Below are 66200 nucleotides of genomic sequence, written 5' to 3' on the forward strand. Positions count from 1 at the left end.
GTGAGGGGATGGGGCTGTGAGGGACTCGGAGGGGACGGGGACATTCCGGGGACAGGGGCTGCGAGGGGCGTGAGGGGACAGCTGCCAGGCGGCAGCCAGGATGGCAGGGGCCACAGCTCCTGTGGGGAGGAGGCTGGAGAGGCCGGGAAGGCGAAGCGGGAAGCACAGACCCTGTCTGTTGGTGGCAGGGAAATGGGGTCCCCGCCTGGGTGGAGTTCCTTGGAGCGAGGTGCTTCCTCAGGGCCTTGGCCACAGCACTGGGTCCCCTGCACCCCTCAGAGCTCCTCGCCACACGCCCAGTGCCACCGCTGAGGAGTTAACCTCTGTCTTGTGTGTGGCTGCAAAGATCTGGAAGGGCTGGAATAGCCATCGTGTACATACAGACTTGGCAGGAGGCCGTGGCTGCTGCAGCTCAGCACCAAGACTGTCAGGTCCAGAAAGGAGACACGGTCAGAACAACCATCACTTTTGCTGCTAACGTCGGGCTGTGCAATGTCCTCGTGCTGCTCGTGCTTTGAAATGATGCCCTTCCCCTGCTAAGCTTTCACAGTGTTTGGAGAAGGAAGGCTCAACAGGATGAGCTGTGACCACACCAAACCACAGAATGGTGGGGGTTGGAAGGGACCTCTGAAGACCATCTAGTCCAACCCCTCTGCTAGGGCAGGAACACCTTCAGTGGGTCACACAGGTACAAGTCCAAGTGGGTTTGGAATGTCTGCAGAGAAGGAGACTCCACAGCCTCTCTGGGCAGCCTGTCCCAGGGCTCTGTCACCCTCACAGGAAAGAAGTTTTTCCTTATGTTTAGCTTGAACCTCCTGTGCTCCAGCTTGTGCCCATTGCCCCTTGTCCTGTCACTGGACACTGCAGAAAAGAGACTGGACCTACATTCCTGACACCACCTCCAGATATTTATAAAGCATCTATGAGATGCCCCCTCGGTCTCCTCTTCCCCAGGCTCAGCTCATCTGAGACTCCACCCATCTCCTCTCCAGCCCAAACACTGAGATGTTGTCCAGCCTTGCAGATCAGGAGGCTGTTAATTCTCTGCTGGCATTTCATGTGATTTCAACTGTTGGATGTACAAACGAGCCCCCTGCATTCAAAAGGAGTCGAGTTGCTATAGCAACTGTAACGATAAATCTACAAGCCCACTTAATCAAAACCTCCCCTCCTCATCACGACGTGGAGGCCCGTTATGAAGGGCATGTTCTGCTGCTTTCCCCCAGCCCTCAGGGGGCTTTTGAAACACTCCTGAATAACGTGGTGCTGCACCTACAAGCAGAGGAGGCTGCTGAGATAACACGCCAGGTCGTGACTTTGTGCCTGGCTAAAAGCAGCCCAAACCCAAGACTTTTTAGAACACCAGACTTGATACCCAAACACCATCAATCACTATTGCTGCAAACTCCTGTCAGCCCAGGCTGGCTGAGGATCTTGCCCAGTATATCTGACCTGCAGAAATAGGCTGCCTTGTGAAAGAAGGACTGTCTGGAGAGCTGTTGTAATTCAGCCCAGGAGAGAAGAACCTTCACCCCAGGGAATGGGATTTGCAGGGCTGCAGGGGCTGACACTCCCAGCAAACCATTTTTAACAGAAGAGCTTTCACTTCTAGACTCCATATCCAGGACATCTGCACCAGCTTTTCCTCCCAGCAGCTCTTTGGTGTCAGCTAAATCACTGACACCAGACTTTGGTTCCCTCTCAGCTCCAGACTCCAACCCACCGAAGCTTTTCCAAGCAGCGGGGTCATGGTGAAGAGGAGGTTCTTCATCTCCTGCTACTACCAGCCAAGGAGCAACTGATACATCTCTAACTACTTCATGCCCGTGCAGTAGAAGGAGAGAAGCAGCCGTTTCTTCCCCCTCCCGAAGACTTTTCTCACCATATTTGGTGCTCAACACAGAAGAGTTTCTTTTGGCGCACCCGGCGTTGTTGCTTTGCTGTTGCCAAGAGAACAACTGGGAGCCCTTGGCATTCCTCAGCTCCCCAGAGCCAGCTGCCAGGGCTCTGCTGTCTGGGCTGCACAGGAGCAGCCTCACAGGGCGTGAATCCCTTCAGGAATTTCACAGATGACAGGAAACCCTTGGATTCTCCCAGCGGGTTTCCCACGTTTTGCTGGGGTTCCCTTTTGGAGGAAGCCAGTGGGTTAATGCTGGAGCAAAACCCATCTCCCAAAATTCTGGAGGTGCACATCAAGGTGCTTAACATTCACTCTCCTAAATCCATGCTGTGCTTTCCATTCGAGTTTTCCTGGACTTTGGATCATCTGATGCTTGTTCTGCCTCGAGGCTCAGATACCTCCTGCTTCATTTTTCTCATGGCAACCAAGCCTCTCAGAAAACCTGAACAAGAAGACTTTTGTTCCCCATCCTTGAGATGATTTGCTCTCTCCTTTCTGTACCATTTCCAGCTTTTCAAAGATCCTATTTAAAGCAGCACCACCAGAGCTGGACCCGGGAGTTCTTGGGGTTTTTTATATCACTGATTCTTAACCCAAATTTAAAACAAACAAACAAAGATCACTTCTCTGTTCTACTCACCCACATCTCTTCTAACTATATGCTTAGACTAACCCTCCTGCAGAGAGACAACCTGATAACTTGTCTCATCTGCATCATGAGACCACAGCAGGAACAAGGCAGTGAAGATGATCCTTTACCTTGAGGCACAATTTGTGAAGAAAAAGTGTCTTTTATTAGACCAATTCCCCTCAAATGTATCACTTCTCTCCACAGACCTTGCCTCTTGCACAGCTCCAGAGCAACAACACTGCTGATTATTACCTTTTCACACTGGTTCCACTCTTTGGATTCTACTTCAGCTGGTTTTGCTCTATTTTTTGAAGTCCTTCTGCTTCCAGTTCCTCACAGAGCATTTCTGCAATCAAACGTGCCCAGAGTGTCCTCTGGCTCTGCCACCAGCTCACATGGGAACCACCTGCATCCCAACCCAACTTCCACATGCAGCCTGGGTTTTGGGAATGGTGTCTCCCATGCTAATTCCCACACTGTCCACAGCAATTGTTTGGGAAAAATCCTAGCTGGTCTGATCCAGCACTACACCTGGGATTGTGCTAATGATTTAGCAGAGTAGATGATAAAGCTCCAGCCCCTGGGGACATTTTGTGGCACTGTGAAATCTATCTTGATTGGGGTTGCTCCAACATGTGTCCCATACGTGTCTGAATGTTCCCATTTGGGGTGCATGGACACAGGTCCCTCCCCTCCCTACTTCTGTTGAATCCCTGTGTCAGTGATTCACATAACTCACTGTGCACGAACAGGCCTGGCATGTGCTGCTTTTAAAATTTGTTTTCCTCCCTCTGCTTTTGATGGGGAGGCTCTTTTCAGCTTGGTGACTACTTTGACCTCAGATCATCAGTTCCTTCTACCCTGCTGAGCTCCTGAACAACCAGGGACAGCGGTGACAAAACCTCAGATGGTCTCACCAGATGCTCTTTCTTTCATCTTCCTTTTCTGGCTCTTCTTCTGCTTCCTTCCATTTTTCTTTCCTTCAGTCCACTCTAAACACTGCCCCATGCCACTTGACTGATCCTGACCAACCACTGTCTCCTCCCTCCTCAGTTTTGCTCCACCAATCCAGCCAGACAGCAAGTAGAAGACCCAGTTGCAGCTTCTATTGGAGCTGATCTGGCCACCGTGGTGGGGCCAGAAGCAAATGCTCTGTCAAGGAAAGGCTGCCCAGCCCCTGCCCTACCTCTTGGAGCAGAGACCATGGAGAGTCCCTCTGCATGGGGAGGTCACAGCCTTTTTGGTGCCTTCATCCCTTAATAAATCTACTTTTCTGCTGCCAATCAGGGTAATCCCTCTACCCTTCTGGATCATCTTCCTTGACTTCACATTCATTTCTCCTTAACTTCCCTGATGGAAGGACACTGGGCCTGACCTGAGGCTGGCAATTTAGGCTCAGGAGAAGAAAACCCCATCTGTCTTCAATGTCAACTGCATTCATTTACCAACTAACCAATTCATTTCCCTCATCAGGCTGGAATGGTTTACCAGTCTATCTGCCCTCTGTGTGATTACCCAGGACCTCCCGTGGTGGAAAGAGTGAGGAAGGTGAAAGCGCAGCTTTGTCGAGGGAATCGGATGGATTCTGGCCCTACCCCAGCGGTGGCATTCGAGGGCTGCTCCTCTCCAGCCCGGACCAGTATAACCAGCCCAGCACCAGTTGGCGGCGTCACCTCGCGGCTTCGGAGCCCGTCACTTCAGGTCCAGCAGGGAAGGTCTGCCCTCCTCTGGTGGCTCAGGGTATACCAAGGAGGGGTGGTCCTGCCTCCGTTCGACCACAGCAGGTTATAAAAAGCACCAAAAAACGTTACACACGAAACTCACTGTGAGTTTGGAAGTCCCAAAGTCCCAGGGGCTGCTGTGGAACTGGACACGGGTGTTACTGGGACACCTCCAGGGAGAGCTGAACCCCACCAGTAAAGGTTTGGTGACATGACATCTGGGTTTAAGCTCCTGCCATCAGCACTTTCCTGCCTCTCTCTACCACAGTATGTGCTGCAGAATGAGGAAGGACCTCGAGAGGACCGACCAGAGCCAGTGGTGAGACCTGGAAGATAAAGGATGAGTCTCACCAACTTAGGAACACTCGATGACTCTTGCTGCTGTGGGACACCAGACTTGCAGCCTGGGCTCCTGGGCCATCACCCTAGTGCCTCAGACCTAAAGCTCTCCCTGATGAGAACCCTGGGTGGCAGGGCCAGCCAAAAAGAAAGCTGAGATCTGCCAAAAAATGACCACTGACCTTCACAGGTCTCAAAATTACTGGTTTGAGAGACCAAAGTGTGAATTTTCTGCATTCAATACCAGACCTGCCCACGCAGGGGGGTTGGATCTAGATGATCTTTAAGATCCTTTCCAACCCAAACCATTCCATGATCATCATCTCCACCCTGGCTTCTCTACAAGAAGGAGAGCATCCCAACCAGTGCAAATCACCTTCATTTCCTACAAAAGAAGCATGAAAAGAGGCTCTGAGCTGCTACCCAGAGCACCAGCTGGGCACTCAAGAGAAACAGCTGTTGCTTTTGGAGCTCCCATGTGCCTGCTGAAGGTTGCTGGAGGCAAAGCAACCCATGGCAGTGCTCCAAGCTGCTGTCCCAAGAGGTGACACCTATGTCCTGCTTGGACCTCTCTGTGTTTGAAGCCCATCCAACATGTCCCTGCTGGCCACCGCTGTTGAAAATGTGATTGAGGAGAAACAAGGCCACCAGGAGTTTTTCTATCTTAAACAACAAAAGCCATCAAACCTTTCCACTGGTTGTGCATCCTGTGGCTTGGATTTGGATTTGGGACAGTGTCAGGCTTCTTACTTAGGAGATATCCAGAGTTGGGACCCAGCCCCAAAACCTCTGCTATCAAGTGAGCTTTGGCCCTTGCTCAGCAGCTCTTCTGTAGATACAATGACAGAGAAGTCCAAGTCCATCAAGATGTCACCAGCAGTGCTGTGGGTGGAAGTGAACAGCTTCCACAAACAAGATGCTTCTCTTTTCTGAGAGCCAAGGAACTTGAGCCTCTTGAAAATTCAGACCTATTTAGCTAACAAGTTGGGTTTTTTTTCCCCACTTTAGATTTCTTTTCTTCAACCTGAGGATCAGGTGGGCTGAGGCTGAGTGAAGCCACTGCCAAAAGGCACTTGAGGATAAGAGATGGGATGACCCGAAGCTGCTGGAGCCATGGATCTTATATCTGCTCTGCCCTGAAGCCAGCATGCTGAGAGAAGAAAGCCACCAGGAAGCCATCCCAGGGAGCTGCTCAAACAACTTACCCTCCCTAAATCTATGCTGGTTGTTCCTCATCACCTTGATCCTCTTTAGGTGGAAATGGCTTTCAGGACCACCTAAATTAGCAGGAACACCTACCAGCTCTGTCCCACCTGGGAAGAGGTTCCTCCCTTCTGCCTGCTTTGTCAGAGGGTGTAGCTTCCAAGCTGGGGATGGACTCAGGTCAACACAAACAGCAACATTTCTGTTCTACTCTCTGAGACTTAAATACCAACCCAGGCTAACAAAGTGCCCCAGTGGCTGCTGAGCTGCTTGAGGATGATGTGCTTAAATAACTCCCTGGAGAACACCTACTAGATGTGATTCAGAAGAACAAAGCACCTCTAGGCTTCCTTCACAGGAGTGAGGAGCACTCACCACCCTGCAAGCCTGGACCTGCAGCTGCTCCAGGCTGCTCACACACATGTCACAGAGGTGGGATCCCATCATTTTTCCCTGCAGGGGGACAAACTCGATGGCAAATGTCCAGCTGCTGGGACACCCTCACCCTGCAGCTCTGCTGCACAGCCTGGGTACCAGAAATGGAATTCTGCTGGAGGATGAAAGGTCATGGCAGGGCTCTCAGCCTGGGTGGTGGCACCAGTTGGAACCCCCTGTGGGGCTGATTTGTAGGGTTTAATCCAGGTGGTGAACTCCCAAGGCCAGGAATCCCGTTTTTATCAGCTGCCCTGCAGAGGGCGGCCTGTCCTCGCCTAAGGCAGCTCCCAGCTCCAAGAGCTCCACACCTCACAAGCCAAACAAGACGACCTGAAGTGGCAGGTGAGAAGATGGAAGACCTTTGCATTTACTGGCAGCTGCTTTGTGGCCTTGAGGAGCAGCATTTAGAGCACCAGAGTCCCTGCTGCAGCAACGAACCCCCAGCCAGGGGACAGATGATGAACAGCTCTTGGCCATCTCTGGCTTTTACTGAACTAGCTCAGCTGGTGTGACATGTCAGGGGGTGTCTCTGGAGACAGAGAAGTCACAGCCCAAAGAACAAACCAAGGCCCCTGCTGTCCAGCCCCTCTGTGAGTGGCTCTGTGGTTAAATATTTCAGGTTGTTGCTCAGAAGTTCAAGGGGTTACATTTTTGCCACCTTTGCCTTCAGTTTCCCATTTGTTTTTTCATCACAGACTGAGGGAAGGAAAACCTGGAGGTGCCTCCAAAACGCTTTTTAACTGTTTCCAGGAGGGTTGCCTCTTGTTTCTAGACCTCCTTGGTCATTTTTTTATCTCCACCAGACAGAAACCAGGAGTCTGCATGTCCCTCTTGCCTTGCCTCACACCCAGCTGTGCCAAACAACTGACTCTTGAGCCTGAGGAGACGTTCAGCTGAGACCTTCTCAGTTGAAGGTCTCCTCCCCAGGAGTGACTGATGAGTTTTTCACAGTAGGATGTAAATGCTGCCCCATCCACAAACAGGGGGAGGCTCTTCAAGGTCCTAACAATATGGGCTACTCACTCAGGGATGGAATAACTCAAGAACCAACGACCTCCAACAAGCTGAAAAAGCTGTCCATTTACTTGTGGACAACTCAAATCCTCTCTGCATTTGCTTCGTGGTATCCCAGGCTCCTGGTGGTTTCACTCCTACAACAGGAATAAATAAGAGAGCCAAGCAGTTCTCACTATGGAGAAAGAATTCACATCTCTGTGATCCACTGATCTCCACTTCCCTTCTGAGGTGCCAGCAGGACTAAGAGAAGTGCCCCAGGATTTTGAAATCAAGATGAAGATGGTTGGTGTTGCACCGTTTCTTGAGTCAAAACCCAACCTGGTTTGGATTAGAAATGTTGAGCAGCTCCTTTTAAATGGTTTTAACAACTCCCCAGTGGTGCCTTGTTGGGTTTTGGTGACAGTTATGGAAGGAATCACCACAAGAGGCAGAGAGGGATGGAGAAGCACAGTGGGATGGGGCATTTTTGGTTTGGGATGGTGATTTTAAAGCCAGGCTGCTGCACTCTGGACTTGGCACTAGAACTTAGGCTGTTCAAACCAATTTTACCAAGTGTCCTTCTGGTGCAGAGCTGTATAAAAAGAAGATACCATGAGAAACTCCTGATTCTTCAGATAAAACCCACCCCAAATGAATCAAGAGGTTTCCCCTCTGCTATCCCTGATCACAGAACCAGTCCCACACCCTGGTTCTTCTCACCTGCTCCATTCTGCAGCCTGGACTATCCAAGTTTGGTTTCATCACTCCACATGCTGTCCTGGATCTTTATACCACCACCTGTATGCTGTAGGAATTCCCATGAGAATGAGGATGGAGCTGGCACCCCAAGCACGAACCCTTCAGTAGATGTGCCCTGAGGGCTTCTCACCCCCAGCCACCCAAGAGCAGAGGGTAAGCAGAGAGTTCAAATCTCACCTCCAAGCACCTTTACCCACACGTTTTGCCATTTTCTGGGAGGAAACTGCTTCAAGTTAAAACCATAGATACAACTTGTGCACACACAAACGCTTCAGGCAACAAGAGGGGACTTGTCAGAGGAATTAGTCCTACTTTTAGGTCCAGTCTGTCCTGTCAAAAGCTGCACTTGGGTAAATCCTCTCCAAAGCTTGTTCAAAATCGATACAGGCTTCCTAAAACACCTTCTTTTCACTGCCAAGCTGAATCAAAGCAAACCCTTTTGAGATCCTCCTGTTGCCATCTATTCTGCAGCAACCCAAGAGCTGGCAGAACCAAGCCCTGTGAGAAAGAGGTTTTTCCTTTTTAAGACAAAGTTCTTTTCATCTCTTGGGATGAATAAAATCCTGCTCTTTGAATTTTAGCAACGTGCTGGTTACAAACCAGCAGCCAGATGGCAGCTGATGGTGAGCATGGTCTGGGCAAGTGAAGATGCACTGGACTGCTTCAAAATCAAACTCTTGCCCTTTGAAAAACATCTCAAAGGCAACTCTTCACCAGCAAACACCACCTGGTCCATTTGTCCTCTTCAATCCCTCTCACGATCAGTAGGAATAACAGAACATTTCAGACCTGAAATGCCTGCAGGCCACACTAGAGGGTGTCCTCACTGCAAGCTTTCCAAGGGTTAGATGGTGGCATGAAATGGCTCAAAGAAGTGTTCCTTGGGTGAAAAGGGAGAGAAGTGACCATTATCAGCCCAGTCCTCAATAGCTCCACTTGCCATGACACCGTGTCATGGTTTTACTTGGGGATCCAGCTGTGATTTGCATGGGAAACACTTCCCAGGGTGGCCCTAAAAACTGTATTGAAGAGGGAGGTGGAATTTTTTGGGGCTCTGAAGCTCTGTGATGGTGGAAGAGCTGCTGAGTCTCAGCACCAGTGAAGGGAGTCACATATTTGTGACTGGGGAAGAACAATCATCAGGCCAGCCAATGAACCACTGGGAGAAAGCCTATTGCCACCTGAAGGTGTTTTTAAGAGCAGCTGCAGCCTTGTCTCCCTGACAGACTCCCAGTGCCCAGCTTGTGGCCAGTGGTTGGCTGGAGTGGAAGGACAGACCCTTGCATGGAGACCACCACAAGTTTCTCCCACAGGTTCAGGTTGTGGGGGGGGATGCTGCCCGCTCTGCTCTTCTTCAAATAACAGGAAGGAGTTTTGATAAGGGGTTGTAGGGAGAGGATGAGGGGGAATGGATCAAAACTGGAAGAGGGGGGATTGAGGTGAGACATGAGGAGGAAATTCTTGGCTGTGAGGGTGGTGAGACCCTGGCCCAGGTTGCCCAGAGAAGCTGTGGCTGCCCCATCCCTGGCAGTGTTGAAGGGCAGGTTGGATGGGGCTTGGAGCAACCTGGGCTGGTGGGAGGTGTCCCTGCCCATGCAGGGGGGTTGGAACCTGATGATCTTGAAGGTCCTTTCCAACCCAAACCATCCCATGAATCTCTGACAATAAGCAAACTACACGCTACCAAGCAAAGAAGGCTGAGGCCTTCACTTTTATTGTTGTAGATGAGAAATAAATCTGGCTTGTGATGGGCTGAGCACACTCAGGTAACAAATTAAAGCCACCCCTCTCCTTTCCCCCTTTCCCAGCACGTGACATTGATGTTTTGGAACAACATTAAATAACAGCTCAAGAACCAAGATGGAAAATCCGGAGCGGTGGCAACGAGCTCCCTTTGCTTCTTGTGAAGTTAATACTAGACACAAGCTCCCATGACTCCCTAGAAGACAATATTCAAAAGCAAAACTGTGACTTTCATGGCCAGAAATGAATAGTCCCATGGGCCTCTGGTGAAGATGTCCACGCTGAATGCAACGACCCACGGAAAATGGCTTCTGGTTTCAGAGGACGTGGCCTGATGTTGGCCGAGGAGAACACTGGCCTGGTTTGAGTGCTGCTGATTTCAGGTGACAGCTGGTCTCTGGGTTTCACCCAGCTCTCAGAAGAGAGTTTTAAAAGTCAGCTTTGGCCTCGCCCATCTGATCCTTCAGGTTTAAACTCCATCTGCTTGGAAACATCCCACCTTCAGTTGATGCTCTGGCCACGGCGTTCGTGCATCTCCCGTCCGAGGTCAGGTGTCACCTGCTCCTCCCAGGGTGGCACCAGAGAGTGACAGGGCACAGCTGTGGCTGCTGCCACCTCCTCCTCTCTGGGCACACACTCACTCTGGCACCAGCAATCCCATTCCCAGTCTTTGCTGGGCACACAGCAAAGCTGAGCAGGACCTCAGGTGGTGGGGCGTGGGCTCCCGGGGCCAGATCCGGAGCCACTCCGGAGCAGGAGCAGCTGCTTCTTCAGCATCTCAGTTTCTCCCCCCACGAGTAAAAGTGCTGAGCTTTAGTTGAGGTATATCAAGAATCTGCAACAATCTGGAAACCAAGCCTCTGTCTCTCCCTTGTTTCTCCATTCTAAACTGCTGGGGGGGGGGGCACCCAAACAATTGAAGCAAAGACCAGAACCCAATGGATTTGCCTCCCAGATGTCTTCTCCACTGGCTTTGCCTTCCAGATGCCTTTGCCTCCCAGATGCCTTCTCCCATGGCTTTGCCTCCCAGATGCCTTCTCCCATGGCTTTGCCTCCCAGATGCCTTCTCCACTCCTGCACCCAAGACACCCACCCCATCCCATCCATGCAGCCAGCAGCCTTCATATCTCTGCTGCTCATCAGCTGGAGTAACAGCATTTTCATCAGCCTAAGGAGAGACCTTCACACTAAGAACAAGTTTTTGGGCTTGTCAAGGCCTTGCACAAGCTCCCCTACAGCTAAACCTGGACCTGATCCCACCAAGAACAAAAACCAGGGTTAATACAGGAAATGCTGCTGTTAATTATCACCCGAGTCTCACGTGGGTTTCGGTCACACCTCAGAATATTGAGTAGATTGCTTGTTAAATCAGGAGAACTAATCCCTAGAGGAACAATAGTTAAATATGGACCTTGGAGTTACTAAGTACAGTAGTTTCTCTTTTACAACTCCAAGTAGTGCCACCATTCTGGAGACCATGGTGACACGATGGCAAGGAGAGCAGAGATTGGCTTTTCTGACACTATTTACAGGTCTTCCACTAAAAAAAAACCAAACAACCTGCCAAGTTTGATTAAATATAAGTCTAGAACATTTCTTCCAGATACAAACTCTTGTTAGCTGATTAATAATTATTAAGGTGCTCAGAAGTGTGGATGCAAACAGGAGTTACAGTAGATCAGTTGAGTTTGTGTCTATTTACAAACAGCATCTTCCAAAGGAGCTGGAAGTGACCAGTCAGGACTCTAATGCCACAGGAACAGTTGTTTTCTTCTCAACATCTTTGTCAGAAGGTAAAACAGTGAGATTTTCATTCCTTTTTTTAATTAGCAAAGGTGGGTGCCCTTGCTGAGTCTGTGGAGCTGGTGGTGCCAGGCAGTGTCACACCAGGAGACATCCTGTCCAGCCCTTGCCACCAAAATTTGCTAGGAAGCTGTCCAAGAGCAGGACTCACAGCACCAGGTTGTCACACTGACATGGGGCTTTGGAGAGCTCAGACCTGCCCCCTCACACCAGAGAGGAGAATTTACGTGTGAGAAACCAAGCCAAGGAGAATGAGCTCAGCCACAATTGGTGTCTTCCCATCAGAAACAACAACAAAAAAAAATCAAATGAAATCCCAAGAAGGTTAATTCCTTCCCCGTGCACCTTCTCAAAGAGTTCTTTTTCTGTCTGATGGTCAAGCTGTACCTCTAGTTCCATGCTCTGCTGGCTGAGGGTGCTGCCTGGCATGGTTCCTCTCCTGTACTCACACGGGTGCTTCAGAGGAGCTCAGAGTTGGACATTCTGGGAATCCATCCAACCAGGAGGGTTCTCTGACCCCAACGAAAATGCTGATTTTTGATTGATTTCTTTTTTAAATCCTCCTCATTTGAAGACACTCTAGAAAAAGAAAGGAAAAGAAGCTGCTTTGACTTCTGTTTGTAAACTTCTCTGTACTGTCACCTTTCCCTCCTATGCTGAAGTTTCAAACAGGTCCCAGAGATTTGCAAGGCAAGAGTGTTAAGGCAGTAGAAGAAACTCAGTATTTCATTCCCACCTCTTGATTCCTTTAAAAGGTATCTCTAAGGCATCAAAAGGGGCAGGTGGTCTGTGCTTGCCTTTCCAGAGAAAGGCAGTTTGGGACAGTGTCAAAACCAGATGCTCAAGGAAAGACTGAAGCCACTCAGCCCCAAGAAGCAGCCACACCACCAGAGAGGAGCAGGGAGACCCAGTGGGAGGTCTCCTGGGTGGGGATTCCTCACCACCTCTCTTTCTGGAAGACCTCTGTTTGTACAATCTCCCCGGGGTGCTCAGATATGCAGGCCCCGTTGATGTCATTGAGCTTGTTGTCTGGAAGATCCTCAGGTTTTGTGCAAAGTTTCAGTGCCCTGGAGATGAAGACATCCAAGTCAAACTCAGGGTCCGTGGCACTGTTCACCTCCGTGGGTTCTTGGTGGAGATGGTGAGGAGAAGGTGGCAGGTTCCGTTCCTGAATCTCTGGAAGAGGATTGGGACACTCCAGACCCACCTGAGTGCTCTTCACCCACTGAGCAATCTCCAGAAAGAGGTTGGATGGTTCTTCTTCCAGCGACAGCTCAGCTGGAGGTGCTATGTTTGCTCTTTTCCAGTGGGATAAATCCAAAATCAGCTTGGGCTCCGAGTAATGATGGGGCTTATTGTCCCTCCACAGCAATTTGTCCAAGTAGGAAGGTGACCCCACTTTGTAATCACATGATTTCCCACAATCAGCATCAAACACTCGGTCCATGGATGAGTGGGATAGCTCCAAAAACCTCTCTGAGCTGCTCTGGGAATATTTCCGGGGATCAACTTGTGCTTCTTCAGCGATGGATTCAGACCCTGCCCGGGGGTCCCGCTGAACCTCATCCATGTTGTGATATTTATCCTGTCTCCATTCCAAATCTGAGGAGAGGCTGACGTGGTACCTGCAAAAAGACACACTGCAGTTAGACAGAGAGCTGATGGCTTCAGCTTCCTTCTCCTGGCTAATTTACCCACAGATGGAGAAGTTCTCCTTCGTATTAAAGAGGTGGGGTTTGTGCGTTGAAGAAGGCAGAGGGGCTGAGTGAGTCGTGAGGAGCCTCAGGCTTGTCCAGGCTGTGTGGACAGGACCAGTAGTGGGAATAAATGCCCATCAGACAAACCAACTGGTCACCAAAACATGGAGTGGTTTGGGTCGGAAGGGATCTTCAAGATCATCCAGTTCCAACCCCCCTGCATGGGCAGGGACACCTCCCACCAGCCCAGGTTGCTCCAAGCCCCATCCAACCTGCCCTTCAACACTGCCAGGGATGGGGCAGCCACAGCTTCCCTGGGCAGCCTGGGCCAGGGTCTCACCACCCTCACAGCAAAGAATTTCCTCCTCATGTCTCACCTCAATCTCCCCTCTTCCAGTTTAAAACCATCACCCCTTGTCCTATCACTGCCATCTCTGGTGGTCATTTACCATTCTCTCCACTTGGGATTAAAACATGATTAAGGAGATTAACAAATTGTCCTCCAGCCCAGACACCACCTTGTTCTTTGTTGTAAAGTGAGGAAGCTGAGCTTAAATCCCCTCTCAGACTGGACATCACCAGTTTATTCTGATGTCATGGGCCAAAAGCTTCACCTCATTAAGTGGTAACTTCTCAAGTCAAACTCCCTTGATTGCAATTATCCAACAACACCCATTCTTGGACATGGTTTTCAAAGTGACATCTAATTTACTGGCTCCTAACAGAGCTGACTTTAAATCGTGTCATAGAATCTATGAATGGTTTGGGTTGGAAGGGACCTTCAAGATCATCCAGTCTCACCCCCCTGCATGGGCAGGGACACCTCCCACCAGCCCAGGTTGCTCCAAGCCCCATCCAACCTGCCCTTCAACACTGCCAGGGATGGGGCAGCCACAGCTTCTCTGGGCAACCTGGGTCAGGGTCTCACCATCCTCATGGGCAATAATTCCTTCCTAATGTCTCACCTAAATCTCTCCTCTTCCAGCTTAAAACCATTCCCCCTCATCCTATCACTAAACACCCTTATCCCAGGTTTTGGGGCTCTCTGTCCCAGCAGTGAAATGTTCTCCAGGTGTCCCACACCAGCAAAATCATTTCTAAAACCCTCCACTCCTGTTGCAACATTTACAACCCATGTCCCCAGATGCTTGACAGGACCAAGTAGGTCCCAGCTTCTTGTTTCACACCAAGAAAGCCAAGAGATAAAAGGGTCACAAAGTGACCTTCAACAGCTGATTTGCTTCTTTGGTGACCAGAACTGGCAGGAAGCCTGATGGGGTTACAGAGAAGATGGATATCCTGAGCAAAGCTTCCACCTTCCCTCTCTACCTAATTTCCCTGGTTTTTTTCCACCCAATCTCTATCCTTGAACTTCTTCCATCAGGCAAGGAGATGAACAGAAGTGAAGACCAGGGGTTTCTTTAGATATTTGTTCCAATGCTGGTGAAATATGGAGTGGATTAAGAAGGTGAGGAGATTAAATTGCTGTGCAGAGAGAAACCCTCAGCCAGCTCAGCTGGAAGAAGATTTATAGGAAAGTGATCCCAGTTCATCCTTAGCTCCTTAGTTTGTACTCCCTGCTTTGGTACTGGGACTGGCCTGGTAACTGGGATAATCATCTAGGAGCTCTGAGACCTCTGCTCAAGGCTTTGAGCTGCTCAGCTTCCTGTAGGACTTTCTGCAAACCATTTGGAAGTTAATTTAATTCAAGTTGTTGGTGGTTTTTTTTTTAAAGAGCCTGGATCTGTGAGCTCTGGGGTTTATGTGCCTTAAAAAATGATAAATAGAGAGCCCCAAATCAGCTCCAAAAGGTACAAGAATGACATTGTTTTATCACTGGTATGACAGGGACACAGGAGGGAGGAACCACAGTGGCATCTAACACCATGTAGCTCAAACGAAGACAATACAGGCTGTGAATAAACCAAGAGTGGAGAGATACTGCCTAACTGGAAGGTGGAGACTCAACATCTGCTCTCTGTGGACATCACTGGTGAACCTCTCCTCACCTCCAGCAAGGTGCCAGCTCGAGCTGGTGTTCCAATATGACACAAAGAAGGAAAAGCTGGTGTCCTTCCTGGAGCTGGAGTACCTGAGACTGAACCCAATGAAGAGCAGGTCCCAGACTCACCAGTCAAGCTCTGCCTGAAGCATTTCAGCCCCAGCCCTGGATACCATACCTGTCCCAGTTGGACATCTGGCTCTGGTTGGCTTCCATCAGTAAAATATCATCAATCTCATCCTCAATCCGGAAGGGATGCTGAGACACTGGCTCATCCTCAGGGCAGGAATAGGGACTCATGTAGGGATGTTGCAGACCCATCTCGGCCGTTAATCGATCCATGGGGTTAAATGTCAGGATCTTCTCCAGAAAATCAATAGCTGTGGAACAGAGAGAGACAAGCTCACTCATTCCTCAAAAGCAACACACCAGGTCCTGTCCAGGATGAGCCACCCAGCTCAAATCCCCTCCAAGGAAGGAAGGAATTAAAGGTCACATCCTACGTGCACCTAAAATGGGCACTTCTGCCCTTGCTGCATCCATCTGCTCCACCACAGGAGCTGCCTGGAGCAACCCTGCAGCCACAGGTGTCACCTCATCTGGCAAGGCAGGAGAAACGGTGGGGAGAGCAGCACATCTCCATGGGACAGCAGGTCCATGTCACACCCAGTGCTGCAATTCCCCCCAAAAAAGGCCTTTGGACAGTGTCAGGATTTGATCCCACCCCCTCAGATCCATGCAACGAGCACCTTGTCTTTTTGGACAACTGGTTTCACATCTTTACAAGCAACTGTAGCTGGATTAGACATAAAACCCCATTATTTTTTTTAAGTCTTCAATGTGACAAATGTTATGAAATCATTTTATCCATTATTTTAGGGTCCTCAAATTCAATTAGGAAGATGGTGGAGCACAAACCTTTGGTGATGAGGGAAGAAACCAGGTGCAATGAAAGTGATTAGAGACAGTTTGTTGTGATGTTTTGGGATGATCCTTTCCACTGAGGTTATGTGTAAAGGTCCAACTCTGCCATGAGAAATGGTGCTTATCCAGGGCATGGAAGACTCCCAGATATCCCCACTAAAGATGTAATTGTGGGAAGGGGACCAGTTCTTTAGGGGCAAAATCACTCAGCAGAAAGGAAGGGCCACACCTGCCTCAGTGCTTAAACATTAACCAATATCCAGTTGTCTCCCAGGGGATTACTTCATTGCTTGGATTAATTAAGAAGGAATCAATAGCTTCCTAAGGTCATAGGCTGTGGGTGGGAAGCTTGGTGGGACACCACGAGTCATATATTACAATATATTACAGGCCAGAAAGGCATGAAAACGTTGCTGAATTATGCAAGGGAGGCAGGTGACCTTTCTTCCCCTGGTAACAACAGGGAATAAATCCATTCCTGCTTGCTGGAGGCTGATGTAGTCCCTGGGTAACCCAGGCTGAGGGGTATCCATTGTCAAGCCCACGTAGTGGATGTCTTCTACTGAAGAGTTACACCAGCCAACATAATAGCAACCTGGTGGGAGGTGTCCCTGCCCATGCAGGGGGGTTGGAACTAGGTGGTCTTGAAGGTCCCTTCCAACCCAAAGTAGTCTGGGATTCTCTGATAAGCTGGGCTTGGTCTTGATGTCTTCCCAAAAGCAGGTGGCCAGGTCCACCAGCTGTAAGCCTTGGCAGGAAGAGGTGAGGTGGCCTGGTCCACACAGCTCAACTCTGTCTGCTGTCCTGAAACCTCTCAATGCCTATGAAGCTGCTCCAGGCAGAAGGTGAGGTTCAAGAGCTGGTAGTTTTACAGCCTCCTCACTACAGCACTTGGGACACATGCTTGGAGAACGTTTCTGCTTGTAGCAACCATTTCATGGAGGTCAAGAGATGCCTTTATTTTCTTGTACTGCACAGTTTGTGTTCATGCCACAAGATCAGCAAGAACAGGGTGTGAAAATATCCTTCTGGGCTGAACCCTCACAGCTCCAGAAGAGGAAGGGGAATGTGCTGGTTTGGTTCTACCACGGTTTGGGGAGCAGGGGAGGGACCCCAGGGGTGGCTCCTGTAAGAAGCTACTAAAAGCTCCCCCAGCTCAGGTGGCCAAGGGTCGTTAGGAAGACAACAGATGTGCCTCCAGGATTAGCATATGAGAGAAGTGGTGTAAGACCCGAGGAGAGAGCAAGCAGGGGAGAAGGAGCTGAGCTGGAGAGGCAGTGCAGATCCTGAAGCTGGTGAGGAAGAAGGGGAAGGAGGTGCCCGAGCAGAAGTTCCCCTGCAGCCCATGGAAGAAGGGAGGGCTGGGGTGAGGTATTTAAGCTCTGCTCTTTCCTTTTTGTTTTGTCCTGTGAGCATTTGATCAGGGATCAGTTAAACTGATTTATTTTCCCCAAACTGCATCTGTTTTGCCCATGACCATAACCAGTGGGTGAACCCTCCTTGTCCTTTGCCTTGACCCATGAGCTTCCAGGTGGCCTTTGTCCTCCCTGTCCCACAGTGTGTGTGTGGAGCTGAGTGAGCAACCACGGGGCTGGTTCTTTCTTGTCCTGTTGGGCCCAAACCACCACAGGGAAGGGAAGGAAGCAAGGTTGGGCACAAAGGAGATGCACCTTGGAAGCTCCTTGGAAGACTATTTCACCCTTTTTGTTTTCTCTATGAGCCACCTGTGACTCCATCACAGGTGCTCTCCTGCAGCCCACACCTTCCACAGAAGGACAGTGAGGAGGACCTGGAGGGCTGGTGGTGGGGACAGGTGAGCTACAGGTGGGAGCATGCTCATCAGACCCCTGGATATCCCACTCCCATCCACCAGCCTTCATGCACTTGGCCCTAGAGGATGATTCTGGGGATCCCCTGGGGAAATAGGTCCCTCAGGAGAAGGACACTGCTGAAGGCAGTGGGCACCATGGTACCTTCACTATCCACTTCAGGGAGCAGCTTGCGCAGTGGTTTCCTCACTTCCCAGGTGCTGTTGATGAAGGTGGGCATCACTTTGAGCAGCTCCTCCTTGTCTTCCTCATGGATCACGGGGATCGTCTCCAGAATAAGCTGCATCTGTTCCAGCTCGTGACCCCCTAAATGGGTAGAAAAATGGCAGTGAGAGGACATCCAGGAGTGACATCATGGAAGAGCTGGTATCGTTGGCCACCCTCCTGCACGGCCACGGAGGAGGAGCCATGTCACCACAATGTCACATCTCCTGCCAGCCACCCCATGCTGGGGCATCCCCACAGTAGCCACCACTCTTTGCTCCAAGAAAAATGTGGTGGGACTCCCAGCTGGGTCACCCCTTTCTCAGGGTCAAAGACAATTTGCCCACCTGGTGTAATCACCCTGGTGTAATCACCCTGAGCAGCTTTTCAGCCAGCCTGCTCATCTGGAGACATCTGGAGCAAAGGAGGCTGAGGGGAGACCTGCTGGCTCTGCAGCTGCCTGAGAGGAGGTTGGAGCCAGGGGGGTCGGGCTCTGCTCCCCAGGAACAAGGGATGGGACAAGAGGAGATGGGCTGCAGTGGTGCCAGGGGAGGCTGAGATGGGATCTTGGGCAGCATTTCTTGCTGGCAAGGGTTGTCAGGCCCTGGCCCAGGCTGCCCAGGGCAGGGCTGGAGTCCCCATCCCTGGAGGGGTTTCCAAGCCGTGTAGATGTGGTGCTGAGGGACATGGGGCAGGGGTGGCCTTGGCAGGGCTGGGGGAATGGTTGGACTGGATGATCTTAAAGGTCTTTTCCAACCAAAACAATTCTGTGATTCTCTGATCTATTCAAAACATCTTCAAAGCAGAAACTGAACCTAACTGAAACCATGGGGCACGGGAGCAATCATCCACCAGTGAGATCCATCCTGTGGATGGAAGGAAACAGATATTGGCTCTAATGGCTTCAAACCTGATGACCTTCTTCAATCAGTGCTACTTCTGGGCTTGTCCATAACCAAAACTGAAGCTGTGGCCAGGCTGGGCAGTGCCCAACACCAGCACCACGTGTCCCTGCCATGCACTGGGCTACACCAAGAAGCAAAGCCCCTCTGTGCGGCGGTGACCAAAACTGCTGCCACAATCCCACCACCAACAAGACCACCATGAAGCCAGTTCCAGGCATCCCAAAACTTCATCCCTCAAGGAATGCAAGGGCCCGACCTCTGTGCTCTGCCAACGGGAAAGGGCTTTTCCAACCAGGTCCCACCTGGCTGCTGGACACCAAGTCAAGGCTCTGATGGTGACAGTCCCCACCACTGCAAGTGATTAATCCTAGACTTTTTCATCCCTTATTGGTTTCATTTCAGGACATATTTATCCCTGCATCCCAAAGCTCAGGCCTGAGCTTTGAGAGAAGCGCCGGCGGAGCGGAGCCAACCACCTCGTTAATGAACGTTAATCCCATTCTTCAGCACATTGTTGGATGTGAGCAAGAGCTCCATGGCTGATCTCCAGCTTCCTACGTGCACAGAGAAGCAGCCTGGCAGGAATCCTGAGTCACACTATTGATTTGCTGTCTGCCAGAAACAGCAGTGATAAAGATTCTGTCCTTCGAGGCAGGACTATCAACTCAAACAACAAGACAACCCCTTAGAGGACCATGGCACCTCACAGGGGCTTCTCTCCCCAGCCCAGAGCTCCCTATGGGTCTCCAGGAGGTTTCCAGGCTCCAATCCTGACACTAAACACACTCCCTTCCTGGGCAAGGGTAGGTCCAAACATCAAGGTTGGGAAAGGGTCTCCATCCATCATCACCCCAACAAAGTTTGGTTCAATGCAGTTATGGCCACTTCCACTCTGAAGGGCAGAGGTCCCAATCTGGGGTTGGCTAACCCCAAAGCACCACTGACATGAGCATGGCTGGTCACCATCACACCACACCTCTCCTCAGAACAAAGCCTCAGAAGAAGATGCAGCCACAGGAAAAGCAATAAAAGACAGAGGGACACCATCCTAAAACCAACCCTGGGCAAATGGAATCCATTTCCTACAGCAAAACTAATTTTAGGTCATCTAGAGGCTCACAACGTGGCTCCAGGAGAAAGTAAGATGACCACCAGGAAACAAACACCTCGTTAGCCAGGCTAATTCCCAAATTGTGATGAAAATGATGGGGTATTAAGTCACAAAGGCTTCCTGGCTGCTCTCCTCTTCGTGCAGTTCCAGCTGCTGCTCATTGGAGGTACCTGGCAGCCTCTTTAGTTCCACAAAGAAGCTGCAAGTGTTGAGTTATAGCTCTCAAGAAGCCAATTTTCCACCATTGTCCTCTGTTTATCTAATTCCTAGGGACCTTCTGGAGGCATTAATCCCTGAAAAGCAAAACATGAGCTACAGCCAGAAGAAATGCCAAGTGCTGTCCTTACCTGAGGGGAGAACAAGGAGCTCTTGTGTCTTGGGATGGGAAACCCTTCCCTGGGCTTGTAACCAAGTCCTGGATGAGCACCTGAGCCCTGTTAGTGGCTCCTCTGGGAGCAAGCACCAATCCCATGGGAAAAGCCACCATGTCACCTCCTAGTTCTTGGTCACAGGCACAGCCCCACCGGTGAAACCCATGGAGATGTGTGAGGACAGAAGAAATTGGGAAGAAACTCTTGGCTGTGAGGGTGGTGAGACCCTGGCCCAGGTTGCCCAGAGAAGCTGTGGCTGCCCCATCCCTGGCAGTGTTGAAGGGCAGGTTGGATGGGGCTTGGAGCAACCTGGGCTGGTGGGAGGTGTCCCTGCCCATGCAGGGGGGTTGGAACTGGATGATCTTGAAGGTCCCTTCCAACCCAAACCAGTCTGGGATTTTATGACAAGCAGCTTTTTTCCTTCCCATTTTCTCCTGCTTCCACTGATGATCCTTCTGGCTACGCTCCAGCAGCAGAGGGTGGAGAAGTCACTGGAGGGAGCTGTAGCTGCTCAGTTAGGGATGCTCTTCCCTGTTTCCCACGCTGCTGGTGCTGGGGAGCTCTCTAAAGGTCTGAGAACCAGGTTTCAGCTGTTGGGGATGTGCTGCCCACCCCGTCAGCTTCGGCTTCACCCAGTTTCTCGTGCCCTCCTGGGGCTCTGCCAAGCCTGAAGCTGCTCCTGCCACCACATCACCCAGAGAAGGGGCTGTGGGGAGTGACACCCATTCCTAAAAATCAATCAGCTTAATTTAACTGCAGGGCTTAAGCACCCCAGACAGGCAGAGCTAATTACACTGACTCATGCTAAGCACCCAATTTAAATTGTGCTGCTGATGCACACTCAAAAGAAAAAACTGTTTCTCCAGCATCAGGCAATTCCTGGAGGTTTGCAACTTCCTGGGAATTCCATCACTGTGACTTCCCACAAGGGGGTTGTGCCAGTGACCCAGGACTCCCCAGAAATCTCATCCCACAGTTGCAAAGTGTGGCTGCATCTGGCCAGGGACCAAATCCTTCTCCCAAGCAAAGAGGAGAGAAGCCAAAGCAAGGATGAACCCCTCATGTCGTGGGACTGTTTGTCTGTTTTGGGGGTTGGGTTTTTATTCTCCTCCTCTTCAGGCATGACGTGAAAGGTGGTGGATGAGATGGGACACCATAGGCACCCTGCCCCACTGCTGGGCTCCCACCACAGCTCTTCTTTCCTGACTGGTACAGGAGGAGACCAGGAAAACGAGGCCTGGGGCCAAGACCTTCCTCTTAACAACTCTAGAGACTATTTTTAAAGCCACCCAAAAGGAATATGTATTTTGAGCTCTGGTTTCATCCCCACCCATCACCCTAAGTATCCTGACCTCAGCTGGGGGCTTGTTAAGTGATTGCAGAGGGCTGGAAAGCAGAGGAGCAGGAATGTTCACAGCATGTATCCAGCTGAGCCCAGTCTGGGATCTGCCAAATCCCATCTCCTGATCCCTGACCTGCTGAGGACTCTCAGGACCAACCTGTGAAGTCGGTTCCTGCGTGGCTGCTCTGGGGCATCTCACCCAGGTGAATCACATCCTGGAGCTGCCTTTGCCTCTGCCTTGACCATGAAAGGAGCTTTAGGGAGGAACTCAGATACCTTGGCAGTACACACCTGGTGTCAGCCAACATAGCTTCTATCCTGAGCTCCAAAAACAGCAACAAACCCAAGCTGGGGCTGAAACGGGTCAAGCACTTTTTGGAAAGCCAGGATAAAGATGAGTGCTTGGGTGCTCTGGTGGGGACAGCCAGAGAAGGACCTGGACAAGCCAGTCTTGTTTTGCTGCCTGACATGAGGAGCAAGTACAGGAGAACAGAGATTGACTTAAGAGTCCAAAAGAGTTCCAGCTACACCCAGTTTGATATGAGGCAGCACATTGCTCTGGTGTGGTGCAACTCCTGCAGGACCAGGACCCCACCATCAGCACTGGGGTCTGCTGAGAATCAGAGAATTGAATCAAAGAATCATAGAATTGCTTTGGTTGGAGAAAACCTTTAAGATCATCCAGTCCAACTGTTCCCCCAGCCCTGCCAAGGCCACCACTGCCCCATGTCCCTCAGCACCACATCTACATGGCTTGGAAACCCCTCCAGGGATGGGGACTCCAGCCCTGCCCTGGGCAGCCTGGGCCAGGCCCTGACAACCCTTGCCAGCAAGAAATGCTGCCCAAGATCCCATCTCAGCCTCCCCTGGCACCACTGGAGCCCATCTCCTCTTGTCCCATCCCTTGTTCCTGGGGAGCAGAGACTGACCCCCCTTTGCTCTGGTTCTGGTCCGATGCCCTGGACTGGCTGAGCTTTAGCTCTGCCCTGGAAAGGCATCATCCATTTTGCTTCCATCCAAAAAGCTTGGAGACCCTTGGAGAATCACAGCTTGGCAAGACCAAAAAATGTCCTGTCCCTGCTGGGACAAGAGGCCTGTGGAGACATCCCTGCTCCTGGAATATCCCAGGGAGGTGGCAGAAGCAGCCAGGTCTGATGCACAATTGGTAGAGGTGAAGCCCCTGGCTTTGAAAATTTTGGGGAAAGGAGGCCAAGAAGGATGAAGGAGAGGGAGGCAATTTCAATGCTGTCTTCAAGATGCCACCAACTGCTTCATTTCCAGCTTCCACAAAAGCAATATGGAAGCTGCAAGGAGGGAGGGAAGGAGGAAGGGATCAGCTGCAACCAAGCAGGGCTGCAGGGCTCTGCAGCAAGCTGGAATATTTGTGAAGAAAAGGTCCTTCTCCATTATTAATAGGTCTAATTATTTATTTACACACCACTGCCAGCAGCTGCTCCTGAAATGTGTGAAACCTTGTCATTCCAAACACTAATGGGAGAGAAAAGCAAGGAGGAGCAGCAAAGCAGCTCCTTCCATAGCAGGAGAGCAGCTGCTTCATTCCTGAATGAGTGATGCCACATCCCAGTTTGGGAAGCACAAGTTTGCCCTCGACAGGGAGGGTTTGTGGAATTGTGTTACATCAAAGATTTGCTTCTCAGGAACATCAGAGTTGAGCTCCAAAAGCTGCACTAACTGCAGCCTCCTTGCTGGGGCTTTTTATGTCTCTTTTTCCTTGCACTGCAGCTTTACAGCTCCAAAATCTACTCCTAGGAAAATCCTGGAAGTGGGTGGTGGCATCCAAATGTTTTCCCTCAAAGCAAAAAAAATAGCTTGGAGATACCAATCCCAACTAAAATCCTGTCCCTTTTGGGACAGGGCTACATGATCTCATGTCCTTATACTCTATGATTACTCTCTTTTAACATCCCTCCTCCCAACAAGAAGCTCTTCTTTTCTGCCAGAAACTCAGGAACAGCCAAAAGGTTTTGTTGTTTCATCAGAATTCTTCTTTGTTTGGGGTTTTGCTTTTGGCCCCAGGCTGTCCCTGCCTGGACACCTGTCCATTTTGGGCACCCCACCAAGTGCCACCACACCTGGACCACCCTGTGTCCATCTCAGACAAGTGCAAAGAGGCAGAGTGAAAAGGAAGATGGTAACTCACTCTTCTCCTGCCTGTACCAGGGGGATCTGCCCCAAACAAGGGACCACCTAATAGCAGAGGTTGTGCAGGTGAAGTTTCAGAGAACCATGGAATGGTTGGGGTTGGAAGGGACCTTAAAGATCAATTAGTCTCGACTTTCCTGCATGGGCAGGGACACCTCCCACCAGCCCAGGTTGCTCCAAGCCCCATCCAACCTGCCCTTCAACACTGCCAGGGATGGGGCAGCCACAGCTTCTCTGGGCAACCTAGGCCAGGGTCTCACCAAAGAATTTCCTCCTAATGCCTAACCTAAATTTCCCCTTTTCCAGTTCAGATCCATCCTCCTTTGTCTTCTCACTGCAAGTTAGCTCTGGAGGCAGCTCTCATGTCTCATAACCACGTGTAGGATCCCCATCATGATGCCTAGCTGGCCAAGGGAGACGAATTCCCTCTGCCACGCTAAAAAACCTTGGCATTGGGTAGCAGGGAAGGAGCAAAAGAATTAATCAAGGAGGGGGGCAGAAACCTACCAGCAAAGAGCATCCTTCCTGTCAGCATCTCAGCCAGGATGCAGCCAGCTGCCCACATGTCGATGGCTTTGGTGTAGTTGTTTGGGGAGAGGAGGAGGCGAGGGGAGCGGTACCACTTTGTCACCAAGCCTTCAGAAAGGTACCCCTGGAAAAGCAGAGACACAGACATGAGCAACCTTGCAAGAAAGCTCCTCTGCTCCTCCCCACTTAGCCCTGGCTGTCCCACCACAGGATCCCGCAGAGAAACCTGCCCACCATGCTTGTGCTGTACCCACCCTGCAGGAAGGTGAGACCTCCACCACTGAGAACAGAGATGCTTCAGAGCTCCAGGAGGCAAAGCACTTGGGGCTCCTCAAAAACTTCCTTGCTGTTTGTCACTGTGGCATTGAAGCACCTTCTGCAAAGGACAGGTGGCTTTAACTGCCCAGATGTGCATATTGCACTTGAAAAAGTTATTTCAGGTCACTGGTAGAGGAGTTGGATGTATTAGCATAGAATCACAGACTGGTTGGGGTTAGAAGGGACCTCGAAGATCTAGTTCCAACCCCCCTGCATGGGCAGGGACACCTCCCACTAGACCAGATTGCTCCAAGCCCCATCCAACCTGGCCAGGAACACCTCCAGGAAGGGGGATAATCCTGGAGAGTGGGGTTGCAGGTTGAAAAAGTCAACAGAGAGCTGATGGCTTACACCAAGGACTAGTCCTGCCCTTAATCCCTCATTTCATCCCTCCTCAGCCATGTGGGGATGCTGAAGGGCACAATCCAGGGATATCCTGTGGTCAAAAACTGTTCCAGTGTCTCACCACCCTCACGATAAAGAATTTTTTTCCTAACGTTTAACCTAAATGTACCAGGGTTGCCCAGAGAAGCTGTGGCTGCCCCATCCCTGGAGCTGTTCAAGGCCAGGTTGGATGGGGCTTGAAGCAACCTGGACTGGTGGGAGGTGTCCCTGCCCATGCAGGGTCGTTGGATCTAGATGGTCTTTAAGGTCCCTTCCAAATCAAATTATTCTGTGATCCTATAATAAAAACAAGATCTATGGAGGAAAATCCCTCCTGCCTGGAAAGATGTCTCCTGGACCAGCAGATGTTTCAAAGCATCGTCCAGCCCTGCAAGGGCTCCAAGCCAAGACTCTTGAAAATAAGCCACAACGGGATAAGTGGGAAAGCCATTTTGGGGCTTAGGTAGGTGGTGCAGAGCTAGAAACCCTGCCCTCTGTGCACTGTCCCACCTAAACCACCCCCTCCTTCCCTCTGGTGTCCCCAGCATTGCCTCCAGCAGCCGGGCGACATGGGGCAGGTCCCCATCCTCCGTCCTACTTTGCTGACAGTGGGTTGGGATGCTTGACCTGGATCTCAAGGAGATGCCCTCAGCAGTGCCCCATGGGACAAAGCCCATGGTCTCTTTGGAGCTCAGCCCTCCCCTTCCTCAACTCACCTGGGATATTTCCCAGCACCGCCAAGTGCTCGGCAGCTCCTGCTGAACTGAAGGGGATGTGGCCAAGCCTGCAAACAACACCTGCATCCCAAGGGATGTGTCCCAGCCCTCCCAAGCTCTGGATGCACGGGGGCTTTTTTTTTTTTCCTATCTTAAATAGAAGGCATTAACAGAACTGAACTGAAACCCAGAAAAGACAAAAACCAAATCAAATACTCAGCTCAACTGCTTTGAAGCACCACGAAGCATGTGGAGAGTATCGAAATGCAACGACAGCATGAACAGAGATCACATCAAACCTCAGGAAAAACCATCCTGACATAGTTTCATAAACTCTTCTCTGTTATACATAATATGGAACATCTCCCAGGATGTTATGGGATAGATGTCTCAGCCTCAACACAAGAGCAATGCACCATCACAAACACCAAGGAGGTTTTTACCACACCTCCTTCCCCCCACTGCAGGGTTTTGTTCCCATTTCCAAACATTTCAGCCAGTCCAGCTTTGAATCACCATGGGTTTTGTTTTGAAAAGAACATTTTCATTTTGGTCTTCTCCAGAGAAGCTGTAACAGAGACCAAGGAGCTGAGAAGTTTAACATGTCTTTGCTAACGCTGCTGAATCCAAACGGGCACAAAAGCCCCCGAGTATTATCCGATCAGATCCCTGCTTTCCAGCTATTCTAATTATTCCCAACAATGTAAATGTTGGTAATTTATAGGGAAAATCCCCAGAAAATAAACTTTGGGGATGGTGATTCTGGAGCAGTTTCTTGCCCTTTCCTACGTTTCCCCTCCCTGGCAGCAGGATGGACTTGAGCTGTGCACCGTGCAAAACGTCTGAGCAAATACCTGTGTTGCAACACGCCAAACCTTTTCCTCCCCAGGCAGTTATTATGCATCCAAGAAAATATTCCCTGCAAAATTCCCATATATTTGACTCCCTGCTTTCACCTGCTGAATCACCCAGACCATTCAGCACCCACCACCAAGCCCAGGAAGGACCCATGGAGAGGAGCAACCTTCTCTCCATCCCACCGGTTCATGGACGATAGAGCTGGACCCCTCCTTGCTTCTCGTGGCATTTTGCTGCTGGGCTCTGGGATATCCTTCCTCTTCCTTAGGGGAAAATACCAGGAAAGACTGATGGAAGGATAAAATACATATTTCATTCTACCCACAGTGCCAAGATTTACACAGGGGAGACAGCCACGCCAGGATGGAGAGCTCAAGCACTTCAAATCATCAGACTTTAGCACAGGAATTTCACCACTTAGCAAGACTGAACCAGAGAGAAAGACCAAGAGCAGAAGCATATTAATTAGTTCTAATTAAGATGGATCCTACATAGAATCATACACATCTTCAAGACAATATTCTGTGGATTCAGTGCAGCCCTTTCTGAACTGAAGAACCACTGGAATCTCTTTTAAAAACCAATATAAAGGAGTTAATTTAAAACCAGAAGCAGTTTCAAGTCCCAGGCTTGCTCTCAAGCCCTCCCACGCTGTTTCTCTTTTTCAATTTTCAAGTATCATCTTCCTGCTCCTCCTCTGCTCCTGCAGCACGTTCAGGAATGGCACAGGAAATCTATAAAGGTGATGAATTCCCTACAAGCAGGATAAGCATGGAGCTGGATCCAGCAGCACAGCCAGGAAACGGGAAAGCAAAGAAAAATTCATGTGAATTTTTACACAACACAGATTCTGCTTCTAACACCAGGAGGAGAAACTGGTTTATGCATCAAAGAAAATATTCCCTGCCAAATTCCCACGTATTTGACTCCCTGCTTTCACCTGCTGAATCACCCAGACCACTCAGCACCCACCACCAAGCCCAGGAAGGACCCAGGGAGAGGAGCAACCATTGTCCAAGGCCACAGCTCCTCCCTGGAACTGGAGGGACCAAGGGGACGTTTCCTCGAGGTAGATTCAGGATTCCACCTACTGCAAACCAAGCAGCTCCTAATGCCACAGCCCAAAGCCTCTCCCGAGTGTATTTCACAAAAAAAACCATCTTTCTGCACTCAAAAAGCTACAGAGCAGCAAGAAATCCAGTAGGATCCAGCCTGTGCATCCACAGCCAGGAATTCCAGCTCCTGGCCCAGGCAGCTGCAGCGCCAAGGGCCAGGGGGGGACACGACTCAAAGCAGCAACAATTCCAAGCTTTTGGAATCATCCAAGAGGCTGCTGCCTCTTCACAGCAAGTTTTTAACCTTCTTTTTTTTTTAAAAGGCAGGTAGAGCAGCTCCAGGAGAGGCTGGGAAAGACGCCAGCTTTGCAGGAATGTTGCTCCACAGTAAAATAATCAACCTGCCGCGGTGCGCGGCTCGGGCAGCGTGACGCGTGTTCTCATCATCTTGGGATGTCAGAGCTCATTTATTTCAGGGTCACAGGCTCCAAGGTGCTTCATCAGAGGACAGAGGAGGACAGAAGGGAGTTGGGATCACAGCAGGGAGGCTCAAGCTGCATGAAGCCACCGGCAGCTGCCCCAGGGTTGAACGTGGAGGGTGGTCTCCTCATACAGAGGAAAGTCCCACGTCCTCATCTCCTTTGAAGACCTTCTCGTGATGATCCACCCGGGGATTTGATCATTTTCCTGGATGAACTGGAAGCTATTATGCTTGCACCGATCACGTACTGAACAAAGGGAGGACTTCAAAGGTTTGAAGATGTTCTGGGAACTATTTAGCACAAGATATCCACCTAAAAGGGCTGTCACACCCTCCTCAGCATGGAATTTCTGCCAATTAACGCTGCAATTAATGTTGCAAAGAGGCAAAGGGAGGAGAGAGGGTCCCCCTGGCAGCCACAGCCAGATACCCCCAAGTGCTTTGGGGCACCAAACCCCCAGAAGAGCTAATCTGAGTATCCTGTACAACATGGACAGGCTGAAGACCACAAACAACAGTGATCAGGGAAAAAGGGATTCATGTGGAGATGTTCTAGAGGGATAAACAGCAGGATTAGAGACTCAAGGGGATAAAAAGAGTAGTAAGAAGGAAGAGAAAGGAGCAGCCACAGCTGGATGGAGAGAGCATCAGGGAAGGGACAAGGTGACAGAGAGAGGAGGATGCACAGGATCATGTCCTGAAGGTTCTCTCCTGCTAGACCTGATATTCCACGACCTGAAGAGACATTTGCAAGCAGGTGAGCACCCAGGGAGCTTAGGAACGTGTTTGTCTGGGACAGGGGTAAAATTGAAGCCATCAGATAGAAGCACCCTGTGAAGGTGCAGACCCAGATCTGGATGTGACCTTGGCAGCTTGAAATTCATCTCATCAGATGCCCCCCCCGACTGCTCCTACCACATGGAGAAGCAGCAAACATGGCACAGATGGTGGGAGAAGCTGCTCTGCTTCGAAGGACGTGAAGGCCAACATTCTGCTGGGGTGCAGGGTATCTCCCAGAGATGGAGATCTCTCCCTTTCTCACCAACTCATCCCAAATAAAGGGTTGCAAGCCATGTAAACAAGACACGTTGCCAAATGAGGACTGTTATTTAGATGACATTTGTATTTCTTCACTGTGTTTAAAACTCTGCTCACTATCGACCCCAGTTATTATTTGCCATTTTAACACTCAGCAGGATGGTTTGGGATTTGAGAAACATCAGGTCAGAAAAGCTGTGACCTTTTAGATTAAGGGCAACACACAACCTGCCATTGTAGGTGTCAGCAGGACCCAGTCATCAATCTGAGTATATTCCAAAATATCCTAATGGAAAAAAAATGCAAGTGATTAAGATGAGCCTTCCTCACTGCAAAGGCCTGGGAGAAAACTATGCCAGAGGGGTAGCTCTGCACTTCCTTCAGAGGTTGGGATCTACTGGGTCGTTGCAGCCATTATTTATGCAGGGATCAGGGTTTCAGCTGCTTTTGGGCAGCTCTGCTGGCAGCACCACCATTTGGGGGGTGAGGATCCCTGTTCTGCTGGGGGGGCAGGCTCAGCAGCCCCAGACTCCTGGCTCTTGCTGGTGCTTCCTGCAGAAGCACAGACCAAAGAGCTCATAAATCTGCACGAACCCTTGAGGAAAGGGGAGGTTGAAAGAGACATACAGAAAGGAATTGATTTTTCTGAGGCATCTGAGCAGGGCTGAAAACCAAAGGCAGGACAAAGCCCCATCTGAGCCCTCCTGCTGTTCCTCTACCTTTGCACACCTGCTTTGGCAAACACAAACCTCCCTGTCCCCAGAATTTACAGATAACTGACATTATCTATGGTGCTGCTATTTTCATCTCTGCTCCAGAGCAGTATCCAGGTCTCTCTGCTGGTGGGTTGTTTTTTTTCCCCACATTGATGCTCCAGCCACCCACCTCTGGGAGGAATGGGAAGAAGCTCGTGCAACGACATCTTGCAAACCCACCATGAAGCTACAGCCCTTGACAGCTCCTTCCCACTGCACTGGCTGTTATTAAGGTGAGGGAGAATGGCTTAGGAAAAATATTTCCTCATTTTTTTCCAATATTTCCAATTATTTCTCCAGCAGGTGGGGGCAGACAGCTCCCACCCTGACCCTGCAGCCTCAGAGAAGATGAAGCTCCTTCAATCAGTAACTTGCTGCCTTCACACAGCGCCGCCTTCTTGCAGGGCCTTTTCTCCAGGAGCCACCCTCCCTTGGGAAAAGCCTCTGGATGCACCTGACTTTTGGAAAAATGAAGGAGACAACCCAACACTTGAAAAACCCAGAGCCTCTTCCTGAGCTGGGTAATAAATAACCAGTGCACAGGAGGGACAGGCAACAGTGACAAGGACCCAGTGCTCACTCCCTGACACCCTTTGCAACCTTCTTCCTTCTCCCCAGGTTCTGTTTCTCTCCAAACTCAAAACCAGAGGGGATCAGGGCTTGGCTTTAGGATCACAAAATGTCTTTTCACCATCCTCTTCCCTCTCCCCTTCCCCACCTCCCTGCCCAAAGCAACAGTGCCCAGATCACAGCCGTGACACTCAAAGGATGGGTTTCTCCCTAGAAGGTCTACCACCATCCCACCACTTCACCCTACAGGCATTCAACCACTGTGAGAGTTCAACTACTGTGAGGGTAGCAGAGCCCTGGGACAGGCTGCCCAGAGAGGTTGTGGAGTCTCCTTCTCTGGAGACGTTCCAAACCCATCTGGACACGTTCCAGTGTGACCCACTGTAGGTGATTCAGCTTTAGCAGGCGGGTGGTCTCCTGGGGAGCTGCCAGGTGTTAGAGTCATAAGGGTTGGACGGGATCTCTGAAGATCATCTAGTCCAACCCTTATGACTGTATAACACCTGGCAGCTCCCCAGGAGACCACCCGCCTCACCGCTTCGCCATCTCCTACCTTGTGTGAGTAGTGCTGGTCCACGATCCTGGCCAGCCCAAAGTCACCAATCTTCAGCACCAGGTCCTCCGTGCTGATGAAGATATTGGCCGGCTTGAGGTCGCGGTGGAGGACGTTGGCCGAGTGGATGTACTTCAGCCCCCGCAGCAGCTGGTACATGAAGAGCTTGGCGTGCTCCTCGGCCAGCTTCCCTTGCTCCAGCAGCCGCGCCAGGTCCGTCTCCATGTACTCCTGGACGATGTAGACCACGTTGAACTTGAAGAAATCCCCCCTCAGGCTGGTCCCCTTGGGGCCCAACACCTCGTACACCTTGACCACGTTGTCGTGGTCCAGGCGGCGGATGATCTTCACCTCCCGGAAGGCGTGCTTCATGCTGCGCGCGTCCCCGATGGTCAGCTTCTTCACCGCCACCTTCCGGCAGCTCCTGCTGTCCAGGGCTGAGAGGACCAACCCGTTGGCTCCAAAGCCCAAGGGGTGGAAGTTGAGGAAGCGACAGCCCAGGTCGTAGCCGTAGGCGCTGGCGACGCAGTCGCACTTCTCGGCCATGGTGGGCTCCAGGTTCTCTGGGTTCTTGTTCCTCCGCGGTCACTTGGAAAGCTGGGGGAGTGGAAGGGCTTCCAGCTCACGGGGGTGGGTTGAAATCAAGCACCTCATGGTTCCTTGGAGAAGCTCATGGCTTCAAGAGGAGGTGAGAAGAGACACAAATGCATGGACACCGAAGAAATACGTATTAAACTGGGTGAGAAAGCCAGGGGGGGCAGAGACCTCCCAAGCAGGGCGGACAAACGCACCCAGAGATCTCCAGCAAAGCAGAAAGGTCCTTGAAGATCAGCACTGCTACATTTTCCTGCCTTGTTTTCCTTCTCTGATGTCCCCAAGACGCCGCTGAAGCGTGTGGCTGGTGGAACAGCTGGATGCCCAGCCCTGTGTTCCCAGGGGGTCAGTGCCAGGACAAGTGGAAGGCCCCACCACAGGGCAGAGCCCAGAGCAGCCCCATGGTCCCCCTGCTGCCCCAAACCCTCCCTGCCCACAAGTTTTGACGGTGTTTTCCCCACCAAGGAAGAGCATCCAGGCTCCAGATGGGCTTCCCAGTGGTCAGCAAAGCTTCACCCTCCTGGTCACTCCATTTTCAGTACAATCAGAACCCATCTTCCCCACCAGCAGAGAGAAATCTTGATGGTTTGAAGATCAAACCTCACATCACCAAGCTGCATTCAGCACAGAACATTCCCACGTTTGCAGTTCCAACAGCTTCTCCTTGTGTATCTTCTGCTGGTGAAACCAAGTGCCATCTGATCTCTGCAGCTCACCAGAGCAGGTCCCTGTGCTGCCCAGTTGTCCCTCAGCAGGGCTGGATCTTGCTCCTGGAAGAAAAAAAAGAGGAGATGGATTCATTTGACACCAGCTCTGCCTACGGAGTGGCTTGCTGAAGGTCAACCATGAGCAAAGCTGTGACCTTTTGGAGACTCATTAATTATCCCCTCCAAAAGCACACAGCATTACCAGCATGTTTCAGCTGGCTGATTTTCCCTTTTCCACTGGGAAGACACAGCAAACTGGAAATCCTCCTTTCCCCTCTTTGAATCTTTCTGGAAACATCACCGAGTGATTGAGGGAGATTGTCAGCTCATCACAACCAACATTACTTGGGCAAACGAGGTGGGGTGGCACCCCAGCTGGTTTTGCAGAGCCTGAAAAGCTAAAAGCAGCCAACAACAGGGCTCAGTTCTCCTCTGGTGTCCATCCTCATGAAGATGGAGGAGCCGTGTCATCAACTGTGGGATTTGCAACCCACCAGCAGTGCCTATGACCAGACCTCCCACCAAGAGCACGAGGCAGCAGTCCCCCTACTTCTCCAGCAGCTTTGCTGGTGGTGAACACAGGGGTGGGATGACCTGGTGGGAAAAGAGGAGCTGACTTCATCTCTCACCACATCCTTCAAAAGGATCCACGTGGCACCAGGACACCACAAAAACAAATGGCCCATCTGTCCAAGTTTAGCACCTACTGGCTTCCGAGCCTCGCAGCCTCCCAGCTTGGGTCTTCCCATCCAGGAGGTCATGGCTGCACAGAACCAAGAAGTTCTCCACACAACAACAATATACAAATATGGGATGGGCAGAGAATGGGCTGGGAGCAGCCCTGAGGAGAAGGCCTTGGGGGTGCTGGGTGATGAGAAGCTCCCCACGAGCCAGCACCGTGCGCTGGAGCCCAGAAACCCCCCGTGTCCTGGGCTGCATCCCCAGCAGCGTGGCCAGCAGGGCCAGGGAGGGGATTGTCCCCTCTGCTCTGCTCTGCTGAGACCCCCCTGCAGGGCTGGGGCCAGGGCTGGGGTTCCCAGCACAGGAAGGATGTGGAGCAGTTAATGGTGAAAAGAAAGATGGATGGACCATAAACCAGCGGGGAGGGATGTAGGCAGGACAGGGACACCCTCCAAGAGCATCTGCCAGCAGCCACCAAGCAGTTTGGCAAACACTGCTTGGTCCTGTAGTCTGAAGCAAAAATAATTACAGCCTCTCTTCAACTCAGCAATTATCTAACCCTGGCTTTTGCACGCAAAGACTGAACAGAGACAGCAGCTCTCACCACTAGGAAGAAGGACAAGCCAGAGAGGTGCCTTGGTCCATAGTCACAGGAGGGAAAAACGAAGCGTGAGGAAGAAGGAGTGAAGGGGAAAAGGAAGGTAAATAAATCCTGAAGCTCTGCAAGGACAGCAGGGAAGAGCATCCCTGTGAATTCCCTTCGCCCATGGAAGGTGACCCCTGTGTTGCAACCCGGCTGCACAGCCATGGAAAGGGAACACAAGAAGGTGGTGGGGGGTCTGAGGACCATAGGAAGGTCTGAGGACAGGCTGGGACCTGAGCAGCAAGCAGGAGGGTTGCAAGAGGTACATCTGGCTGCAGGAAAAATGGAGCTTTTCCACTTGTGGTGACTTAACCTGAGCTTCCCAAGCCTGTGCTGAAGCTCTCAGTTTCTGCACGGGTCTCCTGGATGTCTGAGGAGGCAAAAAAAAGCCCAAGAGAAAGGGCAAAAGAAATTGCTGCTGGCAAAGGGAACTCTGAAAGAGCACTTGGGTTCAACCAAAGTGAACCCAAGGTGCTAGGGTGGGTTTGAGCTCTCTCTCTCTGTTCCTCACCTCTCAGTCCACACAATTCTCAGCTTTTTGGTACTACAAGCCAAAGTGCACAGGGTTTGCTGAGACCAGGTGGGGCTGGAGGAGACACGGTGGTAGATCCCAGGCCAGGCTTCTTGGCTTCCTCTAGATGCAATGGAAGGAAACCAAGTTTTGCCTCGTCAGCTTAATTATTAATAATTAGTCCAGTTCTAGAAGCACTGAATGGGAAAATGTGACACATGAGAGTAAAAGGGAAGAGCTGAGCCTTATTTCATCCCTTCAAAGAGATGGCCTTCATGGTGCTCCTGGCCACATCTCAGACTCCAGCTGAGTGGTGACCCTGCAGCACCTTCTGCAATTAGAGGGGCCGAGGCAGAAGCACCCCTAAAAGGATGGCCCTGAAGGATGGCAAGCTGGGCTCCTGTCCTCACTCTTGGGGCTGGTTCCCTCTCACTGAACCATCCAGGGAAAAGCTGAGGGTGAATACAGGGAGATGCCCCATGGCCAAGGGACCAGCAGGCAACTTGCTTTTGTGGGACTGACCACTGTCTCCGTTTGTCCATCTTATCTCTGCCTCTGGCCCCTTTTGGAGCACTGTGTCCAGTTCTGGGCTCCTCAGCTCAGGAAGGACAAGGAACTGCTGGAGACAGTCCAGCACAGGGACACTGAGGGGACTGAAGCATCTGCCCCATGAGAAAAGACTGAGAGAGATGGGGCTGTTCACCCTGGAGAAGAGGAGACTGAGGGGGGAATCTCATCAGTGCTTATAAATATCTCCAGGGGGTGTCAGGAGGATGGGACCAGTCTCTTTTCTGCAATGTCCAGTGACAGGACAAGGGGCAATGGGCACAAGGTGGAGCACAGGAGGTTCAAGTTAAATATAAGGAAAAACTTCTTTGCTGTGAGGGTGACAGAGCCCTGGGACAGGCTGCCCAGAAAGGCTGTGGAGTCTCCTGCTCTGGAGACTTCCCAGACCCATCTGGACATGTTCCTGTGGGACCTGCCCTGGGTGTTCCTGCTGCAGCAGGGGGGTTGGACTAGATGATCCTCAGAGGTCCCTTCCAACCCCTAACATTCTGTGATCCTATGACAACAAATCCAAAGGACCCAGCTGACCAGCATTCCCTGAAAACAGGAGTTCTTCTCCAGAGTTACTTTCCCAGAGTTCCCCAATGCCAGCCCTACCATTAAGCAACCCCTGTTTTTCCTTTTCTCCTTGGTTCTCCAAGTCTGTCTTCATGACAAATCATTATTTCAGAGGCTTAATGAAAACAGCTGTGAAGACCAACAGTGGCCATAAAAACCATGGCAGCAGATGACTAAAAATGTGGACTATTTTCATGGACCTCCAAGCAGAGTCCCAAGGGTTTCTCAGCTGATGAGGCCAGGATCCCTCATTCACTTGGAAAGACAAATTCAAAGGGAGCTCCAGGACAAACTGCAGCAGAGTAACAGCCAATAAACAGGTTCTGAAGAACAGAAGAGGGGCAGAAGGAGAATAATAAAATCTGTGGTTGCACCAAGATGATGTGGGGGAAAAATAAAACTGACTTGTCTATCCCTGTGGAGCCACCACAACCTTTTGTTGGGTGCTGGAAGGTGGTAAAAGACAAAGAGACAACAGTTTTAGGGGATTTGAGCCTTAATTTTATTCCCAATCCCCTTTCCCACCTCCTATCTACCCTAGTTTTAATGCCAGGAAAGCTTCTGGGGTCCTTTCAGAGAGCAAATACTGAAAATATTCTATGTTGGAAAATTCTCCTGGTCTGCAGCCCATAAATCCCAACGGTTTAATGGATACATCTGAGGTCAAAGTCCTTCTTCAAACCTGCAGGACAACCAGAGGGAAGGGTCAGGAGCCCCCACAATGCCCTGTGGAGCCTCCTGAGCATGGAGAGGCCAAGGAAGGGTTGCAGTTGCTTATGCAGAGAATGATAGAATCCAATTCCCAAGAAACATCGTGCATGTAAGAACAATGCAGGAAATGTGGAGAGCTGGTCCCTCCTTATGAACACTGAGCACATTTTACAGTTTCAATTTACCTCTCACTCACCTTTTCACTGCAGGCAACACATCAGTTTCACTCTTTGCTCCACGTATCACCCGAGATTTTATAATCAGGGCCCCCTGTGCCATAAAATACAGGGATGAGGGAATTCAGGAAGTTTCTTTTCTCCTTTCATCCCTTCTCTCTCTCTCTCCCACCTCACTCTGGGCAAGGAAAGAGTTTGCCCTCACGTTGCTGTTGGGGTTCCTGAGATAGGACTGCTTTTGGGGTGGCTTCTTGCCCCCCATTTTCCTCAGGTCCCATTTGCCAGGTCTGATCTCCTGATGTGCTTTTTTCCTGGGGAGCAGCACAGCCTTTTGGCATCAGGAACAAACTCTTCACAGTGAGGGTGGTGAGACCCTGGCCCAGGCTGCCCAGGGAAGCTGTGGCTGCCCCATCCCTGGCAGTGTTGAAGGGCAGGTTGGATGGGGCTTGGAGCAACCTGGGCTGGTGGGAGGTGTCCCTGGCCATGCAAGGAGGGTGGGACTAGATGATCTTTCAGCTCCCTTCCAACCTTGATTTGCACTGACCTTTCTGCTCCCTTCACTCCTCCAAGGGGCTCTGGGTGCCCTCAGGGGGGCTCTCCACCCCCATCTCCCAGCACAAGACCCAACCACGAGGTTGTGATGAGCTTTTCCTTCCCACCAAACCCGCTCAGCACTGCAGCCATCTCTCTCTAGCTGGTTTAATTCATTAAAGCTCAAGCATCATGACAAGATGTCTGTGATTAACAGAGCAGCACGGGTGCTAATTAAAGAAGGATAACAGCCATCCCTCACTTGAATACCTTGCAAAGGGACAGATCCTGCAAGCCATTACATCTCAGCTGCCTTTGCCACCGGGCCTGAGCTTAAAACCCTCCTGCTGCAAAGCAGGGGCTGTGTTCATCAGGATTAGCTCATTGATTCCCACACCGGGAGGATCTGGCAGGAGCATGATGAGATTCATCCTCTTGTTCCCACTCAGCCTCCCTGCCCCCCAGCAAAAGCTTTTCAAATGTCCTTTATCCCTTTCTCACCACATTCCCCACCCTCCCCCCGACATGGTCATCTCCCACCTGAAGAGGTCAAGCAGCAGAGATACCACGGTGGAGGGTGAAGCAGAACAAGACCAGGGAGTTTGGTGCCTCCCAGCCCTGTGATGGACGTCCATATCTTTAAGAGATGTCTCCAAGCTTTAGTCACAGCACTGGAATTACTGAAGCAGAGGGAAATATGGACAAGCCTCCCGTAGCTTTCAGCTCCCAGGCCAGCAACTGCTTCGAGGCTGAAATGTAATTAGTCCCTCCCATCAATAAAGATGGGCTCCTGGTGGCCAGCTCTGCAGGAACATCCTGCAGAGAGCCCTGAGGACGGTCACTCTTCAGGGCTGAACAAGGCTAAAGGCAACGCTTCTGCTGTCATCTTGGCAAAAAGCCCCTTCCCTTCCCTCCTGCAGCTCATGCTGGAAACTACAGGATCTGGTTCCTTGCTTTGTAAGCTCCTGCACCTCCCAGGATGGGAGGTGTCTATCATGGAGTTGGGGGGCTTCCTGCCCTGCCCATTCCGAGACCCTTCACACACCCTGATTATGGAATGGTTTGGGTGGGAAGGGACCTTCAAGATCATCTAGATCCAACCCCCCTGCATGGGCAGGGACACCTCCCACCAGCCCAGGTTGCTCCAAGCCCCATCCAACCTGCCCTTCAACACTGCCAGGGATGGGGCAGCCACAGCTTCTCTGGGCAACCTGGGCCAGGCTCTCACCACCCTCACAGCAAAGAATTTCTTCCTGATGCTGCCAGACTATGCTCTCCCCCCCAGGAAAAAAGCACATCAGGAGACCAGACCTGGCAGACGGGACCTGAGGGAAGTGGGGGGCAAGAAGCCACCCCAAAAGCAGTCCCATCTCAGAGGAATGAGCTGTTCCCCAAACCTCACTATGAACATGCCAGTGACAGGAACCACTCAGCCTTTGCAGGATGCTGAAGAACAAGTAATGCTCTTGTGCAGAGTGTCCTCAGTGACCTCAGTGCTGGGGTCTCCACCAAAGACACCCCATCCTGATACCCCAGAAAGCATCACAAGGCTTTGCACAGACACTGGCAAGCACCTGAACCTGTCTAAAAGCGGCTGCCAAGTCAGAAGGCTTCTGCTGTGAGCTCCTCTGCGTGAAGCTCTTGCTAATGACCACCAGCAGAGTCTGTCTCCCCGGGCAGAATGGGACCCTCTGTCACCAGAGCTGCTCACAGCAGAGAGTCAGAGCTGAGCTGCAGCCAAATCAATGAGCACACCCTGAGTTTCTGAACATGGTTTTTATCCTTCCAGCTCTGCTCGAGCTGCCCCTGCCTGGCCCATCAGGTACCCTGGGTAAGCTGAAGTTGCCTGTTTCTCATGAAGGTTTTTTCCCTCGGGATCTAGCAAGCCCTGACAATCCAGCTGCACCAAACAGCCTACTCAGAAGTGAATCATACACTTATTTTCCCCAAAATAATACTTATCAGATGCTTTTAATAGTAGGATCCAAACAGAAACCCATTGAGGAGGAGGCAAGCAGAGCTACCACCAGCAAAGGTTCAGAAGGCACCAAGTAGCACCAGCAGGAAGGCAAAATCTCTGTGAGCCCGTGGGAAAAGCAGGAGGAAAGAGGCAAAACTGAAGGGAAGCAGCTGAAAAATGACCCCAGAATCCTGGCTTGAGCAGTAGGAAAGCACAGACAGCTTTTCCATCCATACCAGTGCACCGTAAGCACATAGAGAATCGTCCCTCAGCTCTGCTGTCCAAACCTCTTGCAGGAAAATAGGAGTTTTCATCCTGAAGGGCTAGGGCACTTGTGGCCAGGCCAAATTACAACACTCAGGACCAAAAAAAAGTAAGAAAAAAAAAACCAAAACCAGACAACGCTCATTAGTTCCCAGAAAGAACAAAACACAATGAAGAACTTGCTGACACTCGCTGAGATTTTAAGCGGTGCGGGAAAACCACCCGGCTAACCCCAGCCAGACAGAGGGGCTTGGGAAATCAGCTGTGGAAGGGGGGGGGGAACTGTGAGCAGGGTGTGAGGAAAAAAAAAGGTCTGGTGAAAAGTGCTCCAGGCTCCACAGTCTGCAGCCAGACAGCCACCAGACAGTGCCTTGAACAAACACGGCTCAGCACCCGCGGCCAACGCGCCCTCTCCCACCAGCCAAGGGACATTTGTTTGACATGGCAGCGAGCTGGAAAAGCCCAGCTCTGTCTCTCTGAAGCCTGCGTTAAGCCAAGCATGATAAATATATATATTTATTGTAGCTGGTGCCTTTCACTGCACCTGTAGCCTCCATCCTGCTTCCCTCCCCAGCCTCTGTTCTCACCCCGCGCGGCTGCCGACGCATCGATTTCAAACCTGAATTATTTCCGTTGCCAAAAGAAAGCAGCTCCTAGAACTGGGTGACTCAGAAGCCTCTCCCCGAGTCATAAATCAGAGTGGAAACGTGATACCTCATGGGGGTAAATCACTTTGCCCTTCTGGTTTGGCACCTATGGTCTTTTTTCTTCTCAAGCAATAAAAAAAGGATGAGAAGATCCATGCTCTGTCAGAGAGCTGGGCCTCTGCAGGTCAGGGCTCTGCCTGTGTTATCACTGGAGGGGCTGGAGCAAGATAAGCAAAAAGCAGGATGGTTATTAAATTAAAAAAAAATATAGAGGAACAAGTCTAGAGATTTTTTTTCACTGTGACTGAGGAGCCTGCAGCAGGAATTTGCCCCAAAGGAGGTATGTGCAGCACGCGGGGGGATGGTGGAGCAGCTCCTTTGACTTGCCTCTACCCTCCACGGGCCCCAGGAGGTACCTCTGGGAGCAGAGAGCTTGATGGTCTCACAAAACACAGAAGTGCTTGCACTTGTGTCCCTCAGAGATTAACCTCCCTGTTCATCTCTCTGCTCACTGACCAGTCTCATCCAGTTTGTTTGGGGGACCGGGGTTGGACCGCTGGCAGATCTGCATGCTCAGCTTGGGAAAAGAAGGAAGCCAGACTTGATGCGGGGGGGGGAAACCAACACAAAACCAACCTGCATTTGTCTGCAGAAACCATTTCATAAAAGGTTTCCACCCCCACTGCTGTCCTGCACTGATGGCCCCAGGCTGCTGCAGCCCCAAGGCAGCAGATGTTCCCCAAGGGATGGAGAAAGGAAAGAGGGTAAAACTGGAACAACCAAAAGGACCACATCCAGCCCACCTGTCCCACACATCCAACCTGCCTGGAGGAGAAGGCAGGTCTCTCCCAACAACAGGGCCTCCACATCCCAAACTTCAACCCTTCACTTGATCTGACTCTCAAAAGAGCAGGGCCACCAGGTCCCACACAGATGCTGGAGACCATGAATCCAAACCAACAACTTAACACAGCCAAACTTCTCTTCTACTCTAGGCTAAAGGTTTCTGGGGACTTCATGCTTCCCAGTCTCCTGATTTTGGGAAGACTGTGGTTTGTAGCCACGGGTTATCAGGCCTGGCAGAGCCCCTTTCCAAAACCAAGAGCAGTGGAAGGAACGTAGCCTCATCAAACATAACACGGGAGAGATTTTCTAGAGAATTAAAACCAAAAGTGTTGTAAGTCCTGGTCCTAAAATAGCCTGAGGAAAATCAAAAAACATTCCTGGTGACTTTTAGCCACCTGGATAATAGATGGGGAATAAAAGGCTTTGCTGGAGCACTGCTAAATCTTGCTCTCTGTGTAATCACCTACTACTATAATGAGATTACGTTGGATTAGCTGTATTTTAAGGGAATACTAAAGAACTGGACAGCCCTTCAAGGCAGGTTTTAATGCTACACAGAATAATACCAGAAAGACATCAAACCCAGTAGCTATTTTTAGAAAAAAATCCCTTAAGTAACCCAGGTGGGCAGAGCTTGGAAGGCAGGAGATGTGAGTTATAGCAGGCTGTGGCTGAATGAATGAATCTTGCAGAGAAAAACAGGTTCATCCCTGGTTTCCCTTGGCTGAGTTGCAGGAGAAATTAATTCAGCCAGACCTGGGGCTGCATTCCTCCCAGGCTGTGTTGTGAAACAGACTCAAATGTTGGAGGGAATGAGCAGCACAGGATGTACTTTGCTAGGAGCTAAGATTGGATGGGGCTTGGAGCAACCTGGGCTGGTGGGAGGTGTCCCTGTCCATGGCAGGGGGGTTGGAACTGGATGATCTTGAAGGTCCCTTCCAACCCAGACCATTTGATGATTCTAAGAGAGGAAAACATGAGGCCAGGATAGTGCAGGAGGAAGGTGCTGGGGTTGTGCCTGCTGCCCTGTGGGTACCTGCACTCCCCCACCCCACAGCCCTACAGAGATGACAAGCCCCAAGTCCTCTCCTGGGCTGTAGACAGGACACATGCCTGGGAAGGTGCCCCCCAACCACATCTGAAATTCGACTTCACCTTCCTGGCATCCTTCACCACATGCTGTGTCCCACACAGAGGGTGAGGGTAGCAGTTCACCCTCTGTTCACTCTCATCTTCTTCTGACTGCCCTCAAGATTTAAGAGGAACTCTCCCAGAACCTAGTTTTTATCCTTGGAGCCTGCAAAATACCCAGCAACTTCAAAATAACCTGGACACTGCACTGTCCAAAGGCCTTTACTCTGCTTTTCCAGGATGGATCCAAGCCTTGAGGATTGAAGCCTGGACATTTTTGCTCCCCATGTTCTATCCAGCTGCATCTCTGCACCTTCCCTCTCACTCTGACTCAACCAAGGCTCACAAATAAAATCCCAATTAGGGATTAAACATCAGAGCAGCACAGCAGAAGGATGGTCCCTACCCCAGGCATCTCACAGCCTGGGATCTTCAGCTCCCACCGGGGTGAAGCCACAAAAATAACCCATTAAAAAGATACTTAATTGCCTTGCCAGTGGTTTGCACAAACTCCAGCTCAAAGGTTAAAATTAATTAAGCCTTAAATAGCAAACGGGCTCCTGATGCAGGCACCCCATCTGTTTTGGGACACACCACACAAGCTGCTGCCTAGATGCAATTAAGAAAGTAATGAGGTCAATAGTTTTCATACCAGAAAGTGGTCTTAACCAGGATGAAAAAATTGAGAGGGTGCAACTATGGTCCTTCAGAGCCCTTGGAAGATCTGTTCCATACCATGTGAAGCTGGAAATTCCCAGAGGTTGGTCAGAGCTTTGTGTCCAAGTTTACCCTTACTCAGGAGGAGAAATGTTCCACCACCACGTTTATTGAAAAAAAATATATGCAAACAGAGGGGAGGATGTGCAGCAAAGTTCAAAACGCAGCACAGGTGGAGCACTGCCTGCTACACAGGGATCATCTGAACCAGCAGGAGGCCACGGAGATGGTGAGAAGGCTGGAGCAGCTCTGCTCTGGAGCCAGGCTGGGAGAGTTGGGGTGTTCAGCCTGGAGAAGAGAAGGCTCCAGGGAGACCTTAGAGAACCTTCCAGGGCCTGAAGGGGCTCCAGGAAAGCTGGGGAGGGGCTTGGGACAAGGGCAGGGAGGGATGGGATGAGGAGGAATGGATTTAAGCTGGAAGAGGGAGATTGAGGTGAGACATGAGGAGGAAATTCTTTGGTGTGAGGGTGGTGAGACCCTGGCCCAGGTTGCCCAGAGAAGATGTGGCTGCCCCAGCCCTGGCAGTGTTGAAGGCAGGTTGGATGGGGCTTGGAGCAACCTGGGCTGGTGGGAGGTGTCCCTGCCCATGCAGGGGGGTTGGAACTGGATGATATTTAAGGTCCCTTCCAACCCAAACCAGTCAGTCTGTGATTCTATAAGACCTGGGTGCAGGGAGTGAGACAGCAGCTCTGCAGGTGACCTGGGGCTGCTGAAGGCTTAGGCTGGTTTGCTCCGTTTTCACATCTGATGCTTTCAATGCAGGGCCAGAGCATCAACCAGCCCCTGTGGCCATACCTGAGCTGATATGACCTTTTCCTGCTTCGTTGAGAGCTGTGCAAGTCAAGCCCTCTGCACCAGCTTGGGCTCTAGACCACCAGTGCCCAGGATTTAGCCAAATACTGCTCTGAAACCACCCTTCCTGCTCTGCACAGGGCCCTGAGGGACTGACCAGCATGGACCAATTTCACAGCATTAACCCATCCCTTGACTTCTGGCTCCAGTGGGGGGTAAGACACCCATCTTGCAAGAGGAATCATGCTAAGAAACCTTGGCTGAGTGGTTTGGTTTGCAAAACCCAAGTCTCTGAGCCTTCCTTTTCCCCACTTTCAGTATCATTTGCTCGAAAGATGCTTCTGTTTCTGAAGCATTTTGCAGATCCTACAGGGCTCTGCTGGGATGAAGGAAAGCTGACCAACTTCTCACAGCAATAAAGATGTTTTTTTCTCTCTGAGCAGTCACAGACAGATGAGATTTATTCAGATAAAAGAGGCCAGTGTCGATGATGAGCTTAGAATCCAGGATGTAAACCTGAATCATGGGGGAGATTTGGAGACTCCATGAGAACGGAGTTAGACACTGGAACAGGCTGCCCAGGGAGGTGGTGGAGTCACCATCCCTGGAAGTGTTTAAAAGAAAGATAGATACAGTGCTTAGTGACATGATTTAAGCACTAAACGGGTAGATTAGGTCATGGTAGGTGGACTCAGGTTATGGTTGGACTTGCTGATCTTCAAGGTCCCTTCCAACCAGGATGACTCTATGATTCTATGAATATGCTGTGTTACAAGCAGCATCCCCACACAATTCCCTGCAGGACTGTCTGTCCTTCCTCAGTCTCACAGCACTGGTGAGGTGAGCACAAGCACTAATCCACACTCTCCCACGGAGAACAAGGAGTTTTCCAGGCTTTGCCCTCAAACTTCTCCCCTGGCTGTTCAGCTGCTGCATTCCTGCATCCCTGTGATCTGCTGAAACACACCAGTCCTGAAAAGACATTGCAAGAATCGTAATGGGAATTTCCTTCAAACTTCTCTCCTTTTTCCAAGCCCCACTCTGCCCCTTTGAAGAGCAGACAGCAACCAGTTTTCCAGCTCAGAGATGTTGGGTTTGTGGTTTAATTCATCCCTAGACTCATCTAACAGAGGAGATCGTGCCATTTCTAATGACTTCAGGAAACAAAGACCTTTCAAAGCCTTTCCCGACTGCAGAATTGCCTCCCTGCTCTCCAAACACACAAGATAATGAGGCCCTTCAAGTGCAGTGATCCAACTCCTTCCTACCAACCCGATTAGAGCTGCTAACGATCTTCCTTGTGGCTCCCCCGTCCCCATCCAGCCCAGCAGAACGTTCTCGGCAGCATTTACACCGTGTTAATCACTCGGTATTTAGCAGAAATGCGAGGTGGGAGTGCTGAGCTGTCCTGCTCACCTGCTTTCACCTCGCAGGCTGCAGCGATGTGATCACTAACCCTGGGCAGAACCCAGAGCCCCTTCAACCCCTGCTCTTAAAACCCAGCGGGTATTTTGGGAGCGGCCACCTCCTCACTCTCTGAATTTGTGTTTTCTTTTTCAACAAGCAGAACGAGCCTCTGTCTAATAAAGAAGAGTCGGGAGAAGCTGGAATGTGAGATAAGTTGACAAGTCAGTAATAGCAACCACTGATGTTGTTCAGCAAATGTGAAGCCCATCAGGGTGCTATCTGAGATTTCCCTGCTGCTTATTCAAAGTGAGAAAGGAAATCAAGAAATCATGGAATCTTTTAGGTTGGAAAAGAGCTTTAAGAACATCCAATCCAGCCATCCTCCCAGCCCTGCCCAGGCCACCCCTGCCCCATGTCCCTCAGCACCACATCTACACGGCTTGGAAACCCCTCCAGGGATGGGGACTCCAGCCCTGCCCTGGGCAGCCTGGGCCAGGGCCTGACAACCCTTGCCAGCAAGAAATGCTGCCCAAGATCCCATCTCAGCCTCCCCTGGCACCACTGCAGCCCATCTCCTCTTGTCCCATCCCTTGTTCCTGGGGAGCAGAGCCCGACCCCCCTGGCTCCAACCTCCTCTCAGGCAGCTGCAGAGCCAGCAGGTCTCCCCTCAGCCTCCTTTGCTCCAGGCTGGACACCCCCAGCTCCCTCAGCTGCTCCTCCTCACACTTGTGCTCAGAAACATTACCACGCATGCTGTGATCCCTTCACAGCCCCCAGTTATGACTCCAGCTTTCTTCTCCTGAAAGAATCTCATCAAATTTCACCTGTCCTTTTTTGCCTCTCACCAAAGAACCCAAGCCTGACCTCACAAGTAAAACAAACACGCAGAATAAAAAAAAGGAAATCCAGAAAAAGGAGCATATGAAACGTCAACCTTGCATGAAAACTTATCTCACTGATGTTTAGCAAACAGCAGAGTGGGTGTGCAGGTGTGAGGCACATCTGGATGCACATCTGCCCCCAGTCCTGCAGCAACCCCTTCAACCCAGCAGTAACACCAGCAGCAGCAAGAGCTGCCCCTTCCCACCCTGCCAACATTCACTTCTGCCTCCTGAGGCTTCCCTTCTTGGCTCCCCCATAAAACTGCTTGCCTGCCAGCTGCCTGGACACCCATTCCCTGCTCCCAGTTTTCCTTAGGGAGACGACAAGCCTTGCCCACCTTCACAGGAACAGCAGCAGTCTGCTCCGTGCTCACCACTGCAGTAAAGAAAGCAGGTCTTTAATCCTAATTTATGGCATTTCTGGCCACACTCAGCCTGGGAGACAAGTGGAAGGAAACTAAGGCTCATTCCAGGCCCAGAGGAAAAGCTTTCTGAAGTTGATACAACCTCAAATTTAAAAAAAACACACAACACCAAAACAGGGAGAAAAGAGAATTCCCAGAGCAAAAGAATTCTAATTCTTAAAAGAAATAACCTGAAACACTCTTCATTGCTTGTCAAGGAGATTCAAACCAGTCCCAACATTTCAACCTGCAAGTCTGACAGAAATGTAAAGAAACAACCTGCTTTTTTTTGCTCTCCTCTCCCCATTCTCCTTGATCTGATTTTCATTGGAACCAGTCCCAGCTGAACCAGATCTCCAGAAACCCAGCACCTACCCTCTGTCCTTGAAGACATTTTAAGCAGGGACCTATTTCCACATTCTCATTTCCAGCCCTGCCTCCTCCCAGCAGGCCAGGGTTGCATTTACCTTTACCCAAAGGCACTTTGTAATAGCTCAGAACTTTCCCTATTTTCACAGAACAGAGGGAATTAATGGAGCACACAGCCCTAGCTAGGGACCAGGTCCAACCAGTGCTGTGACATCAGAGATGGCACTGCCAGCCTGGATTGCTGGGATGCCCAGGACAGGCCATCTCCCCCAGGTCCTTTGGGAACAACCCAGGAGGATTCAACATTGCCTCCTCCTGCCCTGCTTCACTTACACCTTGGAGCAAGTCCCTCTCAGGGTCTGGAGATGACCTGCAGTTTCCTTCAGGAAGGAAATTCAGGAAGAGGGCTTAGGAAGCCTCCAGAGGGAAGCAAGCTGTACCTTGAAACATGAAATGTGATTAGGCCCTTTATCTTCATTTACATAGCTAATTGTTACAGGTGTATCAGTTGCCATGTAATTAATAGTGTTGTAAAATCAGGTGTAGCCAAGAACTAGCTTGTGCAAACAAGCCGAGCAGCTGGGACAGATGGACACAGATGGGTATCAGCCAGGGAGTTATTGGCTCTTCCCTGAATCCATAGGGATCCTACAATGAAGCTGAGATACAGCTTAGCTGCTTCCCTAGCAAAGAGTCTGGACTTGGAAGGTCTCTCATAGCTCAGCCTGGGAGTAAGGCAACAGCTTGGGCAGTGGTGGGGATGCTGAGAGGGCTGGAGCAGCTCTGCTCTGGAGCCAGGCTGGGAGAGTTGGGGTGTTCAGCCTGGAGAAGAGAAGGCTCCAGGGAGACCTTAGAGCACCTTCCAGTGCCTGAAGGGGCTCCAGGAAAGCTGGGGAGGGGCTTGGGACAAGGGCAGGGGGGGATGGGATGAGGGGGATGGATTAAAACTGGAAGGAGGGAGATTGAGGTGAGACATGAGGAGGAAATTCTTTGGTGTGAGGGTGGTGAGACCCTGGCCCAGGTTGCCCAGGGAAGCTGTGGCTGCCCCATCCCTGGCAGTGTTGAAGGGCAGGTTGGATGGGGCTTGGAGCAACCTGGGCTGGTGGGAGGTGTCCCTGCCCATGCAGGGGGGTTGGAACTGGATGATCTTTAAGGTCTGTTCCAGCCCAAACCAAAAAAGAAAAAAGGAAGCAAGCTGCTCCACAGATCAGCTGTCCACCCACAAAACCCCACGAGCATCCCCACCAGTGACCTGATGGACACACACACACATCCAGGCACCACTTCTCCCATCCCTAGGGATGCTCACATCCCTTCATCCCAAGAATGCCCTGAGAAGCATGCTGAGAGCCACCAGGGAGGGCTGGGCTGCAGCACCGTGGGCTGGCCAGCTTCCTACAGAGCTGACTGTTGGGTATAATATAGAAACTTGTTCCAGGCACAACCACGCCGGCTGCTTTTTAAAGACAAGCTGAGCTGGGATGCAAAGTGCTGCAGGAACAAGCAGCACCAACTCCCCCTGCAGCCTCCAAGCCAAGGGATGTTGTTGGGAAAGAGATTTGGGAGCTTTACCCTCTCCTGACTCGGCCCCCAGGGAGAGGAAGAGTCCACAAGGTCATCGTGGCACCTTCAGGGGGAGGGAAATCGGCTCCTGTAAATCTTCAGATATAATTGCTCCTGGAAAGCCCTCAAAGCAGATCACTGTTTAACCGGATCACAGACAAGCCATGCTGGCTTCCCAGAGCTGAGCTTGGGCTGCACCAGTTAGCATCATGTCTGCCTGGGAAGTGCAGCTGATGAGGTGCACGGGTTGGTTAGGAGGAGCATGAAGAGACCGGGGCACAAAAGAAGAGACTTGGCGCTTAAATGTGCAAAAATAATTCAATTTTGTTCTTGGAGACCACTCACTGGGCACTCGCAGGCAACAGGCACCAAACTCACTCTTTTCTAGTGGCCCTCCAGTGCCTGAAGGGGCTCCAGGAAAGCTGGGGAGGGGCTTGGGACAAGGACAGGGAGTGAGAGAACAAGGAGGAATGGATTAAAACTGGAAGAGGGAGATTGAGGTGAGACATGAGGAGGAAATTCTTTGCTGTGAGGGTGGTGAGACCCTGGCCCAGGTTGCCCAGAGAAGCTGTGGCTGCCCCATCCCTGGCAGTGTTGAAGGGCAGGTTGGATGGGGCTTGGAGCAACCTGGGCTGGTGGGAGGTGTCCCTGCCCATGCAGGGGGGTTGGAACTAGATCATCTTTAAGGTCCCTTCCAACCCAAACCAGTCTATGATTCTACACATTCAGCTCTGCTGGTACAAGGAGGACAACGTCTTCCCACCATTCATCATAGACATTCACCCAAAGAAGCAAATAAAAATACCACAATGCAAACAGCTATTGAATAATCAATACTAAAGCCAAGGAACACACCAGTAAGTCTTTGGGATGAAAAGCCACTGCTGGCACGTGGAGCAGCTCTCGTTTCAGTGGTAATTGCCCAGAGATCAGCAGCAGATCAACTCGACTAGGAGGAAGCCAAAATGAACTACCATGTTTAATGCAAGTCCTTTCCCATGACAGCTTCTGTCTGTGCCAGGCACAGAATCTACCAGCCCAAAATAATGGCAGTGGTGTCAAAATTTAAGAGGGCAAGCTGAAAGCCATTGTTAGCATCATTGAAAATAAAGGACTCACTTGAAGCATCTACCAAAGATCATCATAGAATCCCAGACTGGTTTGGGTTGGAAGAGATCTTAAAGATCATCTAGTTCCAACCCCCCTGCATGGGCAGGGACACCTCCCACCAGCCCAGGTTGCTCAGAGCCCCATCCAACCTGCCCTTCAGCACTTCCAGGGAGGAGTCAGATCTCAAAAGATCCCAAAAGTCACAAATCCAGAGAAGAAGCAAGAGTTAAATCAGGCAAAAATCTTTCTGGCAAAAAATGAGACATGACAAATGCACAGAAACAGGGTCTTTGTAAAAGGCAAAGGAAGAGGAAAAAGAAATGGCATTGAAAAGAAGTGTCCAGGGTTGGTGACTGATGAGGAACTCTGAAGGATTCCATTAAATCTGAACAGCCAATGGAATAAATTGTAGAGTGAGGCACTATTTAAGCATGGTAGGAATAGAGAATTAGAGAGCTGCTTGATTAGGTAAAACTGGAAGAGAGTACCTGTGCTGCTGATGGGATGCTGGGGATGGGATAAAACAGTTCACAAGATGAGAGAAACTCAGATGGACCCTCTGCATCCCAAACAGGGTCTTTCCCAACCACCTCTCATATACCCCACCCTTAATGACAGCTTTCAGGCTTGCCAAACACCTGCTAAAATAAAGCATTTTAAAAATCAATGGGTGTAACAGTATTTTAAGGATGAAAGGTGAAAGGCAGGAGCAGCAGGCAACTTGTGGTCATCTCCAGAGACAACAGCAGGACAGAAATTTCAGGTAAACAGACAAACTGGAGCCTAAAAACACAACTCCAATCAGCCAGCTGAGTTTCCTGGAACTAGGTCTATTTTAAAAACTGATTTTGTCTTTGTCAGCCAACAGGGCTGCGTGACACAGACAAGTGCCTCAACACAGCCTTTCCCCAAACTGCTCCCAAGCAGATAATATTTTGAGGATAAATCTCACACCAGGTGAAACAAACCCCACGCACACTCAGTGTGTGCCAGCACAGCCCCAAGTGTGGCTGTTGATGGGGAGAGAGCAGGGAGGGAAGCCAGCACCTAAGCATGATCCTCAGGGATTTTCCTCACTGCTCAGTCTCATCTGTGATTTGTTTGGGGGGGGAGGGATTATATTAAATAGAAACCTGTAACATTTCAAAAAACAAAGGCAGAAATAAATGGCTGGTGGGTGGATGACACAGTTGCATGGAGACCCAAATCACCTCAGTGGAGGTCACAGTCCACGTTTTCATGTAATCCGAAGGCAATACATGAGGTCAGAAAAGGATTTGGGAAGAGCATGGGGAGTCTCTGCTGCATATGGTGCCAGAGCAAAAGAAGGTGGTCCTGGTAGGTGCAGTTAGAAAGATCACACCAACACATGGCACTGCCAAAGCCACAGCTGCATCCCGACTGGCACCTGGACAACATGGTCACACCAACAAAATCCCAAGGGTGGCCATCAAACCCATCCATGAAGGAACAGAAGCCTCCAGCCTTCTGAGGAAGCTGGGAGGGACAAGTCACCTTTGTGACAAGGGCACCACAACATCCCCCCCCCACCCCAGCAAGTCAAAGCTAGGTAAGTTCAACCTTGAAATGAGATAGCATCTCTCCAGAGTGAGAGCAATTAAATGTTGGCACAAGGTACTGGAGGAAAGGGGGGGAAGCTCACCACTGCTTAGAGCCATTAAAACAAAATTAACAGGCTGGTTTTGAACCCAGCCTTCTCTGTCTGCTGGAGGATGAGCTGCAAAGGCTCCCCTGCAGTTGCATTTCTGCAACACCTCCCACCTGGGGAGGTGGAAAGTTTCAGCAGCCTTTATGCCTCAGAAAGAGGTCTGAGTGGTAGGAGAACAGCAGGGTGATGCTAAAAAAAACCCCACCAGATCAAGGCAAAAGGACCAAAAACAATGTCTGCAGTTGTCGGATGAGATTCATCTCACTTAAATCTAGACCTTTCAAACTCAGGTGTCCCAGTAGAGCCAGCACCCTGAAAGGCATTTGCCTTCCCCACGTCTGAGGTTTAGGACAGGGTGAAACAAATTGAACTCAGGAGGTGCCTGTCCCTTCCTGGGGACAGGGGCAGCTCAGACCAGGCGCTTCCAGACGCCCAAGCGAGGGCAAACAAATCCCATCCACCCAAACAGCTGCAGCTGCCAGCGAGCTGCCTCAACACCACCTGGAAAATCCAGAGGGAATTTCAGCTCATAAAGCCAAATCCGGTTGATTTTGCCTTGAGGAATTGCCCGGCACCCAGGAGGTAGAAGTGAGAAGAGAAGCTACTCTTCATGTCTCTGTTTTAGGTACAGAGACAGAAACCACCTGCACGAAGCCCTCACCCTGGAGAGCTTGAGGTTGGCTGAGATGCTCTACCCACTCCCTTCCCTTTTGCAGGGAGGAGAAATGCTGATGCTCACCTGCTGGATGTGAGATTTACCCTCAAAGCAGCCCATGCAACTCCAAGCCCTGGCTCCTGCGATATCCCAGCTACAGTCCTGCTCTCCCTTTCCCTGCAATCCTCTGCACGGCCACCTCCACGGGGCTTGTCACCTTCAACCCGATGGACGTCTGTCCATCCAGAAGGAGGGAAAAGCACTGAACAGCTGAGCCTCAGCTACATCCCCTGACCGTGTCCCAGGTGGTAAAAGAGACAGGACTGTCCCCAGGCCCTGTCCTGCAGGAGGTCGGGATTCTGCTGCAGACCAGGCGAGGGAAAAGCACTCCTGTGTCTTCTGGGAAGTTCCCAGTGCCGAGCAGGATTAGACGTCCCTAATGAACAGCGAGGAGCAAGCAATCTAGAGCTGAATGCAGGGACCAAACCCCCCTCGGAAGTACCCAAGCACTGCAATTCCAAAACCAAGCCAGCTGCTCCGTCAAGAGAGACCCTCGCTCCCCCACATCACCTTCTCCTCCCGTGACATCCCCGAAGCGCACACACACACACAGGACAGGAACTCGAGGGACAGGTGTCAGAGGTACCCAGACCCCTCAGACCCCCGGCAAAAGCCGAGCTCAGGATGCTCCCCAGAGCCAGGGTGGGGCCGCTGCTCCCCAAAACCCACCCCAGCCCTCAGGGGGCGGCTGGGGGCCAGCAAAGCCTGGCAGGAAAAGCCCCCAGGGGCCAGGCCGGGAGAGGAGCAGAGGAAGAAACCCCGGAGCAATCAACCAGACCGACCCCGCTCCTCGGGAGGGGGAGAGAGGGGCGGGAAGCGGCTTTCCCCTTCTCCGGAGAGGGCGAAGGGGGCTGGGGACCCGCCGGGCAGCCGGGCTGCGAGGAGAGGCGGCTGGGCAAGGCGGCAGGACGGGCACACAAAGCACCTCAGGCGCGGACAGAACCGGGGGGGGACACCCACGGGCGTCCCGGGGGGGGCTCAAGCCCACCGCTCCCAGGAAGGGGGTCCCGGGCAGGCCCCGGGGGGGAGAGGGTGGGGGGGCTGGGCTGAGCCCCGGGAAGGGCGAGGTGACCCCGGAGGGTCCCGCACAGGGCAGGGGCGGGCTTCCCGCCACCGGACCCCGCCTCACAGCCGGGATGGGGGGGGGGGGGGGGCAGGCAGCGGGGACGCAGCACTTACCGGGGCTGCTCCCTCCGATCCGCCCCGGCCCGGGCTGGGCTGGGCTGGGCTGGGTTGATCCGGGCCGGGCTGGGTTCGGCCGGGCTCGGCTCGGCTCGGCTCGGCTCGGCTCGGCGCACCGGCACCGCGCGCCCGCCCCCGCCGCTGACGTCACCCCCCGGCGGCCGCGCGGGGGCCACCTGCCGGGGAGGGGCTGCGGGGGGGGGGGGGACCCGGAGCTGCCTGAGGGGTCCGGGCCCCCCGCACCATTCCCGGGAGGAGCAGCCTGAGGGGATCCAGCCCCCTCACCATTCCCAGGAAAGGCTGCCTGAGGGGATCCAGCCCCCCTCACCATTCCCGGGAAGAGCTGCCTGAGGGGATCCAGCCCCCCTCACCATTCCCGGGAGGAGCAGCCTGAGGGGATCCAGCCCCCCTCACCATTCCCGGGAAGAGCAGTCTGAGGGGATCCAGCCCCCCTCACCATTCCCGGGAGGAGCAGCCTGAGGGGATCCAGCCCCCCTCACCATTCCCAGGAAGAGCAGCCTCAGGGGATCCATCTCCCCCAGGCTTAGCCCCCCGCTGTCCCGTGTACGGAGCCTCCTGAGGGGTCTGTCCCTCTGAGGAGCTGCTGGTGGGGGGTCCCCCCTGGCCCTCACCTCAAGGAGCCCCTCACCGTAGGGGCTGGGGGACAGAAGCGAAGCCCCTCACGCTGAGGCCATCCTGGCTGGGCTTCCTGCCCTTTGCTCCCCCCCGTACTTGCTCACCGGGGTTAACGGGTGGGTTTCCAGGTCTGGCCAGCCCTGCCTTGTCCCCGGGGAGCCCTTGTATCCATCCCCTCCTCAGCTCTGCCGGCCTTTCCTGAGGAGAAAAGCGTAACGGGATTTTGGGGGGTGCCCCAAGGGGCTGGGGGCTGCTACAGGTGAGCTAGCTGAGGTCTTTTCCACCCCCCGGGGTGGCATGAGCAGCTCAGCAGACTTAATGGGGGGGAATAATACATTCCCTCTACGCTGTATTTACAGTGTGAAAGAACAATTAAAGGAAGCTGCCTCAACAGCCTAAGTGGAAGACACGAGATAGTTCGATAGTTATTGATCCCCTCCAGACATGCATGCTGCTTTCTGAGAGCTGGAGGGACTGAGTCTGCCTCCTCTTCTGCAAGGAAGAGCTTGGAAACCATGAGAAAAACATAACAGAGAAAATGGTCTGGTAATTTAAACTCCCAGGGAATTCCACAGGAGGAAATGAAGGTGTATAAACCTCATAAGGAGACCTTAGAGCACCTTCCAGTGCCTGAAGGGGCTCCAGGAAAGCTGGGGAGGGGCTTGGGACAAGGGCAGGGAGGGATGGGATGAGGGGGATGGATTAAAACTGGAAGAGGGAGATTGAGGTTGGACATGAGGAGGAAATTCTTTGCTGTGAGGGTGGTGAGACCCTGGCCCAGGTTGCCCAGGGAAGCTGTGGCTGCCCCATCCCTGGCAGTGTTGAAGGGCAGGTTGGATGGGGCTTGGAGCAACCTGGGCTGGTGGGAGGTGTCCCTGCCCGTGCAGGGGGGTTGGAACTGGGTGATCTTTAAGGTCCCTTCCAGCCCAAACAAGTCCATGATTCTCGAGGAGGCAGGACATGACTGGCCCTTCAGAAGCCCAAGGCAGTGCCCAGCACCTGCCAGGACATTGGCCACCATCCCCAGAACAACTCTGGCAGAGCCAGGCACGACCTCGTGGAGCAGCTCTCGCTCCAGCCTGGCAACAAGCATCACAGCTTGGCAGGATCCCTCCCCACCGCTAAGGAGATAAAGGCACCTCCGTTCCAAACGGGGTGATTGAACTCAGGGCAGCTATAGTTAGCTCATCCTCCTCCTTAAGCTGCCGAGCTTAAATAATGGAATTGCCGTATTTCCAGGGCAGGGTGCTGGTGTGACTCGAGGTGTGTGCCACAGGTTGCAGGTCTTGGCTCACACACACACAGAGGAGGTTCCGTGCGAGGTGCGTGTTCTCAAGCGGGATGGAGCGAGACGGGATGATAACACCCTAAGCGACTCAATGAAACACTCCACAGCCCGACTAGATCACGATGGGCCTGTGCTGCATCTTCAGGCACCAGGAATCGTGCCTCTTTCTAAGTGAGGAGAAGCAAAGCTCTCCAGAACCTGAGTGTTTACATTAATTTCCTGCTGATTGGCAAGGAGGGACCCGTTGCACTTGATCAAAGCAGGCAGCGCCCTTGCCTGAAGCATCTGCCAGTAACGGGAGCTCTAAGAATCCCTTGGTTTTCCTTCACCCTGCCATCCTGTGGTTTTTAATCCAGGCTCTCTCCCTTACCTGTGTGAGACAGGTAAGGCAAAAGCAGAAAGGTGTAGCCTGAAACCCAGCAATTCAACCATCCCTTCAGGAAGAGGCTCTTTTCTCTACTGGTCACCTGCAGTAATGCACCCTGAGGTGACACATTCATGTCCTCACAGGTCTGTGCACCTTTATTCTCTGTATATAGAATCAAGACTCTTTTTTTTTTTAATCCATAAAATGAAGCACTGGAGTAAAAGTGGCTGCATTTCCAGAGGTGCTAACACCAGCTGTTGGGCTTTGAGTACATATCAGGCCCCACAGAAAAAAAAAACAAACAACAAACACAGAATCATAGAAGGTCTTGGGTTGGATGTGACCTATAAAGGTCACCTAGTCTAACCCCCTTACAATAAATATCATGCTTTTTCTTCATCAACACTTTGGAGGTTGTCTCTACATAGATGGAGAATAGGAACTGCTGTAAGAATTCCCCATCTTACAGTTGCTTGCAGGATAATTGATGTCAGAAGGGACCTCTGGAGTCACCCCCACAGCTTGGAGTGCATCTCCTCAGTTTAGGTTCCTCCCAGAGCCTTCCAGTCAAGTCCTGACCATCTCCAAGGGTGGGAGGCTGTAGGGTGGGGTAGGACAAAGAGGATTTAACTGAATTGGGTTTTGCATGTGAAGCAGCAAGAAGAAAAGTGTTTCTTTCCTCAACAGCCTCCTCTCCAGGCTCCAGCCTGCCTGCCCCACACGTTATCTACTCACCAGATTTTCGCTTTCCTCAGCAGTCTGAGCTTGCAGCCCTGTTTCATCCCATCAGCTGTCTTATTAATCACCAGGCTGCAAATTATGGTGCTATAACACAGGCACTTTTTGGATTTTCAACTGAAAAGAAGATAAATTGGTGCATAGTAAACAAATCCAGACTTTCTGGGAGAAGGAAGCAACTGGCACAGCAGGTGCTACAGGGCCAGGAGAGCAGGGAGCCCATGGAGAACAACCCCATCCAGGTTTGATGGAGATAATTAGTGGAGTGCTTGTCCAGACAAGCTCTGTACAGAACCTAAGGTAGCAAAACACAACAATGAAACCTCCTCCTGCTCCTCACCCAAGGTGTCACTTGGTCTGCTCAACCAGCGTGGATGAACCCAAACCTCCAGGATTTCAGCCCAGCTGAAAAGAGTATTAGTTTTGGATTTCCCAGCCAAGAATCCATGCAGAACTTCCCAGAGAGCCAGATCCAACGCTGCCTTAGCCATCACCTCCACCCCAAACTGGCTGAAAAAGGTAAACTACAATATAAAATATTTGAAAAGCTCTTTGACTTCCTAACCTTTTGTGCAGAAAAAGGACACACAAGGAGGAAAGGCTGATTCGTGGTTGAGCCAGAGCTATTCTCCCATATCCACGTTTCCTTTTCAAACTAAGTTTGCCTCTGGAAAGGTCAGTTGGTATTTCTAGCACACATGAATTAGGCTGGGGGGAGGAGAGGAAAAAAAGAAGTGATTTAATAATTCTTATGCCTTTTTCCCCTCCTGTTACTAAGAGGTGCATTGCTCAGTAGAGCTCTGGTGTGGCAAACACTGGCTCAAACGTGGTCCAGCCACTGCAGCTCCACTGAAATTACTCTGCATTTGCAGGGATGCTATCAGGAAAAGATGGATTTCCCAGGGCAGCTTGTGACAGTACCGTGTGATCTGAGGGCCCCGAGTGGTAGGAATGTACAAAAAGCAAGTGGAAATTAAAAACGGCAGGACAGGGAAGTGCTGCAATGTGTCAAGCTGGGGAAATTAAAGCCCTTTAACTCACCGCCTGCACTGTCAGCTCCTCCACACACGCTCTGATTTCTCCCCAGAGTGTCATAAATCAAGGAGATCCTTCCAAGTCGGTGTCTCCAAAGCAGCTGGGCAGGTGAGGACACGTTGGTGGAGTGAGACACTCTCCATGCTGCTCACCTGGCAGCAGCTGCCTGCACACCCAAACACCACTGTTGGTGCACAGTGCCTGTCTCCTTCCCACTGGGACTGAGGGCATCACAAACATGAACACTGAGTGGGCCACTGAGGGATCAGCTGGGAACAGAACCTGCTTCTTCAAACTGAGAGGGAATGTTGGAGTGTACAAGTGAGATGTTCCCCCCAGCCCCTGCCAGCTCCTCCAGTGCTCTAAAAGGAGAATGAAATGGAGGAGGAAGGCTCTGAGATACCTGGGAGCTGCACTGAATGCAGGGCTCAATAATGAGGCAGAGAACAGCATGGGATGGCCAGTTTGAAGGATGATGGAGTGGCTGAGCAGACATGATGCCCAGATGTTGAGCTGGGGATGAGTCCAGAGGAGGCCATGAAGATGATGAGAGGGCTTGAGCAGATCTGGAGACAGGCTGAGAGAGTTGGGGTGTTCAGCCTGGAGAAGAGAAGGCTCCAGGGAGACCTTAGAGCACCTTCCAGGGCCTGAAGGGGCTCCAGGAAAGCTGGGGAGGGGCTTGGGACAAGGGCAGGGAGGGATGGGATGAGGAGAAATGGATTAAACCTGGAAGAGGGAGATTGAGGTGAGACATGAGGAGGAAATTCTTTGGTGTGAGGGTGGTGAGACCCTGGCCCAGGTTGCCCAGGGAAGCTGTGGCTGCCCCATCCCTGGCAGTGTTGAAGGGCAGGTTGGATGGGGCTTGGAGCAACCTGAGCTGGTGGGAGGTGTCCCTGCCCATGCAGGGGGTTGGAAGTAGATGGTCTTGAGGGTCCCTTCCAACCCAAACCAGTCTGTTTCCCTGCAATGAGAGGGCTGTCCCCAGCACACCCCCTTCACTCTCTATTCCCTGCAAATGCTTGTTCCCAGCCCTGTGCCTGCAGATCCTGTGCCTGCCACCCCCCTCCTGTCCCCACCCCTCCACAGCTGCACCCAGGGCTCAGCACCCTCCTTGCATCCTGGAATGACCCTGTTCATTCCCTCCTTCCTCCATCTTCCCAGATCACATTTGATTTAACACTGGTGTCACTCACCCACCAAACTAGGGAGAGAGCAGCAACCACCACCAGCTGCAAGGGATCCCAACCTGCTCCTTCCTGGAGCAGCCACCAAAAGCTTTTTGATTTCCCAAACTGTCACCAATCTGGTATCAACTTCCTTGAAGTTTTTTTTCCTTCTGTCTTATTAAACTGACCTAAAACTGCCAAAGCAAAGAAAAAAAGATGTAATCTCTCTCATGTTGTAGGCAGCCACCTGTGTACATCCTTGGGAACGGGCTCATCACAACTCCTTGGTCCAGAGGAATGCTGTTGGAACCACCAGTCTCTGCACACCCCCATTTCCCAGCATTTTCCATCTCCTGCTCTTATTTTGCCCCTTTACAGACCATGAACCTCACACCCTGGAGTGGAGGCACCTGCCAGAGTGATGGCAGAGGGAGAGCCCCAAGGAGAGGACTCAGCTCCCAGCTGAGTGTCCTGTGGGGCTCCAAGGATGGCTTTGGAGAGCCCACATTTTGCCACGGTGCCTCCCAGCTTCTCTCCCACCCCAGAGTCAGTGTGGCATGAGCAATTAGTGCTCACAATTAGTGCTGGCACCAGGGCACCACATCCCAACTCTCTGGGGCAAATCCCTTGCAGCACTTGGATCCAAGGCTTGGCTTTAAGGAGTTCCCCCAGGAATGACACCCCTGCTCACATCAGTCTTGAAGTGTTTTACCAGCTCCCAGCAGTTGTGTTCCTGCTCTGAGCCTGCAAAAGACAAGCAGCCAGGTTATCTTCTGCATGGACCTTCAGAAATCATGGCTCCAAATTACCTGGGAGAAGCATGTGAACTTTCTTCCCTGCTTCTGGGCACTGGCACCTCAAAGCCCCAGGTGTCCCAACACAGAGAAGAACCTGGAATCCCAAAAAATGCTTGGGACTGGGCTGTGAAGGACCCACATGGTGCAAACCATGGCTAACCCCACGATGGTGGAACATTCACTACCTTCAGCCTGATGTCCAGCTGAGGAGATGCCAGGACAAGGAAAGGAAGTGGGACCAGCTTAAAGAAGAGGCTGAAATGTGAGGCCAGAGCTTGCACCAAGCAGCCTCCAAACCTGTGCACAAGAAGTTTTTCCTCAGCTGTGGCTGGATTTAAGCTGAATATTGGGAGAAGTTTCTGTCAAGGCAGAAAGGTCTGAACTTCCCAAGTCAAAAGGGCAAAGGTGAAGCCAAGTGGGTTTAACATGGATCTTGGCAAGACAAATAGCCCAAAAGGTTGCTCCTGGGAAAAGGATTTGCAAGGCAAGAGCTGGAGGGAGGATGGGGAGGGGGAAGCCAGGAATGAAGCACTTTGCCCTGTGATCACAACTGTCTGCTCACAGTGTGGCCTTGGGAAGTACTTTAAAGCCCTGACAACTCATTTTCTTTTTCCACAATAGGGATAATACAACTAATCCCTGCTTGGATTATCCAGACATGAACATCGAGGCATCATCACAAGACAACTCCTCCCCCTTCACACTGCAGCACAAAATATTAATAACTTGAAGTCATTTGTGACAATTTGAGGCTGGGAAATACCAAGGAGCTCATTCACATCCTTGACAGAGAGCTCAGCCTATCCCAAAGCAGGAGGAAACCCCATGAGCAGGTGATGGAACAGCCAAAACCTCTAAACCATTCCAGGAAGGAGTGACAATGAGCCATGGAGCCAGGTAGGGATGATAGAGCCCCAGTGCTCCACCAGCTCAGAGACATCCCTTCAATGCTTTTACACTTAATTAATAAACCAGGGGTCCTGCAGCAGAGGCTGTTTAAATTTTAATTGGTGTGTGCACAGACATTCCCACCCAACCAGCTCCTGGCTGAGATGTTGCCATGGCACCTCCCAAAGCACCGACTCGGATATGCTGAGCAAAATCAGGGGGTTCAGAGCTGGGAGGCACCAGCATGGGGCAAAACAGGCTGCTTTTTTACCTTCATGGGGCTTAAAAGAATCAGTGAAATGCCTGCTGTTCTGCCTAATTACCCACTTCATCAGCAGCAGGGGAAAGCAATGCTGCAACTCCAGCAGTTTCTAAATTTCCCAGTTGCTGGGAGGTGGAGAAGAGCTCGGGGGTCTGGTTCAGCAGGAGAGCCCCAGTGCTGGGTTTGGGATGCTGGGTTTCCTGGTTTACCTGGTGTTCTCTGACATATATTCCCATCTATCCCATCCTCCCATTTGCAGCCTGTGTGGGGTGTCCTGAGGCTGTTTCCCAGCAGGGAACAATCCTGAAGCCTTTCTCTCCTTAAGGAACTGAGCAGTAAGCAGAAGGAAACACTGCTGCAAAGAATAAACACCAAAAAAAACACAAATCAACAGATTTCCAGCTTCTAAGTCAGCACATTATTAAAAAAAAACCCAACAACAAAACCTTATTAAGATCAGTGTGATTTCCCAGAGGGGAAAAGCATATTTAAATTAGCTCAGCTGGCTGCAGGAACTGGAAGGCAGGGAGAAGAGCTCTGCCCCAGACACCCACTGCACCCAAAAAAAGCTATGGGAGAAGGAATATTTGTAATGCTAATTCCCTGTGCTGCCAGGTTATGGGGCCACCTTCCCTTTGTGGAGCCTTCCCAGGAGGCTGCACCAGCTGCTCATTTACAGGCTATTTACTTGGAGACATTTAAACCTTTGCACCGTGTGTAAGATTTTGGCTGGTTTCAAAGCCTTCTGACTTCTAGGATGTTGCAGGAAGACATTACTGGGCCTTGCTAAAGAGCCAGACAATGTAATTTGGATGGAAGTTCACCTGGAGGCAAAGAACTGCAGTGTCTAGAAGAGCAATTTTCCTCACAAGGCACCTGGCAGACACTGTCCCAAATTCGTTGAAGGCAAACCTGGTTGATCCACAGCAGGTATCACCAAAAGATGTGGATTTTGGGCAAAGTATTTAGAAATTAGAAGCTCTCATCCCAGCAGCAGGGAACAAAGGGTCCTGTCAATATTTTAATTTATGTCTTTTATTTTTTGCAAGGGTGCAGAACAGGGCATTCAGACCTTCAAACCAGGCTGCCAAGACAACCACCCCAACCAGGCTCTTGCCAGATGGGAGCAGACAGGAGACTAGCAATAAACCCACTCTTAATTAAACATTTGTCTTGCACTTACATCCTTCTGAGTAATTATCACCATCAAGACAAACACCAACTGGATGACAGAGAGATGAGACAGACTGGAAAGGTTAATGGGTCTTTTCCTCCCTTTGCAGCTATTCCTGGGATCTTGTAGATGGAAGGGCAGGATGTCCTGAGAGGTGCTGCCACTGCAAGGGAGGAACAAGCCCATTTGAGGAAGACTTAGCCTGAACAGGCAGATTTTGGAATGATAGGACTGAGAAAGATGGCTGAGGATTTCTTCAAGGTGTTGGTCCAGGCTGGATGCAACCAAGCCCAACAGCCTCCAGTGGCCGTGGATCATCCCACTGGAGCACCTTCCTGTGTTTTATCATCCTCAAGCTCCATGAAGTAAACCTGGACCCACCCTTGAGTGCCCACTGCAAGGTTCTAGGCTCTGGAAATCCCCTGGGGTGGCTTCAGGTTATCCTTCTTCTCCCTCCTCCCATCCCAGCACATCTACCCCCACAGCCACATCAGCTGCTTCAAGCACAGACTCGTCTCCCCTTCAATCATCTCCTTCTACATTAAATAACCCAAATTCCTTCCTTTTCCCTCACATCAAACTTTTTTAGCCACCCTCACTTCTCTTTAATTGATCCTAAGGTGCAACCAGGACCTCCCAGAAAAGGGTCCAAGGCAAGTCCCCACCTGTAATTAGTAGCTGACTGACTACTTCTGATTTCCAACAGAGTTCCCATTTGGTAAACCTGTTTTTTTACAGATATTTATTGGCTTGCTTTGCAACAGCCACAGAAATTAATCCCTACTTTAATCCCTGCTCTGCTGTGACCATCAGGTCTCCTGATTCCCAGCCTGCCCTGGTTTCTCCTTCCCATGGATACCCCTGTCTGCCATCACCCCAGGATGCAGCATGAGGAAAGGTGAGGCACCATGGGACTCATGAGCAGGGGAAGCAGAATTGTCTGCAAATCAGATTTGAACTAAATTCACCAACTCAGCACCTTGAACCTTGGAATAAATTCTTGCATCCAGCTGTAACCAAGGAGCAAGGAATGCCTAGAGATAAGGTGTCTCTGGAGACACCAAGGCAAGGTGTAGGCAAAGAGATACCAGACAAGATTTAACCTCAAGCTGTTAAAACAAATAGGAAAATATGGATTATGAAAACCAAACATTTGAGTAGTTGGAATGAATCTCAGATTTGGAAAGTCCTGCTTACTCACAGCTGTCTCCCCCAGATGAACCATCCAGAAGCAAGTCCAGGTCTCTTCCCTGCACCGAATGAATCATTTTTCACTTTGAAAATGAAGGCTGAAGAGAAAAGCAACCTCAGTGTGTTCCCAAAGGTTCATCTGATTTGCTGAGCCACAGCCCAGTTCTGAATGATAAGCTCTGTGGTTTCTATTAAGGAACAAGCACACAGGTAGCAACCATTATGCCAGCACATCTTTTTTAAGCTCACGTCTCTGAAGAAGCTCATCCAATTCCTGACCTGCTCGGGCCACGGGGAAATTGAATTATTTAGGATTTCTCAGCTGCTGCATAAATATCCAACCTGAAACATGAGGTCATCATTGCAATGCTGCTGCTGGGCAGACAGCAAGAGGAGCTGGGTCAGCAGGGAGGAGCGAGATGAGACTGGCCAGCAACAGAGACACACGTGGGAACAGGGGCTGAGCTGCCCCCTGGAGCAAATCCCCCTTGAAATGCAAAGCAAAATAACACCCCCAAAAAAGTGAAAAAGGCAAACTTCAGAACGGATCAACCCACAGGATTTCCACTGAGCATGAAACAGCCTTCAGATATTGCCAGGAGACTCCAAGCAAGTTCCCAAAGCGACTTAAAGGCCTGGGCTTATCATCACTTATTAATCTCACATCAATTAAAGAAGAAGCACCACTAAACTGGAATGGAAACAAATTCTGCAGCCATCACACTGCTATTCATCACTCTGATATCCCCCTACTTCATCTGCATCCAGTAAATCCCTGAAGGCAAGGGGAAAACCTGATTTCCTAGGGCAATTGCCCAGAGGAGGAAGCAGAAGATACAGCCTCATACATCAAAGTACAAACCCACTTCATTGGTTGGGTCAAAGCTTTCCAAAATACTTGTTGTTATTCAGCTTTGGAAACAACACATGTAGGAATAAACTCGTTCCACATTTCTGTCTCTACATATAAAATACACAAGTGCTTCTGCCTATACACAAACCCTGGCATGTTTAGAAGGGGTTGTTTAAACAAGTTTTTTTCTGCATTTTAATTGCATCCCAATTCCCAGGAAATTTCCCTGTGACACAAGTTAGATTAAAAAAATATTTTATTAAAAAAACCCCATTCAATAATAAAGCACAAAATCATAGGAAGGTTAAGGTTGGAAGGGACCTTAAAGCTCTCCAGGTTCCAACCTCTTGGCTGGGACACCTCCCACCAGCCCAGGTTGCTCCAAGCCCCATCCAACCTGCCCTTCAACACTGCCAGGGATGGGGCAGCCACAGCTTCCCTGGGCAACCTAAAGCATAACTCAGTTTTTGTACTTGACTGTGGGAAATGAAAAGCCTAATTTACAAGGATATCAAACTTTGTAGCTGCTCAAATATATATTCTCCTGGATGTCACCCACATGGGCTCCAAATGTCACCCAGCTCTTGGTTTTGGTTGCAGGCAACATGTCTTAAGGAGTCTTGTCCAGTAAGAAGCAAGCACTTAAGGAAAAAAAATAAAAAAATCAACATAAATGCAAAACTGGATTAGAAATTATTTAAGTCCAAGTTTCTTGCTAGTCCTCAGCACAGGATTTCTCTGCAGGCTGCAAAATGGTTTTGCAGCTTGTTTGAAACAGAAAACCACACTGCTCCTCTGTTCAGGGGAAGAGAAGCAGCCTTGGGACATCATGATTTAGTCCCATGAGCCACAGTAAGCACCCTCCTAGTGCAAAGTTTGGATTTTTCAATTGTAATTATCATCTTTTTTAATTCAGAGAACAATTCAGAGGATCACTTGATAAAACCAAGGCATGGGAGAGACACCTTTTCTCATCTCGGAGACTCCTTGACATCAATTACCTCCTTCACCCAGCATTTCCTAACATGGTTTTTTTACCAGCTCTGCTCAGCACTAACTCCCTGTCAGTGAAGACCCAGCAGGACTGACATAAACCACTCGGTTTCTCCCACTCCTCATGGGCACTTTGAAAGGGAACATGTGCTCTCCCAGATGGAAGTGGCTGCCTCCTGAAATAACACAAACTCAATCGAGGGGGTTTGAGAACTGATTTCAACAGATAATTCTTTCCATTAGTGCCTCTGCAAAAGAGGAGTTAAGGAGAACAACAACAAAAAAAAAAGCCTTTATTTTTTTTTAAAGCAGCCAAACATCAAATCCACAGGAACAAAGAGCATTTTAACAAGCTATTTTGTTTGGTTTCAACTTTTTAGATGCCTGGGTGGGGTCCCTGACAGGCATAAAACCCAACTCCCCCAGGATCAGGCACGTTGCTGTCTTTCTTCTTCCCTTCATCATTCCTGTTCCTGCCCACCTTGTCCAACATTTCTCCTTGTCAGATGGCATCTTCCCATCCTCCAAACCCCACCAAGGTGCACAGGACCATGGGATTCACTTTGATTTCTGACTATCAAGGCCAAATTGAACAGCTGTTCCTTTCCTCCTCTGCCCAAGGCATTCACCCCATGGTATCAAATTATCACAAACATCTGTGTTCTGTCTAGACCAGCCCCAGGAGATAACTTTCCTCCACCAAATATGTGGTCATCAACCACTTCTCCCCTTCCTTATGGCTCCTGGTATATCCAGGGGGTTGGGAGCAATGGGTGTGAAAGCACAAACTGAGATAAATCCTGAGGAGAAGAGATTAAAGCTGCGGGAAGAACGTGATTCCTTTCTCATGTATCAGCTAATTAAAGTTGTGTTACCTCAGTTTTAGTTCCTTGTTTTCAGAAGCTGAAATATGAGAGAAGCTGATATTTGGATGAGTGCAAGTCAGCACTGGAAAGCTGCAAGTGAGCTCTGTTTTGGAGTAGTAAATGAAACCATCTGGCAGGACTGTCAGAAACATGTCCTGGTATCTGGGCACTGTTGCCAGTTGGGTGCTGATGAAAGGTATGGGGAGCACCAGCCAGAGAGAGAAAGAAGTAAACACAGACAAGAAGATTGTCCTCTTGGAACTCCTGGACATGAACACTTTGACTCCAAAATGCTTTGAAAACATAAAAAATTCATTCAAGAGAGGAGACAGGATCTCACTCAGCACCTGGGACACTCGCTGAGCACCTGGGACATGAGAGCTTTCTGATTTTTCCAGCTCATTTTGATTTTCCAGCATGAATTTTAGGAGGTAAAAAGGTGGAAGGGCACAGCAAGTGACCACAGGCCATGGCAAATCTCCCACGTGAGAAGTAATAGAAAGAAAACCTAATGTTAGGAGAGGGGATTAAAATAATGAGCACATTTGTGAGAATCTGCCCGAGGGAAAATAGTTTAGAAAATTAAAAACTCCACAGTAAGAGACTGAAAGCTGTTAACCAACATCTAATTAATCCCCAACTGCAATCCCCACAACAAGACATGAAAAGGAATTAAAAGCAGGAGGGAAATATTTATGCAGCAAGCAAGCTTACCCAAAACAAGCAGTGAGGAAAAAGACCAAAAAGCACCAAAAAAACCCACCATAGAATCACAGGGATAGCTCAACAAAAAACCCCTTTGGTGACACTATCAGGGTGCACAAGTGATTCTCAGCCACTTTAGAAGGACAGGTCTCTCATCTCTCTCTGATTATAATAATAAAAATGTGTCTCAGGCTTGTTTGCCCATCAAGTTCCTTTGCAAGCCTGCATGGCTGTCCCATCTACTCAGACCTCTCCTTCCAGCAAAGTGTTCACAGAATCACAGAGTTATTAAGGCTGGAAAAGACCTTTAAGACCATCAAGTCCAGCCTATGACCAACACCACCACATCGCCAGACCATGGCACTAAGTGCCACATCCAGCCTTTCCCTGAACACCTCCAGGGATGGTGACTCCACCACTTCCCTGGGCAGCCCATCCCAATGTCTGATCACACTTTCCATGGAAGTACTTCCTGATATCCAACCTAAATCTCCCTTGGAGCAGCTTCAGGCCAGGCCCTCTCATCCTGTCACTGGTCGCCTGGGAGAAGAGCCCAACCCCACCTGACTCC

General features: G+C 50.8%; 1 protein-coding gene across 2 annotated transcripts; it reads right to left on the minus strand.

The window, feature by feature from the left end:
• Positions 1-12418: 12418 nt before the first annotated feature.
• Positions 12419-52713, minus strand: MAPK4 (mitogen-activated protein kinase 4). Of its 2 annotated transcripts, none has more exons than XM_051642490.1 (6): positions 52668-52713; positions 31335-32698; positions 24586-24730; positions 18127-18288; positions 15408-15609; positions 12419-13155 (listed from the first exon to the last, which is right to left on the minus strand). In XM_051642490.1, the coding sequence occupies exons 2-6, from the start codon at positions 31878-31880 to the stop codon at positions 12468-12470; spliced, it is 1743 nt and encodes a 580-aa protein (XP_051498450.1). In that variant the 5' UTR covers positions 31881-32698; positions 52668-52713; the 3' UTR covers positions 12419-12467. The 2 variants fall into 2 exon arrangements, with proteins under 2 accessions (XP_051498450.1, XP_051498451.1); XM_051642491.1 differs by lacking the exon at positions 52668-52713 and adding an exon at positions 39952-39981.
• Positions 52714-66200: the final 13487 nt, after the last annotated feature.

The sequence above is a fragment of the Apus apus genome, chromosome Z (genome assembly GCF_020740795.1).
Source record: "Apus apus isolate bApuApu2 chromosome Z, bApuApu2.pri.cur, whole genome shotgun sequence".
Taxonomy (NCBI): Eukaryota; Metazoa; Chordata; class Aves; order Apodiformes; family Apodidae; genus Apus; species Apus apus.

Coding starts and splice junctions, on each gene's coding strand:
- MAPK4 (XM_051642490.1), bottom strand. CDS start 31,880: ATGGCCGAGAAGTGCGACTGCGTCGCCAGCGCCTACGGCTACGACCTG. Junction 18,289..24,585: donor AGGAAGGATGCTCTTTGCTG/GTAGGTTTCTGC, acceptor CTACCCATTTAG/GGGGTCACGAGCTGGAACAG. Junction 15,610..18,126: donor CCCTGAAGTGGATAGTGAAG/GTACCATGGTGC, acceptor TCTGTTCCACAG/CTATTGATTTTCTGGAGAAG.